At 38.3% G+C, this 72,089-nt stretch overlaps 1 protein-coding gene across 1 annotated transcript; it reads left to right on the top strand.

The window, feature by feature from the left end:
• The first annotated feature begins 12,371 nt into the window (after positions 1-12,371).
• On the top strand, positions 12,372-16,497 carry LOC127218267 (actin-binding protein WASF1). The gene is made up of 3 exons (XM_051179301.1): positions 12,372-12,406; positions 14,030-14,781; positions 15,007-16,497. Exons 2-3 carry the CDS (start codon positions 14,246-14,248, stop codon positions 16,469-16,471), a joined length of 2,001 nt encoding a protein of 666 aa, XP_051035258.1. The 5' UTR covers positions 12,372-12,406; positions 14,030-14,245; the 3' UTR covers positions 16,472-16,497.
• Positions 16,498-72,089: the final 55,592 nt, after the last annotated feature.

Consider the following 72,089-nt stretch of genomic DNA (forward strand, 5'->3'; position numbering starts at 1 on the left):
CATCTATTATCTTTCTTTCACTCATGTCCTTATTCGATTTAGTATCATAGTATTTTCATTATAGAATGTTATTTGAAGCATTCTTCAATTTATGTTCTGTGGGCTATATTGAGAAGCAATTCAGTTTATAACATGAGAATGCAACTGTTAGTATTTTTAAGTCTATACTTTTTTATTGAGACATATTGTGTAGCTAATTAACTTTCATTGATTGTTACTTAAATGATGTAAAATATTATATTTTTTTTGATACAGGGTCTCAGGGCATAGCTCTGGCACACCTAGAAGTCACTATTTAAACTAAGCTGGACTTGAACTCATATAGCTTTTCCTGTCTCTCCCTCTGCATCCCAAGTGATTAAAGACATGTACCACAATGGCCCACTGTAAAATTTTCAATTTTCATGACTTAATTTGAATTGCTTTCATTTTCTAGAAATCTTCCCCTTTCTTCATACTGTCATCATTCTGGGAGGTGGGCAAGAATCATAGTCTTGAATTTATTAGAATATAAGTTTTTAAAGTAGCTAATGCTTTGAAACCTATGCTCTCAATCATATTTAAACACACCTCAAGATTAAAATGTAAGAAATAAAAATACAACCCCTCAGAGATCAGAACATTATAGTAGATCTGTATTTTCAGTTTTTAACATTGAAACATATACTCTAGAAAGATGGACCTCTCATAAACCTTTACAAATAAAGTAAAATCCTTACTACATACAAAATATAACTATTGAAATTATAAGGAAACTTGTAGCTTTTATTATTTTTATTTTCTTATTCATGTAGCTTTTCATGAAGGCCTCAATGAATATCAGGGTATATTTGATAGACAGCGAGGTTTGGTAAGGATTTATGTATTGTTTTTTTCACTGTTGTGACAAATATTTGAAGGAAAAAGCTAAAGGGAGGGAGAGGGTTTCATTTTGGCTCAAGGTTACACAGGGTACAGTCTATCACAGTGAGGATGGTGTTGCAGAGTACTCATTACATTACATGTCTATAGGTGCATGTACAAGTTGCATGTTATATTATACTGTGCAGGAAGGAGATAGAGAACATGTAAAAATATTAGGCTATCATTCTCAAACCATGTCCATATAGTCACCCACTTCCTACACCTAGACTCCTCCCCCTGCAGGTTTCACAACCTCCCCAAACAGAGCCACCATATGGGGATAAAGAACTGTGTACATATAAACCTGTGGAAAAATTTTATAACCAAACCACAGCAATCCATTTAATCAAATTTATTAAAATTATATATTTGGATCATTTGCAATCATTATATTTGTTTCTATTCTCTATATTTTCTTTTAATTACTTTTTAAAAGTTTATTTTTATTTAGTGTACATGAGTGTTTTGCCTGCATGTGCTCTTTGTACATGCATGCCTAGTAATTGTAGAGGCTAGAGGAGGCTGTAGGATTGATCCAAATGAAACTGGAGTTATAGATGATTCTGAGCTGCCATATGAATACAGACAATCTAACCTGAGTCTCTGCAAAAGCAGCAAGAGCTCTTAACTACTGAGCTCCCTCTCCAGTTCATTTTATGTACTATTTTATCAAGTGTTATTCTCTACACAAACTTATGGACCTTAATAACTCATGTTTCTTTAAGTGAAGTATATATTCTATAGTTTAACAAGTTTGTGTGCTAGTTTAACCATATCTGAAATTAATATTATTTAAACAACCATGGTTGGTATCATCTCTTGCTTTACTCACTTATTTAAGTAGCCTTCCATAATCTGAATTTTGGGTTCATATATATCATATTTCAAATATGCATATAATGTGTTTTGATAAAATTCACTTTACTTCCTATAATTTCTTTCTAGGACTGTTATTAAATGTATTTCACAGCAAAATATTGATATAGACACATTGGCTGTGATTTGAACATTATATAAGTTTATGTGTATTCAAGCAGCATGTAACACTTGGTAACTATGTTTATGTTTTATATATTAAAACAAACTAGGAAAACTTTCATCTGTTCAGAGAGGTTTTTCTTGACAACTATTTATATTGACACCTGACTCAATTTTCTTTTTCTTTTTATTTATTTGCTTATTAGCCTCCATTCTACCTACATGGCACATGTATCCACTTTCATGTCTCCTCCTCTTTCCTCAACTGTATCCTTTGGAACCATAAGACAAAAAGAACCTCTTCCCTCCTTGAGTTGCTCTCTTTCCCCTTTTATGGTCTTGACCTAGTTTCATAGCCATACCCTTACTGACATTGTTATCATTTGAAATTGCATTAAGTATTTGTGTGCATGTTTTTTTCTCATCTAGTAAAGTGTAAGCCACATGAAAGATGATAATTCCTATGTTGTATTTTATCTTAGATGCCTCAAACAATGACAGTTTCTATTTTTTCATGTTTGTATATTTTCCTAGTTACATAATAAAGCAAATATATCACAATATATAATCTCTTCAATATTGATTCTGCAGCATTTTACTATATTTGTTTCACTGCACAACCCCATATTTATTAAATTTATTATCATATATAGGCATTTATTTCATTATTATTTTATACATGGATATATTTTGTTCATATTTGCCACCTCTCCATTACACTTTCTTGTCTCTGTCACTTGCTGATGCCCCTGGATCTTCTCAGCTAGTCTTCTACCTTCATGCTGGCTTTTGCTGTAGGTTTTGTTTGTTTGTTTGCATAATGAGTTCACCCAGAGCATTGGTGAGGGTTATTTACAAGAACATAACTTATCAATGGATAAACTGCTAAGGAAACTTACTCTCCCTCTCCCAACTGCCATTAACTGCCAGTAATTGCTCAACTGCTGGTGGGAACTTCATAAACCTCTCCTCCTCTATTATAGAATGTTGATGGGCCTGATATTATTCAGGTCTTATAGAGATAATCAAAGCTGCTGTGACTCTGAATGCAAGGGTCATACCATTCCTGGAAGACAGAATTCTACACTTTACCCTAGCTTGTATTTTTTTTTAACATCTCCCACAATGTTTGCTGCTCCTTAAAGGGGGTGATAATAGATTCTTGGCTAAGCATTTAGAAGTCATTTAACTTTCAGCCCTCTGGCAAGTTCTGAGTCTCTGGCATAATCACCTCACACTGGATAAAAATACTGGATAAAAGAAGTTTCTCTGACCAAAGCTGACTATGCTACACACAAATATTTACAAGATGGCTTGCTGTGCACAACATGTTCATGAGTTTATGTTGTGTACATCTATCCTAGGCCCTGCTCCAAATGATATGGCAGACTTTGAAGACTCCCCATGGAAGGCCTCTCCCTTCCTGGGGATCAGAAAGGGCATGGGATTGCGGTTATTGGGGGGGGGGGGGAGGAGGGGAGGATGGGAAGCTGCAGGAACTGGGATTGACATGTAAAACAAGCTTGTTTCAAATTTAAATTAAAAAAAAGAAAAATTAAACCAAAAACAAAAAATAAAATGTAGCCATGTCTTAGTTTGACCCTGTTCTTTTTAAATATTGTTTTTTAGTTTATGATATAAATATAACATTTCTCCCTTTTCTTTCATTCCTCCAAACCTTATCATATATGCTTTCTGCTCTTCTTCAATTCCAAGGTCTCCATTTATTCACTAATTGTTACTTTATACATATATATGTATAGTATATTCCTAAATAGAACCTTTTAAATCCACATTATGTTACTTGAATATACGTTTGCAGGCTTGATTATTTGACACTGGATAACCAATTGGTGTCTTTTCCAAGGGGAGGACCTCCTCTCCTCCCACCTCTACTCAGTTGCCTAGTTCTTTGTGTGGTATTGAGGCCTTGTGGGTTTTTCTCCATCTAGTTTCATTAGCGTCATCTTTGTTCAGCTTGTATTTAGGCAGCCATGTTGTTTTATATTAACAGTTATTTTGTAATTTTCCAGTATATTTTGAATCTTTTCTAATTTGAAGGCTATCACTGTTATTAACTTCATGTTTTTCCTCATTTTGTCACCCAGTACCATGCCTGTAATACCACCTACACACAAATAGTTGAGTAATTTTTATCACTAGCCCTAAACATTCTCCAGAACTTCTGAATTTTTAGTAGTTATATCATGTTTCTGTATATGCCATCTTACTGTTTCTCTTCAAAATGCATTGTTAATGAAATTGCTTCTTAATATCTTTACTACTACTACCATTCTGATACAGTCATTATCATTTCTTGTTAGGCTAGCCATCATCTTCTAACAAATTTCCATGGCTCCATCTTATTTTTAAAATAAAGCTTGTTTTATTGATATAAGCTTATACAAAATGAACATACACATGGCGTAATGGCATCAGTCTTCTGAGTCCTAGACAGAGTATCTTCTTCATACAACAAATAGCCACTTAGCTGTTCTACATACAAATTTTCATCAAAACAAGCCATTCTTCCCACAGTAGACCAGTGTTTGCTGAGACCAGCATAATCCCAGATAAGGGAAAGAACAAAGTGCACATAAATAAGAAACTTTCCCAGGGTCTAGTTTTCTTTGTGCCTTCTGCTATCTCAGCCTGGAGTTGTGTCTGCTACTTTAAACACTAGGTAGTGCTCTGAACTCAGGATTGCAGTAATTTTGTTATGGGCTTAGAATTTTGTAAAATAGAAGCTTGAAAGTATTACTAAAAACAGTAAAATTTAAAAAAAAAATTGAAGTAGAATTTAAAATGCTTGAAATGTGATGTTTGACAACTTTGATAAAATGTAGCTGTCTATAGTCCTTTTGTGGTCTGTAAATAACCCAAAATAAATGAATAAACTAACTAGATGTAGTCCTCAAGATGAATTTGTATGAGTTATTCTTTGGCATGTTGAGGCTATTCCAGTTTAAGGGCATATATTAATTTTTACATGTCCTAAAAACAGTCACACATCAAGCTAACCAAATCAGCTGGTGATGATTCTGGTACCATGGGGCTCACAAACCAAAGATAAGTCAGAGGTATGGCCTATGGAGGGAATCTCAAGTGGTTGTCCTCCATATGGTTTGGAGTAGGGCGCCACACAGATGAATGTGGTCATCCATGTGAACATGGAGATGCCTCAAAAAATGCTTAATGGGCAACAAAACATTCTGCAGTCCCTTAAAGCAGTCTCTATATGGTAGGACTGCGGGAAAGCTATGCCATATATTGAATGAAGCAAGACATGGAACAAAAACTGAGCCATGTTCCAGAGGGCTGTCTCTCACTTACAGAAGAAATTAGACTTAGAGATTTGTGAGTGGAATCTTCTATGCTAGCCTCTAAATTGGCAGGAAAATTATGAAAATGGCAGGACAAGATGGAGGTGCATACCTATGAGTTTATGTACCTAAGAAGTAGCAGAAAGTACAGTCAAATCCCATGTGGCACCTGGAGACTTGGGGTCCATGGGAAAAACAAAGATAGTGGGGAGAATGATGAAATGGAGATCACTGACAACACTCACAAGCATGATACCTAATGCAGAGAAAGAGGAAATCCCACAGTTCCTTGTAATGATGGTGGCAATACCAGGAAAGTTTGAGTTTTAGGGATATTTTGTGTCTGGAAGGGGTATATAGGAAGAGTTCTGTGTGAAATTCACTAAGAAGAGGATTGCAAAAAACAGCACCATTGGGCAGGACAAGTGCACAGTATTTGGCTGGTCGTCCTTGGACACAATGTTGAATTTCCTGTACAGCCTGCACCACTGAAGTCTCATTTTCTCCCATGGAAGAGCTTACAAGGACAAGTCGAAATCTGCTATCTAGTTTTGTAGAGGGGCACGTGCCTTTTTTATCCTAAACTGCAGTTCCAGGGTTAACATATAACAATTTTAAGCCCATTGTGTATTTTCACTCCCATTTATCTTGTTCGCTGTTCAAGGACATTTAGAAGTTTTGTTATCTTGGCCAGCTCTCTGTACCTTTTGGAGTCATGTGAAACCAAGGGGAAAACTATGTGACAGAACATCTTGAAATCCAAGAGGCAATAAAGTCTGCCTAAGATCTACAGCAGATAAAGATCTTGTACTTGAGCAATGTGTGGACAGTTGATCTTGGTTGATTTCATACTGTCACAAGTTAGTTTTATTCAATCATTTCTTCACAAGTTGATAAGATTATTATAATGCTCTGTGGCACAACTACATCAAAATACCTCTTTTATTAGGTTAAAACGAGAAGCAAATTTAAGAGTGTGTTACAGAAGGTGTATGTAAGGATTTGCACCATGCTAACACACTGTAAGATATATAGTCAATAAGTTCATGGCAGTCTCTGAGACTGGAACCACTGTTAAACAAGGCCAAGGAAGACACAACATCCAAGATATAATGCCTCTCACACTGTGGTAAGAGGGCCTCATGGGGGTGGGAGTCCTCCAAATTCTCTTTTGAAGTATGGCTTAGATTGCTTCTTAGTCAGGGCCATATAAGGCTATTAGTGACCTCACACAGAACTACCAATATATCTGTCCCCTACCAATGCAAAGACCACATGGTCCCTAGTAGGGACTAAGGCACAATGCATCCTAATTCATAAAAACTCCCCCAAACATAGTGGACAATGAAAAACTATAGATAGATGTTAGGATTGGTCAGTGCAAGTGAAAGAGCGGTCCGTCCTGTTGGTGGGTCATCCCACAGTCAGAGAACAATAAAGACAGTGTCAAATGGTTGGACAAAGTGGTAGCTAATGAAGTGCTTTGCTGAAAAAAGATAGTTAATACCAAACTGTATAGAGTGGTAGCCATGTGTAAAGATACCATGGTCACTATTAAGATACATTAAAAGGTGAATTACTTTGCGCAGACTGAAGTTTGCCAGTCTGATATAGCCAGTAAAGAAACAAAATAGTTCTTAGAAAATGACAGTAAATTGCATAGTGATAAATAGTGGAATTCGCCCTATCCATGCAGCTGAACCAGCATTGCTCTCCAGATTGATAAGACATGGGTTTTACACAGTTTTGGCTCTCCCTAATACTTTAATATTCTTTAGCAACTGAATTCCAGTGTCATTCACATTCACTGACATGGAGATTAATGGGCTTTGAGAGTATCTTACCAAAGATTATCTACACAGTCTTATCTCCACCCAACAGCAGAAACTCTAGACCTTGCTTTGTTACTCTAATGATGAAATGCTAACTACTGAGTATCAGAAGGATATACAAGTACACCTGAAGGAGTAGCAACAGGAGATCATTCTATGCATGCCTCCAAGGCCTGGCAAGGCCAAAAATACTTGCTTGAGCTAATCTTAAGACAGGCATTGAGAAATTTTACAGCAACCAATATTAATAAATGAAAAGCAATGGTGTGTACTCCTAGGTTTCCTGTTTTGTTTTTGAACTTTACTTTGCACAAGGTGCCAATCCCTTATATAAATTGAAGAAAGGAAGTAGGAAGAAGGCAGCATAGAACTGGAACAAAAGGGTTGAACATAGCCTAATCTATTCCTGACCACTTCCTCACCACCATCTGTTTTCTCAAAGTTAGTATTAGGTGGGGTAGTGAGAGAGGAAAATGATGAGTAGGTCAAGGGCATGATGAAGAATAAAGGGAGGAAGAGAGAAGAATGATGAGGTAGAAGGGTAAGAAGTGCAGAAGAGAGAGAATTATAAGAAGTGCTAGCATGGGGAGGAGGGCTGAGTCAAGGGAAGAGCAGAGGCAGAAGAACAAAGACCGAGAAAAGTGGTCAAAGGAAAGAGAGCTGAGGGAAGAGGACAGCAGGAGAAGGGGAGGGTGGAGGAGGGCAAAGAGTGGAAGGAAACACACAGAAAGAAGGAAGTGAAGAGGGCAGAGAGAAGGGAGAATACTAGGTAGAATTGCGGATAGCGGCAGTTTAAAGACAGATAAATAGGTTAGTAGAGGAAGAACAGAGGGAAGAAGGCAGAAGACCTTAGTTAAGAGAGGAGAGGAAGCTAGCAGGGGGAAAAAGAGAAGGTGGAAGAAGAAAAATATCAGAAGGAGAAGACAGGAGAGCAAAGGAGAGAGAAGAACAGGGATGATGTAAGAGAATAAAGAGAAAGGCAGAGGTGGTTTGATGGAATACAGAAGAGAGTAGGCCTAAGGAGATGAAAATAGAGGATGAAGAAGAAGGAGTTTAGAAGTACAAGAAAACAGAGGGAGGAGAAAACTGGAAGATACAAGGGTGGTAAAAGGACACAGGAGTGAGTAGATCAAGGAAGGACATGAAGGGAGGATAGGAGGTAAATGGTTGGAGGGAGAGGTAAGAAAATGGAGGGGTTGGAGGGTTGGAGTGGTAGGAAATTGTACGAAAAGCGGTATACATCATAGGGAGAAGACAGATTCCAGAGGGAGGACTCAAGGGAGGAGAGCATGGATGAGGTCAGAAGGAAGAGGTTAGAGGGAGGACAGCAGATCAGATGGGGGAAAAGAGGTAGGAGTGTAGAGAACAGAGTGTGATGTCATAATCAGAGTAGGCTGAGTCAGGGGGCAGGGTCAGCAGGAGAATGGGGAGGTCAGTCCAGAGTTGGAGACAGCAGAGGACAGAGGGAAGAGATCTAAGGGAGGAAAAGACCACAGGTAAGAGGGACAGGAGGGCAGTAGGAGAGAAAGAAGGTGAAGAAAGGAAGTCATCAGGATCAAAAAGAGGAAGCCAAAGACTATAGAGAAAAAAACAGGCCAGGGCAGAAGGAAGGGGTCAGAGGGATCATAATAAAGGAGGTCAAAGAGAACAGAGTGAAGAGTGAACAGGAGGGCTCAGGGCAAAACTTGGAAATTGGAGGAAAGAATAAAGGGAGAATGGAAGACAGAAAAGGTTGGAGGGGATGAAGGCAGAGGGAGGATAATAGAGGAGGTTGGAGGAAGGATGGAATTATATGAAGGGAGATGGAGATCAAAAGATGATGGAGATCAAAGGGCTTAGGAGAGGAAGAACAGGGGAGAGGGAGTAGGAGGGCAAAGGGAGAGGACAGAGGGCTTGTGAAGGAGAGGGGGTTGCGTTGCGGGACGGGGGAGAGGATGCTTGAGGAAGAAATCAGAGGAAAAGGAGGGAGCAATATGGAAGACAGGAAGTGCAGAGACAGGGTAGTGAGGAGCACAGAGTACAGTGTGATGTCATAATCAGAGTGGGCAGAGTCAGCAGGGAAAGGTCAGCAGGAGAACAGTGGGAGGTCAGTCCAGAGTTGGAGACAGCAGAGGTCAGAGGGAAGAGAAGTAAGGGAGGAAAAGACCACAGGTAAGAGGGAAGGGAGGGCAGTAGGTGAGAGAAAGGAAGTGAAGAATGGAAGCCATAGAGGATCAAGAAGAGAAGATCAAAGACTATAGAAGGAAAAAAAAGGTTTGAGGAAGTAACAGGAGGTTTCCAGGGGTGAGAGAGCATAAGGAATTGGGGAAAGGGATGGAAACATAGGAAAGACAGAAGGTTGTGGAGGACAAGAGAACAAAGAGTAGACAGGAGGGCTAGGGCAGAACTAGGACATCAGAGGGAATGATAAAGGGAGAAGGAAAGAAGGAAAAGGTTGGAGGGGAAGAAGGCAGAGGGAGGATAATAGAGGAAGTGGGAGGAAGGAGGGAATTATATGAAGGGAGATGGATATCAAATGATGGAGATCAAAGGGCTTAGAAGAGGAAAGACGGGGGAGAAGGAGTAGGAGGGCAAAGGAAGAGGACAGAGGGCTTGTGAAGGAGAGGGGGTTGTGTTGAGGGACAGGGGAGAGGATGCTTGAGGGAGGAAGAAATCAGAGGAAAAGGAGGGAGCAATATGGAAGACAGGAAGTGCAGAGACAGGGTAGTGAGGAGCACAGAGAGCAGAGTGATGTCATAATCAGAGTGGGCGGAGTCAGCAGGTAAAGGTCAGGAGAACAGTGGGAGGTCAGTCCAGAGTTGGAGACAGCAGAGGACAGAGGGAAGAGATCTAAGGGAGGAAAAGACCACAGGTAAGAGGGAAAGGAGGGCAGTAGGGTGTGGAAAGGATCATAGGGTAAAGAAGGCAGATGAAGGTAAAGGGCATAGAGAATAGAGCTGAGGGAAGAAGGGGCTATACAGGGAGGAGAGTAGGGAGTAGTGTGGTGCTCCAAGAACACAGATGGAGGGGTGGAGAGTGGGGATGCAGGAAGATGAAGAGGGAGGCAGACAGAGTACGGGTAGAAGGAAAATTGCTGGAGGGAAAGGTAAGAGGACAGGACAGGGTGAATTGAAGCAAATTGTGTGAAGGGAGGACAGCAAGGGAAAATGAAATGTGGGGAAAGAACAGAGTGGAGGGTAGAGGAAACTCCATGGAAAAGAGGATGAATGAGAGCAGAGGCAGGATGGCAGAATGTAGGTGAGGAATGCAGAGAGCAGAGTGTGATGTCATAATCAGAGTGGGCGGTGTCAGGGGCAGGGTCAGCAGGAGAACAGGGAGGTCTGTCCAGAGATGGAGACAGCAGAGGACAGAGGGAAGAGATCTAAGGGAGGAAAAGAACACAGGTAAGAGGGACAGGAGGGCAGTAGGTGAGCAAAGGTGAAGAATGGAAGCCATCAGGATCAAGAATAGGAGACCACCCACTATGGAGAAAAAAACAGGCCAGGGCAGAAGGAAGGGGGGCAGAGGGATCAAAATAAAGGAGGTCAAAGAGAACAGAGTGAAGAGTGAACAAGAGGGCTGAGGGCAAAACTTGGAAATTGGAGGAAAGAATAAAGGGAGAATGGAAGACAGAAAAGGTTGGAGGGGATGAAGGCAGAGGGAGGATAATATAGGAGGTTGGAGGAAGGATGGAATTATATGAAGGGAGATGGAGATCAAAAGACGATGGAGATCAAAGGGCTTAGAAGATGAAGAACAGGGGAGAGGGAGTAGGAGGGCAAAGGGAGAGGACAGAGGGCTTGTGAAGGAGAGAGGGTTGTGTTGAGGGACGGGGGAGAGGGTGCTTGAGGGAGGAAGAAATCAGAGGAAAAGGAGGGAGCAATATGCAAGACAGGAAGTGAGGAGCACGGAGAGCAGTGTGATGTCATAATGTGAATGGGTGGAGTCAGCAGGGAAAGTTCAGCAGGGGAACAGGGAGGGTTTCAGTCCAGGGTTGGAGACAGCAGAGGTCAGATGGAAGAGAACTAAGGGAGGAAAAGACCACAGGTAAGAGAAAGAGGAGAGTAAGGGGTGGAGAGTGGGGATGCAGGAAGATGAAGAGGGAGGCAGAGTACTGGTAAAAGGAAAATTGCTGGAGGGAAAGGTAAGAGGACAGGACAGGGTGAATTGAAGCAAATTGTGTGAAGAGAGGACAGCAAGGGAAAATGAAATGTGGGGAAAAACAGGGTGGAGGGTAGAGGAAACTCCTTGGAAAAGAGGATGAATGAGAGCAGAGGCAGGATGGCAGAATGTAGGTGAGGAATGCAGAGAGCAGAGTGTGATGTCATCATCAGAGTGAGAGAACTGGGAGGAAAGAGGGAGGAAAATACCACAGCTAAGAGGGACAGGATGGCAGTAGGAGAGAAAAAGAAGGTGAAGAATGGAAGCCATTAGGATCAAGAAGAGGAGGCCAAAGATTATAGAGGAAAAAAAATACAGGTCAGGGCAGAAGGGGGGCAGAGGGATCAAAATATAGGAGGTCAATGGGAACAGGGAAGAGTGGACAGTAGGGCTGAGGGCAAAACTTGAGGAGGGTGAGGAAGCCAGAGGGAGGATGATAGAGTAGGTTGGAGGAAGGAAGGAATTATATGAAGGGAGATGGAGATCAAAGGGCTTAGAAGAGGAAGAACAGAGGAGAGGGAGTAGGAGGGCAATGGAAGAGGACAGAGGGCTGTGTTGAGGGAGGAAGAAATCAGAGGAAAAGGGAGCAATATGGAAGACAGGAAGTGCAGAGACAGGGTAGTGAGGAGCATAGAGAGCAGAGTGATGTCATAATCTGAAAGGGCGGAATCAGCAGGGAACAGCAAGAGAACTGAGGGGGAGGGTTCAGTCCAGAGTTGGAGACAGCAGAGGACAGAGGGAAGAGATCTAAGGGAGGAAAAGACCACAGGTAAGAGGGAAAGTAGGGCAGCAGGGTGTGGAAAGGATCAAATTTGAGGGAGGAGGTGGTTATACAGGGAGGAGAGTAGGGAGAATTGTGATGCTCCAAGAACACAGATGGAGGGGTGGAGAGTGGTCCTGGTAGAAGGAAAATTGGTGGAGGGGAAGGTAGGAGGACAGGACAGGGGACCGGACAGGGTGAATTGAAGCAAATTGTGTGAAGGGACGACAGCAAGGGAAGATGAAATGTGTGGAAAGAACAGGATTGAGGGTAGAGGCCAGAGGGAGGACACTCGATGGAGGAGAGGATGGATGAGAGCAGAGGCAGGTGACAGAGGGTGGCTTGTGATATCATAATCATTGGGTGGAGTCAGGGGTCAGAGTCATCCCTGTTCTACTAGGGCAGGTCAGTCCAGGGTTGGAGACAGCAGAGGGTAGAGGGAAGAGATCTAAGGGAGGAAAAGACCACAGGTAAGAGGGAAAGGAGGAGAGTAGGGAGGAGTGTGGTGCTCCAAGAACACAAAAGGAGTGGAGAGTGGGGCTGGAGGAAGAAAAGAGGGAGGCAGTGTATGGGTAGAAGGGAAACTTCTGGCTGGGAGAGGTAGAAGCAGGACAGAAGAGGTTGAAGTGAAGCAAATTGTGTGAAGGGAGGAAAGCACAAGATTGAGGGCAGAGGCCAGAGGGAGGAGACTCCATGGAAGAGAGGATGGATGAGAGCAGAGGCAGGATGGCAGAGGGTGGCTTAGGAGTGTAGAATGTTGTGATGTCATAATTATTGGGTGGAGTCTGGGCAGATTCCGCCCTATTCTACTAGGGTAGGTCAGCTCTCTTCCATCTGCTGAGGATGAAAGAGAGCTAGAGGAGGAACAGTAGATGAAAGAGAACTAAAGGAGGAAAAGACCACAGGTGAAGAATGAAAGTGAGAGAGGGTGATAAGGATAAAATCAGAGGTTAGAGAGTTAAGATAATGTGTAAAGGCAGATGGACATCAAAGGGAAGAGAGTAGAAATTGTGGAGAACATAAGGAGTTGTTGAGTTTAGGAAGGAGAGGAGGGATGTGGGCAGATGGAGGAGGAGAGCAAGTTCATAGAGCAGAGAGCACTAAAACCATGGCTGAGGAGCTGGGAGTAAAGAAGACGTTGTCTGTCAGTGGAGCTTTGAGGTGGAAGAGGAGCCAAGGATTTAGACATAGTGTAGAAGAACTTGGGTAAGCGCCCAGGGCCAATGAGAGGGAGGAGTGTAGAGAGCAGAGCGTGATGTCATTCATAATCAGTGTGGGTGGAGTCAGGGGTCAGGGTCAGGAGGAGAACGGAGAGGTCAGTTCAGAAGTGGAGACAGCAGATGGCAGAGGGAAGAGAGCTAAGAAAGGGGGAAAATCCACAGGAGGGAAAGGAGGGCAGTGGGGAAGCGAAAGACTGTGGTAGAGTTCAGAGGGTGAAGAAAGAGCAAAGGGCATAAAGAAAAATGAGCAGGGCATATAAGAATAAGAGTTAGGAATGCAGTGGAGGTTTGAGGAGGTAGGTCAGAAGAGAGGTGCCAAGAGGTATGGCAATAATAGAGGGAGAGCAGGGTGGAATGTGGAGGTCTAAGAATAGTGTAAAGGGAGATGGAGATAAAAAAAGAGGAAGAATGGGGTTGAAGGAGTAGGAGGATGGCAGAGGATGTTTGAAGGGGAGAGAATTGTGTTGAGATAGGAGTCTTGAGGGTAGGAACAAGGACAGTTTTTTAAGATGGATAGAGGGCTGATTATAGAAAGGGGAGCTGTAGAGGGATGAAAGCAAGGAGTGTGGAGTCAAGAGAGAAGGTGATGTCATAATGCAGAGGAAGAGAATAGAGGGAGTTAGATGCAGAACTTGGGGGCACAGGACAGAAGAAACAAAAAAGGTTATAAGAGAGCAGAATGGTGAGGGAAGTAGTTAAAAGGAGACAGAAATTATGGAACACGTGAGGTAGGGGTTAGAAAGCAGCCAGACTGAAATGGGCAGATTGAAGATGAGACCAGAGGGAGGATAATAGGAGAGGATAGATGCCAGAGACATGGTGATTGGGGATTTCAATGATGTATTGATATATTTTCTCATCGCCTGTTCAAAGAAAGGAATCTGATGAAACAGTTTGCTTGTCCTGTAACTGCTGACAACTTGAAGGTGAGGAGTTGGTGCCTTCACTCCTCCAAAGGCTTTGTGATTATCAGATGTTGGAAAAGCGTAAAATTTCATTTAACAGCCTGGAATGGACTGATGAGAGTGGTGAATGCTTAATGCAGGGATATAGAAGTGCCTTTCAAGACTTTACTAATACAAATCTAACATGTCGTTTAATGAAGAAAAATTTGAACAATATCTAAATCAATCAGGGACAATTACTGAAATTAAAGATGAGTTCATCTATGTAATTCTGACATCATTAAACAAAATAGTGAGACGAGTAAATGACCTTGATAAATACACTGAAGACCTATTTGGAAAACTAGATAAAGAGATTCATAGCATCTCTTTTAAACTTAAGATTTTACAAGAAAATATAATCCAGTTAACTGATGCTATTACTCATAAAATTCCAAATGAAGTGTTATCCATGCAAGTGTGGAAATCAAGGAAGACTTTTCCAAGTTTAACTATTGAAACACAGCAAGTACAGCAAGTATACTCCTGCACATCATTACCTGTTAACATCTTTGAAAGAAATAATGCTAATAGAGCGATACCACTTCTTACAGTGCCTTCACACTACCAAAATGATACAGAAGATTCAAGTTCTTCTGACAGTTCATTCCACTCATGTTCACATTGTTCCAAACTTGTAAAAGAAAACATATCTGTGAATAAAGAACAAACAAGTGAGAAACACATACAGGACACAAATCTAGACCATGGTAGTGAACCAAGAAATATATTACAGTGTCAACTGGTGAAAAAACAAAACTCTGTGGATCATATTCCATCCTCTGGTAGTGCGAAAAACATACAGGATACAAATCTAGACCATGCTAGTGAATCAAGAAATTTACTACAGTGTCAACTGGTGAAAAAACATATCTCTGCGGATCATATTCCATCCTCTGGTAGTGCAAAACACATACAGGACACACATCTAGACCATGCTAGTGAACCAAGAAATTTACTACAGTGTCAACTGGTAAAAAAACCTATCTCTGAGGATCATATTCCATCCTCTGGTAGTGCAGTATCTCATTCATATTTAGATAAATCTGATGGTGGCTCTTTGTTATACATTTTTCCACTGAATAAAAGGAAGCTTCAACGAAAGACTGTAGAGAACATCTTACCTGGTGAGCAAGAACACTCACATTACAATATTGGGCATATGAGCAATTCACGTCCTCGTATCCTTTATGGAACTGGTAAGGGGGACGTGGTGCTCAGCCAGCCATCTATAATTCATTATAAATCAGAAGTATTTGTCAACCCTCTAGCACCAGAAGCACCACCATTACCATCTGACTGGGCGATCCAGCTTACCAGTTCTAAAAGTCCATCTGCTCATAGAGTTGTAAGATCAACAGGCTCACCATTAACATCTTCGGTACTTGTTTTGGAAAATACAACAACAACAACAACAACAACAACAACAACAACAACAACATCTTCTTGCTTAAAGACTACATCTAACATAGATCTAAATATGCCACCTGAATTCACTTCAACACCAGATTCTCTTGAATGTTTTAAAGAATCTTTTAAGCTGCAACCGGATGATCTAAGTCCACAAAGCCAAGATCAAATGATCCCTCCACTTTTATATCCTTCAGTAATTTCACTAAATAATAAGTCATGGAACTCAGTTGTGGATCTTATTGACTCTGCTTTAGCTGTGCTACCACAACATTCCACTTGTCAACCCATAAAGTCTTTTGCACAATCAGCTAAATCTACAAATTCATTGCCAGTATCTCCATCCAAATCAAGATCTACACATGAACCACTATCAGAAAACCAAGTCCCAAATACATCAGAGTCTTTGAGTGCCCAATTACCAAGTTCATCCAGGGTACCACAATATTCTGTTCCAGTATCTGTATCATCAAGCCCCCAAACAAATCTGCCACCTTCACCAAAACGTTCTGTGAGCCACTTAACAAAACTTATCGAAGCACAGTCAAGATTACCCATGACAAATCCAAAAGGACATTTGCATTCTTCACAGTCAAAACTATCATGTTTCACCTCAACAAAAGTTACTACTCTACAATCATCATTGTCTTCTGTGAAACCAACATCCATTTCAAACCATAGAGCTGTAGCAATAAGTCAGTGTGCAATAGTGCCAATGCATCCTGGTGTGAAGCAAAGTCCTTCATCTTCATCATTCCTCCCAATAATGAGCAAAGCAAGGAAAGCATTGATGGAAGCAATAAGAAAAGGTGTTCGACTACGCAAAACTCGAGACATCATATCAAAAGATGTAACTAAGATTTCTGAAAATGAAGCAGATATGATTCGGGTCCGTCGTAAAGCAATGGGGTATAATTCAGGAAAATCAGATAGTGAGACGGAATGGGTTGAAGAAACATAAATAAACCCATCAAAAGTAAAAAATAATATTTGTTGTCTTGTTCTGTTACATCTATTTCTAATGTTCTAATTTTTCCCATGTTCTAATTTTTCCCATAGAATTTATAATTACCCACACACACATAGCATACAAAGTTTTGTTAATATAATGTAATGCAAAGCTTATCAACACATTAGTAACATGTGATAAAGAAAATGTGTGTGAGGGCTGGGTGGTGGTGGTGCATGCCTTTAATCCCAGCACTCCAGAGGCAGAGGCAGAGACAGAGGAAATTTTTTATCTAGATAGACTTCTGTGGGCAACCATAGCTGCTGTGTGTTCATGATTGCAACAGTATCTTAGTGAAGAGACACCATGACTAAGGCAATTTCTAGAAGCAGTAGTTAGTTGCATGGTCATGGTAAGGAACATGTCAGCAAACAGGTAGGCATTGTATTGGAGCAGTACCTCAGATCCCACCCCTTCTGACATCCCTCCTTCTACAAGGCCACACCACCTAATCCTTAACAGTCCATCAGCTGGAAACCAAACGTTCTCATATATGAACCTATGGGAAACCTATGGGGGCCAACTTCTGGCTGTATCATGTCCACATGGCAATGTTTCACAACAATCCTCCCCTTTCTCCAGTTTTTAGATGGAACCTGGATACATTCAACTATAGTTGTATTCAATTCTATGGGATGATACTGGGGAAATATTCTCCTAGGTAGTGGCTTTCTAGAACCAGCACCTCCCTTTAAGAAGCTACACATTTTTATACCTTTTTACCCAACTAAGTACATTTTATTTTTTTCTGCAGAACTGAATAAGGTAAGTCAATAACTATACTACAGTATGAATACTTCTCTTGAAGTTTCCACTAACCAAGTTTATTAACTTTAAATCCAGACTTATCAAGACATGAAGATAATGCATCCCAATTTGTCAGAATATATCCTTAATAGCTCCTTGCACAATTTCTGACAGTCCCTGTTCCCTTCTGAAACCTCACAAACTAAGCACCTGTCTTTCAATGTTCTTCTCTTTTCAAGATCTCACTAAATGTTCCATATAGTATACAAGGGCTGTTGTAGTTCAAAGTAACAAACTTCCCTCACCTGTCCTCCATTCCCCCAACCCTCATGCACTCCTCATGGAGGGTGAAGCCTTCCATAGGGGATCATCAAATTCTGTCACATGTGTATCCAGGCCGAGAGAGTATCCCTCCATAAGGAAAGGGCTCCCAAAGCCTATTCATGCACTAGTGATACTGGTTCCATTGCCAACAGCCCCATAGACTGTCCAAAGCCCCCAACTGACACCCATGTTCAGGGGCCTAGCTGGGTCGTATGCTGGTTCCCCAGATGTTGGACTAGGGTCTGTGAGCTTGCACTTGCTCAGGTCAGCCGTTTCTGTGTTTTGATGTCTTTGCTCATCACTCCTCCCTCTCTACAACTGGAATCCAAGAATTTGGTTCAGTGCTTAGCTGTGAATCTCTGCTTCTGATTCCATCAGCTACTGGTTGTAAATTTTTAATATTCCACATACCAATTTCAAGGGTCTAATAACCACAAGACCACTTCTCAGTGCCAATTTTCTGTATTAGTTATTTCTGATGCTGAAACTTAAGGAACCTAGGCTAATTTTGGCTCACAGTTTGATGTGTTTCCAATGGTTTAACTTCCTCTAGTTTCCACTATCTCTCAGTGGCTCCAACATGACATCCAAATCTTTGACAAATGGCATTCTATCCTTGGCCTCCAAAGGTTCATATCCAACTCACAAAGCAAACATGCACTTAATTCATTTCTAAGAGCTCCTAACATCAAATCTCTTTTAGCATTCTCAAAATTACAAGTTCAAAAACTCAGGTGAGAGTAAAGACATACTCAGATATCAAAATTTGGTGCCAAAAATGTTTCAAGATACAATGGCACAGGTTAGCATTACCATTGTAATCTGGACTAACAGAAATAGAAAGCAAATAAGACAAACACTAAAGTTCCATATCTGGGATCTGGGACATGGTATGTTGGGATTTAAGCCTCAAAGGTTTGTCATTACCAATGTGACTTTACTGGATATAGACTGTCCATGTCCACTCCCTAGGACTGTATATGAAGTCTGTCTTATCAGCTGCATGACTGTCAGTGAACATTCGACCTCTCACAGACTGTCTACCTCTTTGTCTTGTTTAGTAGACCCATAACAAGATGTGATCCTAATGAAAGCACAATATATTTGAATACTGTTACATAAGTTGCTGTGAGAGAAAAACCAATGCTAGATCTCAGTTCTAAATTCTGCAGGTTAAAATACCAATGTACGAATCTCTTAGAAACCTCCTTGTATCCTAGTTTGTCTGGTGGTGTGAATTATAGGCTGGTGATCCTTTGAGCTTTGTCTAAAATCCATACATGAGTGAGCACATACCATGTTCCTCTTTTTGTGACTAGGTTACCTCATTCAGGATGGTTTCAAGTTCCCATCCATTTGCCTGCAAATTTCAAGATTCCATTGTTTTTTTGTTTTGCCCCCCCCCTTACTGAGTAGTATGTGGCACATCTTTATCCATTCTTCAGTTGAGGGGCATCTAGGTTGCTTCTATGTTTGTGCTATTACAAATAATGCTGATATGAACATAGTTGAACACGGATGTGGATCATTTGGGTATATGCCTAAGAGTGAAACGGCTCGTCCTGTGGTAGACTGACTCCCATTTTTCTGAGGAACCACCATACTGATCTCCAAAATGGCTGTACGAGTTTGCACTCCCACCAGCAGTGGAGTGTTCCCCTTTCTCACATCCTCGCCAGCATAAGTCATCATTGGTGTTTCTAATTTTAGCCATTCTGATAGGAGTAAGATGGTATCTCAGAGTTGTTTTGATTTGCATTTTCTTAAGTGTCTTTTAGTTTTCCTCTATTGAGAATTATCTCTTTAGTTCTGTACCCCATTTTTTAGAAGGGTTATTTGGTGTTTTGGTGAATAGTTTCTTGAATTCTTTGTATATTTTGTAGATTATCCCTCTGTCAGATGTAGGGTTGGTGAAGATCTTTTCCCCATCTGTAGGCAGCCATTTGGTCTTGTCAACTGTGTCCTTTGCCTTACAGAATCATCACCCTACATGTGGAGTGGGGGGGAGCAGAATGGGATGGCAGAGTGGTTGGGGGACATGGCAGGGTGGGTTAGAGAGATGGAGGGAGGGAAAAGGTAGGGAGAGGGAACTGGGATGGATATGTAAAAAAAAAAGAATAATTAAATATTTTACTTTAAAAAATGAAGAAAACCATAAATTTCTTTCAGAAGAAAAAAAAAAAACCAATCTAACAGGTAAGATATGCTCACTGACCTAATAGTACCATGATTGTTTAGGCTATAACGAATTGCTTCCCAATTGGATTAAAGTCTGCTAAATGAAAGAGTATGCATGCCTGGTATTATAAACCCAGTCAGAAATATATTGCTGGGGATATCACAGACTCTAGAGCAGAATGTGCTACTGATATTTTCCTAAATGGACATATTGTAAATATGCTTACTAAAATTTTAGACTATTGCTCTTCTAAGTCTGAGTCAAGGAAAGCACTTTTGCAGATGGCTACAGGTAGTGCAGACTTATAATTAGTAAAAATCCTAAGGATAAGTAACTGCTCATATCATACCCATTTCAAAGCCAAAGAAATATCTCAGAAGTGAAGGCAGAAAGAGTGTAAAAGTCAAAAGTAAGGGAGTACTGGAACAAAAGGGTGTTTTTTGGACATGGTGGTACATTTGTATTTGTGAATTCACAGCAGCTGTAGTTGCCTGTACCAGACCTGCACAAGATCAGGTCAGTAAGTAGCTTGGCGTAGATGGCAGAAGGGCACACAAGGAGGAGCTATGACATTGATAGCTGTTAGCAGAGGAATAGTTAAGTTTGTTGCAGGGATATGACCCCTGATAGATTTGTTATGCAGTAGATAGTCCCTCACACCTGCATATATGCATAGTATCAATTGAATTAGGTATATGTGCTAGTTTTGACTGTCAATATGACACATTATGGATGGAGGAGGTCATTTACTACCACATGGACAATTTACCAGTATCTGGTTATATCACTGAAGGAAAATGACACCCCCACACCCAGCATCCATTATATGTCAGTAACTGCTCTGCTTGGGGAGGTTTTCCCCAACCTATGATCGAATGTTGATGGACTCAGTCTTATACAGGCCTTATTCATATACTCACATCTGCTGTGAATTTATATAACAGTCATGCCATGTTTAGAAACGGTAGCAGTTCATTTCACAGGACCCCTCCCCATCTTCTGGCTCTTCAATTCTTTTCACCAAATCCTCCATGATATTCTTGAGCCTTAGAAGGAATGATACTGATGTCCTGTTTAGAGCTACAATAATTCATTCTGGACAAATTGACAATTTATGGATCTCTGCATTAACATCTACCCACTGAAAAAAGATGTATGTCTGACCAAGACTGAGCATGCTTTTTTTTTTGTTTGTTTGTTTTTATTAAACTGGTCTGGTGTAGTGAACCTGACACTAGCTATGAGACTGGTATCTGAGAAGAGGGTACCATTTTTAGAACTAGTATCTCTTTAAAAAATGGGCACTCAATACCTAGGCTAGCTTTGGCTTGGTACTAAACCCATGTATAACATTTGTACCTGTCACCATGGTCTGTTTGGTCTTGAGCTCACTGAGAAATAATAGTAATGTCTGAAAAAAGACCATGACTATTGTCTGCAAAATTATTAATGTTATCCTTCATAATTAAAGTATTCTCAGCTAAGTTCCCAAATATCGTTTATAAATGTTTGTTTTCATTTAAATGGACTTGGTTATAAATGGTTAATGATCACAGCCAATTCTTTTTAAAGTTAAAATGGGGATTATGGTATAGGTATGAATACTTTGTTTTGGAATGGATTTTCATTTATTGATACAATTTAATGTCAATTTTGTGAGATGTGTATTTCTCCTCTTGTTTAGGTATTGTGTTTATATAGAAATATAATGTAGTACAGATTATAGATAATTACCTATGATAGTCAAAGCTTAGAGTTAAGTTAGTTAGGTTTTTCAAGATACACAGAGATGTATTTGAGATAGATAGGAATTCTTCAAACCTTTCAAAGACCTACAGAATATGGCATTTAAAGTGGTTTAGGGTTTTTGTGACAGTGAGACATAATTGCTCTTAGCAATACCACCTGCACCAGAAAGGAAGATGGACATCGAAGAAATGCATTATGAAGTTTGCTTTCAATATGGCAAGACTAGCCATGTGGACAAGATACTGCTCTTGTCTGGACTGTTTGACTTTGTGATGTATAAACTGGACATACAGGATCCACAGAAAAGTGACTGCTGATTCAAGATAGACATTGCTACAGAGTTCCTGCTTCATGGAAGAGTCTGCCAGACAGTCTGCAGGATACAGAGAAAAGTGACTGACAAACTGCCAATACAAAAAGACAGTTTAAAGTTTCCTGCTTTGCTGAAGAGTCTGCCAGACACACTATGGCCTATGGGCTGAAGATGGAAGATTACAGAAGAACTTCGGGTGACTGAAAAGACAAGATGTCTCTGTCATTTCTAGAGCTTATATATTATCCTTCTGTGGTCTTTGAAGGAGTTGAAGACAGATAGTTATAGTTTTCCTTAGTATTAAAGATAAGTTACTTTAGACACACAAAGATAGGATAGATGATGGAATATTTTCTTCAAATCTTGCTAAATGTTAATAGACTAAATAGTGTTAACTGTGATTATTTGATAACTGTTATGTAATATATTTTGCGATGTTAAGGTTAAAACCCTTCTTTTTATTTAAACAGAAAAGAGGAGATGATGGGAGATGTCATTCTGTATATGTTTCTCATACTGGTTAATAATAAAGCACTGTTGGCCAATAGGAAAGGAAGATAGGAGGGACTAGGAGACAAGGAGGAAATAGGAAGTAGTAAGGAGGAGTCAAGATGGAGAGTCTGAAGAAAGCAGTATGCCGCCGGCTCCCCGGTAAGAGAAAAACATAGATCAGCAGAAATGGGTTAATACTTAAGACAAAGCTAGCCAATAAAAAAGTAGTAACTGGCCAACAGTATAATATCTAATACAGAGTCTCTGTGCATTATTTAGGCCTGGTGGCGTGGCGGCGGGACCAGACCAGCGGCGGCGGGTAGAAAAACAGTACACGTTACAACAATCCATTGTGGTTTGGTTAGGTTTCACAAGATACAATGACTTGTATTTTTCCTTAGAACATTTTAACATGCTTCATGCTACTGGACTCGAGAAATTTTACTGAGGTAGAGCCCCATGGCTTAACAAGCATTACAGTTTTCTTTCTACTCCGACACTTGTTTTGTCAGTAACTATAACATAGTTTCTACTTCTACTCTAGAGGAGTTTCTGCTTCCCTTCAGGATGTTTCTGCTTCCCTTCAGGAGTTTCTGACTATTGGAACCAATATAATGAACAGTGTGATTATTTTGTTTCAGAAAGTTAATCAAGTTCTTTGGAGATTAAACATTTTGTCATCATATGATGTCCCTAAATCCATAGTCTATTTGACATTTTTCACAAAGAAACGTATTAAGCTATATAGCAAATGCTATTGTTTGGGAGTGTTTGTATGATATGTATTCCAGGCTTCTAATTTTACCTGTATCATTAGGCTTCAAAATATTTAAAAGTGAGGATCTTAACTTTTGTTAGCACAAAGAAACATTAATAATCTTTGTTTGCTTATACTGATAAGCTATATAAAATGTATCATTTCTCTTAATCTATTTGTTTTGCTCACTGAAGAGGTGAATAAAGCTTTCTGGAAAAATCACCACACACCTTCCATTGACTGTTTAGAACTTCTGTGACTGTAGTAGTTGGAATGTTGCAGGTCTAGAGCCTAACTATAATTTATCTATGTATTCCTTTGTGCACCTCTGTGTCCGACCTAATGTCCCCATGACTAATTGATAAAAACCCTTTGGAAATTATTAACTTAACAAAACCCTAGTTTACACCAGCGAAAAGGCTGAGAACATAAATAGACAGTGTCTGAGGCCTGCCTAGATCTGAAATCTCTTCACTTTGCTGTAACCTGCAGACCTGATAGCTCTAGCAGTGTCTTAAAAGTGCTTTGTGTTGCTGGTATACTGAAACTTCACCAAACTGCTAACCACATAGTTATGTGGACTTGGGGATAACCAGAATCTGTATTCCCAGGCCATCTGACTCAGATTTAGCTTCTGAATAAATTATATCTTATCTCTTTGAAGTGAGTGAGAGCTGTGTTTTTATACTGACTTGGAATGTTTAAGTATTACTTAAAGAGCAGTATTTTAGTAATTATAGGGCAAAAAGCAAAATAAAATCAAATAATCAAATGGTTTCCATGAGTTATTTGCACCCTAATCTCTAACAGTGAGAGTGTAGCTGGAAGCACAGTCTGTCCCCACAACCTCTCCCTGAGGCTGTAGTAGACTAACATGCCTTGTACAAAGTCACTGACCTATAGCCAGGTACTACAGACTTTTCAGCAGTCATATCAAATAAAAGTCCCAGATTCCTATGCTAGCCTTGTGCCCGCAAACTTCACCCAACAAACTTCTGACCCCACAGTATTCAATGTTATGAGCATGGATGGATCTGAGTGTGGAGATAACGTGCCAGTATCCCAGGGTCACCTGTTAAAAGAACAAGGTTCATGTGGCCCAGGGCAAAAATTGTACCAGAACAAGGCTTAGAAACAGGAATAGGAAACATTTTATTATGGAAGGAAAGCACTGCCTAGGATGGGGTAATGTACTGAGAGAAAAGCATAAACTCTAAAGCAGTGGGCCACAAACTGCATGACCATTTACAGGACACTTACAGTTTGCCCATGGGCTTTTTCTCTGTTATTTGTATACTGCCCAGGAGAGGAAGGGCTTCCAGTCTTTCTCTGCCAACTGGGTTCTTCATGTGTTAATCTTGATCTTTGGGTATCAGGTGGACTCTAGTCCTTGCCATTCTGACCTACCAAGACCACCATAGCACCTGGGAAGCACTGAGACTTCTCCTTAATGTTGTGAGCTGTCTAGTGGCTATTGAAGTTACTGTCCAAGACTGCTTCAACTAACTACAGATGACAGACATTAGCTGGAAAAGAAACATAGTACACTGGGGTTTAGTGTCTTCCCCTGATATGACCTGTTCCAGTTTCTGTCCACAGGAAGACCTGTGGGTGATGGTGATTAAGATATGCTCAGTGTTGTGTTTCATTAGCCCATCATGATGACCATGTCTTAAGCTTCGTGTCTTATGGTTCCAATATTTAGTCCATTTATATTTGGCAGAATTTAAAGAAAAAAATTCTATCATCTATCTCTGTGAGTCAAAAGCTTTACATGTAACTTACCTTTTATCATAATTAAAGTAAACCATAACCATAACTATCTGTCTTCAACCCCATCAAAAACCTCAGAAGTGTGATATATAAACTCTAGAATTGACAAAGACATCTCTCTGCCTCCACAGTCACCCAATGTTCATCTGTAATGTTGAGGCATGCCTCTTTATACTGTAGGACCAGAATGAAGCAAGAACCTTGAAAGGCCATCCTGTCCCTTGGCAAGTTCAGCGGTCACTTTTCTTTATAACCTGCTTGTCTAGTTTGGACAGCATTCTGTCAAACAGTCCAGGCAAGAGCAATTTCTTGTCCAAATAGTTATCCCTGCCATATTGAAGGCAAACTCCATAATGAGTTTTTTTTTTCTTTTTTGATGCCAATCTTCCTCTCTGACATAACTGGCGTGGACAGGAGCAACTCTGTCTCATTTATTAGGGAAAACCCTAATAAAACGTTTTAAATGACATATTCTGTAGGTCTCTCAAAGGTTTTAAAGAATACCTATCCAGTTGAAATATATCTCTGTAAATCTAGAAAACCTAAGTTTTGACTATTATAGGTGACTTTCTATAATCTGCATTTAAATATACATTGAATTTTTAAATGAACTGTATAAACACAATACCTAAACAAGAGTAGAAATATGCACACAACAAAATTGACCTTAAATTTGTATCAATAAAACAAAGTCTATAGCAATGTATTCATTTCTATATCATATTTGTTTTTTTTAGAAAAATATTGACTGTCATCATTAACCATTTATACCAACCCCATTGAAATTAAAAAATATATTTATTAACAATATTTGGCAATTTGGACAGAGTTCTCTCCAAACTGCTTCATGCTGTTTGGGGATACTGTCAATCCCATAGAGATCATGAGAAAACCAATGGCCAAATCCTGGCTGTCATAGTCTGTGAGACTACATCATACCAGCTGTTTTGGGTGTTGGATCACCTAGGCTACTGCTTCAGGGGGTTTTGCTTGATCAAACCATAGTAGTGTGGAACAAATTCACAGCTTTTCTTCTTCTGTGGAAACAAAAGCAGAACCTTTTTTCCAAGGTATTTTTGGAGTCAAAGTATTTTCAAAATTTATAGCATTTATGATCAAATGTCTTTTAGCAGCTGTTGCTCCTTCCTCAACAATCAAACAATTCAAAGACAACACAATAACATACAGTATCCATACTCTCTGTGTGTTTTCCATCTTTATGTGTCTCTTTTTTTGTTACTATTTTTTTTTCTTTTTTTTTCTTTTTCTTTTTTTTTTTTTTTTGTCTTTTGGTTTTTTGAAACAGGGCTCTTCTGTGTACTTTTCGCTGTCCTGAAACTCACCCGGTAGATCATGCTGGCCTTGAAATCACAGAGATCCACCTGCCTCTGCCCCTCACCTTACTCTGCTTCCTAAATGGTAGAATTAAAAGCATGTATCATCATGCCCAGCTACTCTGTTTCTTTTATAAGGACTTTCTCTGTCCTTTTTCTTTTTTTCTCTCCCAAGTCTACATATATTTTAAACACACTGTAAACCTTTTAGATTATTTTTCAATATGTCTTTACTCTATCTTTATCTGACCACATGAGATTTTATTATGCTAAACTGCATGACTAGGATTAAAGTGGTGGTTTTGGCTGTTGGCTTCACCTAGTTAGGCTTTCCAATATTTTAGGGGTATGTTTACCCCCAGGTCGACTCTGATCTATTCCAACATCAATCAGCTTGTAGCATACTGTGTGTTCAGAACCCTTTAAAGCTTTTGTAAGGCTTTAAATGGAAATTCTTGCCAAATATTTAGGAAGCAGCCACATGGGAAGTTTCTGTCCCACCAGGTCCTGTAGTTCTTTAGTCTCAAATAAATATTAATTATGAACTGGTTGGCCAATGGCTTGGACTTCTTATTGGCTAGTTCTCTCTTAAATATTAATCTGTTTCAATTAGTCTGAGTATCTCCACATGGTTTTAGCTTACTGGGATATCCAGGCCTCTGCTTCCTCAGACTTGACTCCACCTACTCCCCTTCTCTATCCCAGTTTGGATTTCTTCTCTGGCTAAATCCTGCATGTGCATTGGCTAAACAGCTTTACTCATCAACCAATAAGAGAAACATATTCACAGCACACAGAAGGACTTCCCCTGTTACTACCCTGGTTTCTGACACTATAGTATGGTCCAAGTCACTATGGGTGTCTGGTGGGAAAGTAAGCTTAAGACGTTGTAAATACACTCCATAGGTGTCTGGATTCCAAGCTTGTAGAAAGGACAGGAATCTACAGACCCCGGCAATAACAGGCCTAGGATTATCACCCAGTTCTTAATTGTAGTACATCATAACTAAACAGTACTCTTCTTCCACAACTTCCCCACATTCTCTGACCCACACAGTACCTTGATTGCTTCTTCATTGTCTTATAGTGAAAGATTTCCCCCTTTCCCACAAAAGACTTAAAATAGAGGTTTGGGTTTTTTGTTTTTGTTTTGCTTTTCTAGGTGATCCAAATGTTTTTCTGGAGTTTAATAAAAGTTGTCATTTCAAGCAATAATATGCTTCAGGGTCCTGATACTAAAGGTAATATCAGTCTCAGAGCTTCCCTTGTCTGCATAACCTCAAGGGTGTTCTACATTTCCTTTGCAATAGGGTAGTTGGAAGCACTAGTCTCTCCCACTGTGATACAGGTCTACCTGCCTGCCGAATGAGCTAATTCAGTGTGGGGCTGGCTGGGGATAATGTTGCCTGAAGTTGTAGGGCAGAAACAGTCTTTTGGCTACCAAGGCATCTTGAAATTTGAATAAGAGTTTTGTTATAAAATGGAGGTTTAGCCTGTCCCTAATAAGAATAAATTAGTAAGAATAAATTAGTTACTACATGTAAAATATTGAAAGGTTTTCTAGAACACAAGAAATTCTCAATATTTTTTTAGCACAAAAGTATTTTGTGACCATAAATTTTCATCTTATGAAAATGAAACACTAATATAACTTGTGCCTCCTAGAATTATTGATGTATTAAATGATAATTCTTACAAAGCACTCATTACGTTGAAACAATATTATGTGTTATAGATAGGGATGGCAGCCACTGTAACTTCATCTGTGGGTGCCACAAAATTTTTGTAATTGCTACAAATTATTTGCAACATGCCTAAACTTATCAGATGGATCTAACTCTCCAACAAGTACTTGTTTACAATTTACGTATTGTTAAATACTTTTAAGAATATTAATTTTAATTGTGAACACTTTTTGACTTTTCTTTCTTACTGTATTTTTTCCTTAGAAAGAGCAAAATTATCGAGAGAAGTCATTTGGCTCTTGAATGACAAATGACATGCCTTATGCCTTGAGCAAAGAGCTGTAAAGCCATCAGTTCCTGTGTTGGTGACTGGCAAGACTGTCATCATGACATCTTGGTTGCTGGGAACACTTTGCAGATGCATTGAGGAAACTGCACTCCAACTGTAATTAACATTGCTAAAGGCATGACTCCCACTTCATGAGGCCTTACACAGGCTCTGAAAGAATCCACTCATGATAAGATAAGTGTCCTTGAACTTAAGATGACCCTGTTCACCCTGCAGTTATTATTACTCAGGAACAGAAAGCAACCACTTTCTGAATATTGCAGAGATCATCAAACATAGAAAGTCATTCAATAATCCCTCACCCATCACCAATTTTGTTCTCTAGGACATCCCTAGTACTTAAAAACTTTCTGTGCAGATTAACTAGTACAAAATATATAATCATTTCCATGCTAATTCTCATTCTCTTATCCTGTATCTTCAGTTCTCCAGAGTTTTCCATAAATTGATTATTTTATTAGTGACCATGATTTTTGATGTGAACTTGCCACTAATTAGAATTACCTTAGTTGATACAGGAAGATCCACCCAGGTTTAGGAATACTTTCTTGTGGCAACCCAGATAAATATAGTGAACAACCGAAGATCCGCTGCCTATTGCTTGCTCAACCTTGCTTCACTCTTGTGGCTGAGTCAATTTACTCTGTTGCTGCTGCTGCATCCTCTGGTCATAGAAGTATGAGCATTTGCAGGCGTCTACCATTGATAGGACGAGATGCTCTCTAATATAACCCCCCAAGGGTACGGCATAGAATTGGATTGGAACTATTGAGGCACCTTGTGTTGTAGACTGAGCTACTACTGGGTTCTCGGCATTTTAGGCCTGAATACCTGTTATTTGCATTTGAATGTAAGCCAACTTAATAAATTCTACACACACACACAAACACACACACACACACACACCTTGTTTGTTTATCCTACTAGTCTATTTCCTCTAGACAACCCTTCCTAATACAATAAATACCTTATTTCTGTTTTTCTTACTGATTTATTTTTTACATTTTAATCTCAGGTCGCCCTCCCTCCTCTCCTCCTTCTTCCCCAACCCACCTCCCATCTGCTCCTTAGAGAGGGTATGGCCTCCCCTAGGAAGTCTACTAAATCTGTCCCATAATCTCATTGAGGAAGGACCAAGACCCCTTTCCACCACCCAACACCCATATAGAATAGGCTCCATTAAGTCAGCTTGTGCATTAGTGTTAGATCTTGGACCCACTGCCAGTGGCCTCATATATTGTCCCAGCCACATCATTGTCGTCTATATTAAGGGAGTCTAGTTTGTTTTTATGTAGGTTCCCCATTTGTCAGACCTGAGTCAGTGATCTCTCACTAGCTGGGGTCAGCTGTTCCTGTAGGTTTCCCCATCATTTTCTTGACTCCTTTGCTCATATTATCACTCCTCCCTCAGTTTGACTATACTCCAGGTGCTTGGCCCATTGGTTAGTTCTGGATTTCTGCATCTGCTTCCATATGTTTCTGGAAGAATGTTCTAGCTTCTCTGGGGTTGTGGATTGTAGGCTGGGTATCTTTTGCTTTATGTCTGGTATCTACTAATGAGAGAGTACATACTATATTTGTCTTTTCTGGGTATGAGTTACCTTGCAAAGGATGGGCTTTTCTAGTTCTGTTCATCTGCCTGCAAATTTTAGGGCCATTGTTTCTTATCACTGAGTAGTACTCCATTGTGTAAATATACCACATTTTCTTTATCTATTCTTCAGTTGATGGACACCACCTTATTTTATGAGGACAGAAAAAAAATTTTTGGAGGATGGCTGAATGAGACATATCTTAGGTAAGAGGAATGAAGCTTGGAAAAGTAAAACAATACAAAAATGTCCTGGTTCCAATCACTCCTGTATAATATAATGATAAAATGAACTATGTAGAATTTTATGAAAGATAATTGAGATTAAACAATGTAGTCTTCTCACTATAAATTTCCATGCATTGAGATGGCATAATATATGGTCATCTATTATAGTATAAAATTAGACAATATAGCTTTTTGAAGTTGTAAATTATAGGAAAGAAAGAATTTTGGGACATTAAAAGTAAATTCTGTTTCAGGCAGATCTAAATTCCTATGCTAGTGTTCACTAACTACATTAACATAGAAGAGGTACTTAATCTCCTTGTACTTATGACATTATTTGAAAGCAGGGGTAATGAGACCTCTCTAGATGGTTTTGAGAATTACATATCATAATATATGAAGAATGTCTAGTAGTGTAACTTGATTATAATTACCATTAAAGGTAGCCACCATAATTGTGGATCTACTGAGAGTATTTGAATCCTCTATAGCCAACATGCTGTAACTTCTCAGTTCCTATTTTTAGATATCATTTTAATTTTGTTCACAGTAAGATACTTTCTTTAATGCATGTGTTCATTTGTTTTGGCCTCCAACTGGAGAGCCTTTCCATGAATGCTAGTATTAAAGCCATGTGCCACTACAACTTAACTTCTGTGTGCTTCTTTAAATAATTATAAAATAAAAATGAGACGTTAAATGATCACTTTGCCATTAGTTGAACTGTAGCATTATGCCCAACATAGCAAGTTATTCAGTAAATCCTTCTCTTACAATGTTAATTTTATTTGGAGTAATGTGTCCTCCAGGCATCCCTGAAACATTCAATGTTGCCACAATGTCATGAATATTCTAGGGCTAATTTATTTAGTGATTATTGTATTTTACGTAAGCCATACCAACTTCTCTTTTTCTTTTTGGAGTTGGATTTTGAGAAGCAATTGCAGGACCTTATAATCTTTTGAATAAAGTTAACACATTTTCAATCTATTAAGGTTTTTAGATATGTCACTGAAAAAGTCATTCTCCTCTCTTTTGTAAAATCTAATAAGCACTCTTTAAAGAGCTCCAACATTGTCATTATAAAACATGAAGTAGATCAGATGAGGGTCAGACATAGAAATGTCAATAGTATAGTAGATTCTTATTCTTGGTAGCATCTATTAGAAATCTCTTAGGATTCTTTTCTGGCATGCATCAAGCTATGTTTTGGTGGATTTTAATTCATATCTTCTGTTTTATCTCACTAATGAATAAGCTTAAATATAATGAACCATATAGTACTCCCTCTTATTTGTGGAAGATACATTCTCAAATCACAGATAATACTGAATCCTATAGATGCTAGATTTTTTTCTTATGCATATACTCCTATAATAATTAATTCATAAAGTAACCACAGTAGTAGATAGTACTTATATACAGCAATTATGACAATATTAAACATACTTAAAACTTCTGAGATTTTTTTTATTTTTTTTATTTAATTTTATATAACAAAGTCCAATTAAATGAAAACAAACATTTATACACAATATTTGGGAATTTGGGCGTCGTTCTTTCCAAACTACTTCCTGCTGGTAAGGGGCACTGTCTTGGGGGATTCGAAGAAGATTCAGATATCCTAGCTGTAGTCTGTAGGGCTGTTTTGTCCAGCTGTTTGAAATGTAGGATCAGCTTGTACTCTGTTTCAGGCGGTCTGGTGTGATCAAACCACATTAGTCTGGAAGGAATCCACATCTTTTCATTTTCTGTGGAAACAAAAATAGAAATACTTTTCCCCAGTAACTTGTTCTTCAACTTAAATTTTGGAGTCAAAGTGTTTTTTTTTTTTTTAATTTATTATTTTACATGTCGATCCCAGTTCCCTCTCCCTCCCTCCCTCCCTGCCTCTCCCCCAGCCCTCCCTCCCTCCTTCCCTCCCTTTTGCCCTCTCTGCCCTCTCCCATGCACTCTAAACACCCTCCCCTCCCAACCCCCCACCACAATGCCATATGTAGGGGAATGGATCCAGTTGGGGTCATGTAGATCTGACAGGTCCTGTGAAGTAGGGACTAGGGCTTCTCTCCTATCTCTAGAATAAGGCAGTTATCCCTCCATGGGGGATATGTTTGCAAAGTCCTTTTGTGCACCAGGGATACATCCTGGCTCCACTGTCTGAGGTCTCTTAGACTGCTCAGACCTTCTGGCTGAGACCCATATTCAGGGGGGTCCGAGTCAGTCCCCTGTTGGCTTCCCAGCTATCAGTCTAGTGGCCCTTAGCTCCTCCTTGTTCAGGTAAGCTGTCTCTATGTACTTCTACCGCATGGTCTTGTCCTCTCCATCTGCTTCTGGGTTCTAGTTCTACTCAGTGTTTATGTATGGGTGTTTGCTCCTGTTTTCAACAGGAATTAGTTGAGGACTCCATGGAGAAGTTAGTTGTTGATCTCACTCTCCGGGAAGGGCATTTATGATAGCCTTTCCACGGAATCTGAGATTGTTAGTTGGAAGCAGTCTTGTAGTTCCCTCGACCTTTCTTTGTGTTCAACTTTATCTTCAGACCAATATTGGCTCCCTATTTTATGTTCTCTCTCTCTGTCTCTGTCTCTCTCTCTCTCTCTTTCCTATTTTCCATTCCTAACCAGGCTCAATCCTCCTGGTCGCACATGCCTTCCTCTCCTCCCTCTCATTTTCTCCTACTTCTCTCTCCATTAGCTGTCCTCCCCCACTTTACCTGAGGTCTGGGGGACTTGTCCCTTCCCAGTTCTGTGAGGGACTTTATATGAATCTCTTAGAATACAACTTGTATCGTAGTTCCTCTGGTGATATGAATTATAGGCTGGTGATCATTTGATCTAGTTCTAAAATCCATATATGAGTGAGTACATACTGTGTTTCTCTTTTTGTGACTGGGTTACCTCATTCAGGATGGTTTCTTCAAGTGCCATCCACTTGCCTGCGAATTTCAAGATACCATTATTTTTTTCTGCAGAGTAGTATTCCATTGTGTAGATGTGCCACATCTTCATTAACCATTCTTCAATTGAGGGGCATCTAGGTTGCTTCCAGGTTCTTGCTATTACAAATAGTGCTGCTATGAACATAGTTGAACAGATGTCTTTGTTGCATTGATGTGAATCCTTTGGGTATATGCCTAAGGGGGATTGCCGGGTCCTGTGGTATACTAATTCCCATTTTCCTGAGGAACCGCCATACTGATCTCCAAAATGGCTGTATGAGTTTGCACTCCCACCAGCAGTGGAGGAGTGTTCCTCTTTCTCCACATCCTCTCCAACATAAGTCATCACTGGTGTTTCTAATTTTAGCCATTCTGGCAGGGGTAAGATGGTATCTCAAAGTTGTTTTGATTTGCATTTCCCTGATAGCTAAGGATGTGGAACATTTTCTTAAGTGTCTTTCAGCCTTTTTGATTTCCTCCATTGAGAATTCTTTCTTCAGTTCTGTACCCCATTTTTAATAGGGTTATTTGGTGTTTTGTTGACTAGTTTCTTGAGTTCTTTGTATATTTTGGAGATCAGCCCTTTGTCGGATATAGGATTAGTGAAAATCTTTTCCCAGTCAGTGGGCTGCCGTTTGGTCTTCTTCACTGTATCTTTTGCCTTACAGAAGCTTCTAAGTTTGAAGAGGTCCCATTTATTAATTGTTTCTTTCAGTGTCTGTGCCCCTGGAGTTATGTTGAAGAAGCGGTCTTCTATACCAATTTGTTCAAGGGTACCTCCTACTTTCTCTTCTAAGAGGTTCAATGTGGCTGGATTGATGTTGAGGTCTTTGATCCATTTGGACTTGAGTTTTGTGCATGGCGACAGACATGGGTCTATCTGCAGTCTTCTACACACCCTCATCCAATTGTGCCAGCACCATTTGTTGAAGATGCTGTCTTTGCCCCATTGTATAATTTTAGCTGTTTTGTCGAAAATCAGGTGTTCATAGGTGCGTGGATTAATATCAGGATTTTCATTTCGATTCCATTGGTCTACCTGTCTATTTTTATGCCAATACCAGGCTGTTTTCAGAACTATAGCTCTGTAGTAGAGCTTAAAGTCAGGAATGGTGATGCCTCCTGAAGTTCTTTTATTGTGTAGGGTTGTTATGGCTATCCTGGGTCTTTTGTTTTTCCATATAAAGTTGATTATTATCCTTTCAAGGTCGGTGAAGAATTGTGGTGGGATTTTAATGGGGATTGCATTGAATCTGTAGATTGCTTTTGGTAAGATTGCCATTTTTACTATGTTTATCCTACCTAACCAAGAGCATGGGAGGTCTTTCCATTTTCTGGTATCTTCTTTAATTTCTTTCTTTAGAGTCACAAAGTTCTTATTATATAGATCTTTTACTTGTTTGGTAAGCGTTACACCAAGATACTTTATGTTGCTTGTGGCTATTGTAAAGGGTGATGTTTCTCTGATTTCTTTCTCTGCCTCTTTGTCGTCTGAAAAAAATAGGGCTACTGATTTTTTTGAGTTTATCTTGTATCCTGCTAGTTTGCTGAAGGTGTTTATCAGCTGTAGGAGTTCCCTGGTAGAGTTTATTGGGTCGCTTATGTAAACTATCATATCATCTGCAAATAGAGACAGTTTGACTTCTTCCTTTCCAATTTGGATGCCCTTGATCTCCTTTTGTTGTCTTATAGCATTAGCTAGAACTTCTAGTATGATATTGAAGAGATATGGAGAGAGAGGACAGCCTTGTCTTGTTCCTGATTTTAGAGGAATTGGCTTAAGTTTCTCTCCATTCAGTTTGATGTTGGCAGTTGGTTTGCTGTATATTGCTCTTATTATGTTTAGGTAAGTTCCTGTTATCCCTGACCTCTCTAATACCTTTATCATGAAAGGGTGTTGAATTTCATCGAAGGCTTTTTCCACATCTAGGTAGATAATCATATGGTTTTACTTTTTCAGTTTGTTTATATGGTGGATCACGTTGATAGATTTTCGTATGTTAAACCATCTCTGTAATCCAGGTATGAAGCCTACTTGATCATGGTGGATGATTTCTCTGATGTATTTTTGAATTTGGTTTGAGATATTTATGCCAGTAATTTTTATTTAATATTTTGGGTTGCAGTTGACTTTAGCTAAATGAAAGTATGAAAAGCAAAATTGCATATGAAGTATGACTGAAACAAAGTATATACACTTTGATTTATTATATAGAAACATGGAAAATAATTTCATTTTACAATTTAAATGATGATTTTAACCTTTATGAAGATCTTTTTCTGTTCATAGATGTTTTCTACTTTTTCCTGTTTTTTTTTTAAATAAATTTATCTTATATTCCAGCTGCAGTTTCCCCTCTCTCAGTAACTTCTATTCCTTCACACCTCCCTTTCTCTGTTCCCATACCCAATCTATTCCTTGTCTTTTCAGTAAGACTAAGCACCTCCCCATCTATTAAGGATGGGCATGGTAACCCAGTATGGGCAGTAGGATCTCAAAAGCCAGAAATAGACTTGTAAACAGCCTCTGTTCCCACTGTTAGGATTTCCATAAGAGAATCAATACACAAAAGTGTAGCATATGTGGAAAGGTCTAGGTCAGACCCATGCAGGCTCCCTGGTTATCAATTCAGTCTCTTTGAGCTTCTATGAGCCCAGGATGGTTGAGTCTATGAGCTTTCTTATGATGTCCTTGATCCCTATGACTCCTACAATACCATTCTCTTGAATATAACTTTTTCATGTCACAGGTGATTTCATTTATTATATATGAAATGAAATTACAGCATCCACAAAGTGTCTCTGTACCCATGTCTCAAAGCATGAACTGCTTCATAATAGTTGTACCACATTTTTAAAATTCAAGGTTAGAAAAAAAAACCATTAACTGATGACACAAAACAAACTAACAAATGAAATTAACAGGCATAATATCTTGAGAACTATGAAAAAGAAGAGTCTTGAAATGGAAGCTTACTGACTATAGGCTAAAACTATCTTTGCCAATATGACATGTCTACTTCTGTCTTTACTAGGAATATTTAATGTTTTATCACATTTTTATATATTTCCTTCTTATTTTACATATTGATACCAGTTGCCTCTCCCTCCCTCCTAGTTCTCCCAACCCCCTCCTGCCCCATCCCCTCCCCCACTCCACAAGGAGGGTGATGCCCTCCAGGAGGGGTCATCTAATTATGTCAAGTCATTTAGAGCAGGGTCTAGGTCATCCTTCCTGCCTCTAGGCCAAGGGAGTATCCCTCCATAGGGAATATGCTCCCAGAGTCCTTTCATACACAAAGGATACATCCTGGTTCCATCAGGGGTCTCTTAGACTACCCAGGCCTTCTAACTAAGACCCATGTTCAGGGGGTCTGAGTCGGTGTAATGCTGGTTTCCCAGCTATCAGTCTGGGGGCCCATGAGCTACCCCTTGTTCAGGTCAGCTGTCTCTGTAGCTGTAGGTTTCTGTAGCATGATCTTGACCCCTTTTCTTATCACTCCTCCCTCCCTGCAACTGGATTTTAGGAGTTCGGCTCAGAGTTCTGCTGTGGGTGTCTGCTCCTGTCTCCATCAGCTACTAGATGAGGGCTCTATGATGGCATTTAAGGTAGCCTTTCCACTGTTGCTGAGACTGTTAGTTGTGGTCATCCTTGTAGGTCTCTGGATATTTCTCTAGAGTCAGTTTTCTCTTCAAACCTACAATGGCACCTTCTATTATGGTACCTCTCTCTCTCTTTTTTGCTCTCATCTATTCATCCTGTACTCAATCTTACTGGTCCCACATGTTCTTCTCTCCTTCCCTTCTCTTTATCATAACTCCCTCTCCACTCACTGCCCCCCAGCTCCTAATATTCTCAAGAGATCTTGTTCCTTTCCCCTTCTGTGAGGGACCTTGTATGAAACTTTTAGGTTCCTCCTTGTATCCCAGTTTCTCTGGAAGTGTGAATTATAGGCTGGTGATCCTTTGATCTATTTCTAAAATCCATATATGAGTGAGTAATACCACTCTTATTCCTCTTATTGTGAATGGGTTACCTCACTCAGGATGGTTTCTTCACGTTCCATCCATTTGCCTGAGAATTTCAACATTCCATTGCCTTTTTTCCACTAAATAGTATTCCATTGTCTAAATGTACCACATTTTCATCCATTCTTCAGTTGAGGGGCATCTAGGTTGCTTCCAGGTTCTTGCTACTACAAATAATGCTGCTATGAAAATAGTTGTTGCATGGATGTGGATCATTTGGTGTATGTCTAAGAATGAAAATGCTGGGTCCTGTGGTAGACTGATTCCCATTTTCCTGAGGAACTGCCATACTGATCTCCAAAATGGCTGTACGAGTTTGCACTCCCACCAGCAGTGGAGGAGTGTTCCCCTTTCTCCACATCCTCTCCAGCATAAGCCGACATTGGTGTTTCTAATTTTAGCCATTCTGAGAGGAGTAAGATGGTATCTCAGAGTTGTTTTGATTTTCATTTCCCTGATGGCTAAGGATGTTGAGCACTTAAGTTTCTTTCAGCCTTTTTGATTTCCTCTATTGAGAATTCTCTCTTCAGGTCTGTATCCCATTTTTTTAATAGGGTTATTTGGTGTTTTAGTGACTAGTTTCTTGAGTTCTTTGTATGTTTTGGAGATCAGCCCTCTGTCAGATCTGGAGTTGGTGAAAATCTTTTCCCAGTCTGTGGGCTGCCGTTTGGTCTTCTTCACTGTATCTTTTGCCTTACAGAAGCTTCTCAGTTTGAGGAGGTCCTATTTATTAATTGTTGATCTCAGTGTCTATGCTACTACTGTTATGTTCAGGAAGCAGTTTCGTGTACCAATGTATTCAAGGGCACCTCTCACTTTCTAATCTAAGTGGTTCAGTGTGGCTGGATGTATATCAAGATCTTCGATCCATTTGGACTGATTGTATTTGAGGTCTGTTCCACATGTTGGGGTTTCATGCCTGGTAATGTATGTAATTTGGTTTCAAAGCACAGATTTGAAGGTTAGAGGCTCTAGAGTAGAATTTGTTTTATTAAATGGTCATGTTGCCTTCTAAATATTTACGTTTATAACCATAGACCTGAGATGCTCTCACCCTTGGTTGAGGAAACATTTTTTTTTTCTTTTTGGCAGTGGACAGTGTCAATGGAGAAATGTATAACTGGTTAAAATGCTAAGAAAAGAGACTGGATGATCAACCATAAACACGATATATATATATATATATATATATATATATATATATATATATATATATATATATCATCCTCCCCCACTAAGGCTCATGGCCTGTCTTAGAAGAGGAAGTGGAAAGAGTATAAATGTTGTGGAATGAGGAGTGCTACGAAATGCTTTCTTTTGGATATGAAATGGCTTTTGCTGTCATGATCTCACAACAGCTTTGGTTACCTGCATAAGAGTTACAGAAGATCAAGCCTATGAAAATAATGGCATACATCTTGTGTATTATCTCCAGGCCTTACCCTTTGCCGAAGAGCTATTGACAGTGGATAGCCACTAGGGGAAAATTATTCTGTGTTGAGGATATAGCCACTGGTAGGACTTCCTGTGAATGGTACTTATAAGTAACTATAACTTGATTTAGTGGGTTAAAAAAAAGACTTATAGTTGAGGAGACAAGTTGGGGGGACATTGTAGAGTTGGACAGAAGAGATAGAGGTAAGGAGTTAATTCACATATTGTTGCCACATTACAGATACTAATTTGGTACTAATAAGGAGCTAATTCACATATAGTGGATTTATTGTTGTATTCTCATATGGCACTTGGGCAAGAAAGCTCTTTGAGGTCCTTTTGTAAAGATACTAATCCCAATCATGAGCTTTTCAAAGACTTCTAATACTTTATATTGATTAATGAATGTCAATGTGCACATTTTAGAAAAGCACAATGATTTGGTTTATGGAAATAAGATTTGTTTTGTGTTTTGTTAGCAAAAACAGAAAATAATTATTTTATTTATTAGTTTGCTTTAAAATAACTAAACTGATTGAAATACAGAAAGTTTCAAAATTTTCTTTTAATTTAAAAAATTTTGTATAGTTTTGATAATTTTATACAAGGATACAATAAAGTGTGAATTTATCTACCTCTATCTCTTTATTCTGGACCTGTGACTCATTGGTGCTGTTAAATAAATTGTGGTGCCTCTGAACCATTCATTTAGTATTGTATAATATTATGTTATTGTAGCACAAATAGAATAAGATACTTATTTACTATAAATTTATGTAACATTTCATTTAATGTCTAGGCTGTCACTAGTTATAACAACATTTTTTCATTGTTTGCTATATTATCTTCCTTTAAAGCAATTTCTACTTCTTTCTTCACTACCCTTTTTGGTCTTCTTCACAGCTATATACATTTTTTTTTGTCAAAACCAGCTATTTATAAGTACTGGTATGTTAATGCTTGTCAAACAGCTCTCAGAGGAACTAATAGATTTCCTTCTCCACCCCTAAAGATATAAAAAAAAGTAAAAATGTAGGGAAGGAAGGAAATCTAAAGAAAAACTAAGTATGTTTAATTAATTCACAAGGGCAAACTGTAGGGCTATCAAAGGACCATTTATTCAATCTCTTCTATTTCAATCTTATTCTTCTTCATACATGGTCTGTGTGTATGCATTTCTGAAAAGAAGTTATGTCTCACATTGCAAACAACTTGAACAATTGGGCTGAGAGATTTATATAATTTTCTCTTTTAATCCTTGCCACAACTTTATGAAAGGTATAATAGTGGTAGTAACCAATAGTTTGGAATATATCGAGATTTTCTAAAGTCTTTCTTACTACTTTCAAAATCTTTTCACTTCTTTTCTTCCCTACCTATTGGTTACCCTAACCTTGGTGACAACAAACAACTCTCTAATTGACCTTAAGATCCACTCAAGAAGAAGGAAACCATGGTTTGTACTTGAAAAGAGTCAACCAGCTAGGGCAGGTTATTGTTATGTTTCATAGTTTATTGACGTGAAGAGACATCATGACCACAGCATCTCTTATAAAGAAAAACATTTAATTGAGTAGATTACAATTCAGAGGTTCAGTCCATTATCAATCATCATAGTGAGACTTGGCAGCACGCAGGTAGACATGATGCTGGGGAAGGAGATAAGTTGTATGGCTTTACCACATTCTGTTTATACTATAAATATTCTGGATATTTCTACTACTTTGCTGTTATGAACAATATTGCTATAAATACCTATACGTAAGTATATGCTTTTAGTTTTTACAGGTACATAAATGTGAACAGCATTGCTATGCCTCATAAGAACTCTATGATATCCATAGCAGTATTTTCATATCCTGAATAGCAGTATATGAGGCAGATAAGTGAGTAAAAAGGGATACATCAGTTTGCCTTTGATCCATACTTCTCTGACGGTTGTTGCTAATAAGCATCTTGTAATAGGTTAATTGAATATGTTTTTATTTAGAGAAATATTTACTCTAATATTATCAGTTGTGTTGACTTTTTATTGATTTATAATATTCTTCTATATATTTTAGATTCTAGATCTGCACTAATCTTTGTGATTATTTTTCATTTTCTTTGTGGTATCTACTGATTCAAAATTTTGAAGTTTTAATAAAGGCAATTATTTTCTTGTTTATGAAAAAAAAGTACTACATCTTGTGTAAATAACAGTTTGTCTCACTGGATATGGCTTGAGTATATATGACACCTCAAAGCCTGCCTCCACAGTGACACACTTCCTTCAACAAGATCACACCTACTCTAACAAGGTCACACCTACTTCAACAAGGCCAAGCCTCCTAATAATGCCTTTTGGGGGTGGCATTTTCTTCTAAACCACCACAATAGGCATCACAGTTGGGTAGGATTACTGGCTATTTTCCTCCTTTGGAAGTTGGAAGCTTGCATAACCCCTTCTGGTACCATGAAAGCTAGTCTTCAGGATGGGGGCATTGAAATCAAGTCCAGCTCAGGTCCTGTGTGTCCTGTGTCTGAAGTGCATAGTTTCTTTACCAATAGGGACTTAACTTCCTCCTCTGCTGGTATAACCAAGGGCAACAGCAGTAGTCTATCTATATGTGTTTTGGTGGTCTCTTGGAAAACTCTGACCAACACCTCAAAAGAGACTATCTCATGCCTGATGTTGGGTTTTTGTTAAGTAGTCTATGGATCTTGTGGGTAACCTTGTCAGCCCCGATGGGAATATTTCATTTAAATTGTATGTATGTTTATATACTGACTTAAATGTATTATATGTATTTAAGCCAATAATTAATAGTATGATTCCTTATGACATTTTCAGAAACATTTACTTTTACTTTCCTCTCTCTTCTCCCTAATGTTTCCCAAACACTCTAGAGCAGTGGTTCTCAACCTTCCTAATGCTGCAACCTTTCATACTATAAGGAGTAAGGTTTTTCTACCCGCCGCTGGTCTTGTCCCGACACTGCGCCAGCCCCAATTAACATACTGAGACTCTGTATTTGATATAATGCTATTGGCCAGTTCTTATCAGCTAACTCTATCTTAATTATTAACCCATTTCTGTTAATCTAATATTTCCACATGGTCTCATTTTACCACCAGAGAGCCTGCTGGCGTCCTATTCTCTCCAGACTCTCCATTTTGACTCCCCGTTACTACTTCCTCTTCCCTCCTTGTATCCTAATCCCTCCTATCTCCTTTCCTATTGGCCAACAGTGCTTTATTCATTAACCTGTATGAGAAACATATATACATAATGGCATCTCCCATCATCATACAGTTCCTCATCTTGTGGTGCCCCCCTCAAAAACCATAAAATTATTTTCTCTGCTACTTTATAACTGTAATTTTGCTAATGTTATTAACTGTAAGGTAAATACATGATAGGCAGGATATCTGGTATTCAACCCATGTGCAAGGTTGTTCAACCCCTATGAAAATGTCATTTGACTCCGAAGGGGTTGCAACACACAGGTTGATAACTGCTGCTTTAGATAATAATAAATGAGAAGCAGAGAGTCAGTTATTATATCACACCCTTGTAGTGAGATAGTTCTGTGGCACTGACCATGCCCATTGGGGGTGGAGCCATGGGTGGAGTGACCTGGAGAAGGAGGTCGGAGGGAGAGCCAGGAAAGGCTCTCTTGCTGGCGTGACTCGGACAGGAGAGGATCGGGTTGAATTTCCTGGTGTTCATCTGTCTAGGTTGTAAGTTATTTCTCCCTGAATAAACATCTATTCGGCCTATTTGTTTATCTTGATCCTTATTTAATCGCGATACACCCTGATATTTTCCATTGTATATTAAGTGATTAACACTAAAGTAAAATACAGGATCTTAGTATTAAATAACTTACATAAAATCAAGTAGTTATAGCAATACTAGATTAAAATAAAATCCCTGTGTCTCCCTGAATGAGCTTGGTAGAATTTGATAGAGGGGCTTACATATAAGTAAGCATATGAAGAATAAGATGACATTTCTAGGGGAAAAAAAGAACACTGGGAATAAGGTTTATGCAAACAATAGACTCAAAGACATGACACCATGTTTTAACTATTATTTTGAAATTAGAGTTAATTTTGGTAGAGTGTAAAAACATTCAGTAAAATGACTAGATTTAAGTTTATATTTAGTGTGTGTGTGTGTGTGTGTGTGTTGTGTAGAATGTCAAATTATGGGAGGAGAGGTGTTATGAGTAGGTTTCCAGACAACCTGGTCCCAGTGCCGCGCTGGCACCAAATAACACACAGAGACGCTGTATTAGATATAATTCACTTGGCCGGTTACTAGTTTCTTATTGGCTAGTTCTGTCTTAAAAATTAACCCATTTCTATTAATCTGAGTATTTCCACGTGGTCTTATCTTACCAGAGACAGGGTCTGGCATTCTATTCTCTCCATCCTTCATGTTGAATCTCCTCCCTACTACTCCCGCATCCTCCTTGTCTCCTAGTCTCACCTATCTTGCTTTCCTATTGTCCAACAGTGCTTTATTCATTAACCAATAAGAGAAACATAATTTACAGAATGACATCTCCCATCAGAGAGGTTTAGAGGGAGGGGGAGGCTGAACAGGAAAGAGTGATAGAATATATATGACATGAAATCAGAATCTGTTAACTATTTGAGAGAATCAGCAAGAAAAGTCAGGAGAACAGGAGAGGGGGATGGGGAGAGTAAGAACAATCTCTAATGATATGTTATGAATATGACAATGACAAATGAAACCCATTACTTTGTATCCAAATTAAAACAATAATTTTTAATCCAAGAAAAGGGGATTGAAAAATCTGAAGAATAAAGTGTCTGATATATCCAGTGTGCTGGCTATATTTGTGTCAATGTGACACAAGCTACAGTCATCTGAAAGGAGGGAACATCATTTGAGAAAAATGACTCCATAAGATCTGAATGTAAGTCATCTGTGTGTGCACGCACACGTGTGCGTGTGTGTCTGTGTGTGTGTGTGTGTGTGTGTGTGTGTGTGTGTTTTGAGACAAAGGTTGTCTATGTAACAACCCTGGCTATCCTGGAACTCACAGAGTTCCACGGTTTCCTTAATTGGTGATTGAAACTGGGAGAGCTCAGCACATTGTGATGGACCAGTGAGCATAAATTCCATAAGAAAGTATGCTGAGCAAGCCAGTAAGCAGCACCCCTTCATGGCCTCTATAGCAGCTCGAGCATAAATTCCATAAGAAAGTATGCTGAGCAAGCCAGTAAGCAGCACCCCTTCATGGCCTCTATAGCAGCTCCTGCCTCCAGGATCCTGGCCTATTTGAGTTCCTGTGCTGACTTCCTTTAGTGATGAACATCAATATGTAAGTGTAAGTCAAACAAACCCATTCCTCCCCAACTAGCTTTTTGGTCATTGAAAAGTTTCTGCACTCCAATAAGCCTCTCTGTCAATGCAGAAATCCAAATTGGACCAAATCAAACTGAATTAGAAAAAATTCCATGTTTAATGGACACAATGCTCCCTGATGGCCTTACAGACCCCAGAGAGGAGATGGGAAAGAGAAACTAGAAATCCACAAGTCTGTTTTCTGGGGGACAGTTTAAATACCCTGTGGGAGTGGTCTTGAGCATCTCTGGGGAAGGGTCATCATATCATAGGCTTTCTGAGATGCAGCATGGTTTGAAGAGTGATGGGAGAGGGGTCTGGTGTGGAGTTTCCACCATAACAGTCATCAGGTTTTGTCACAGCAATAGAAACTCTAAGACACCAGGGAAGCAATTTTAGGTCATGCTAAAATGTTAGCTGTTTAGGGGAGAGATGTATTCCTTCTTGTATATAATAACAATCAATTCCTCTGTTGTAGGCCTGGCACAAGAGGGGAAGAATGGAAGGATTCTAAAGTAGTTTATCTTTCTAATACTTAAATATGAAAAGAATTGTTTTCCTTTTGACTATAGTTAACAGAAGTGTTGCTGGTAAGATTCCTATTAGTGTTTGAGTGCTATCAATAGAATGCAAGGATCATCGTGACCTTCTGAAGATTAAAAATGTCATTTCAAAAGACTAAGAAATTTCTTTATATTTTTTTAAGTATTTAAGTCAAATCATACAAACCTAAGGCAGATTTAAATCAGACTTACATAATAATAAATTTTAAATCCATCTTATATTCATAATCCAGTGATTTCTAGCTATTTAAAGGCAAGCACTATGTCTGGCAGGGACATATTTATTTTGAATTGAATTTGATACAAGGGTATAATATTTATTTTGAATTGAATTTGATACAAGGGTATAATATTTACTTTTCACTCAAATGCATTATAAAATTTATTAAATACCAAGAGGGTATATAAGAGATGATAATTAGTGATTTATGCTTATTGAATGAACTAGAAAGGTTGAGTGATACTAAAAGATATGGAATGGTATTAAGAAAAAATTAAATGTATGTGACATTGTAAACTATGCTTCATAGGCTAGATGAGAGTTTCTCAGGAAGACAAGTGTAAAGGAGGACAGTCCACATAAAGTGGATATCATGAACAAGGTGTGAGATAACATGAGCATTCAAGGAATGTGATACAATAAACAAGGTGTGAAATAAATTGAACACTGGAAGGAGTGATCCATGGAACATTCATGGAATTCAGATATATCTAGAAAATAAGATATGTGGAAAGAATGATAAGTTCATGAGAAGGGAATCTGGGAAGTTAGGAATTATTCTGACTTTAAAAACTCACAACACTGTATAAGACATTTTAGCTTGAATAGACAATCGACAAAGTATAGTTGAAGACAGAGTATTAGAACTATTTGAAGTGGAGTTAACAGGTCACTAGATACAGAGTTATCTCATAAAGACAGTGTATATACCATTTTGTTTAGCTAAGTAGTTTTTAAGGCCTATGTTTAGTTTCTTTAACAGAATTGATTATAATTTCCTGTGTCATAATTTTTTAAACAAGATGCCAATCTGCCATTCTTTCTTTCCCTGTATATGTTGATTCTACATATAGATAAATAATGGCAGAAAAATTCAAAGGCTCAAGGCCAGCCTGTTCTACAGAGCTAGTTCAAGGACAGGCTCCAAAGCAATACAGAGAAATCCTATCTTGAAAAACCAAATTAGAAACAAAGAAAGAAAGAGGAAAAAAAATTCAAAGGCAACAATATTTTTTGATGGTTGGAAATAACAATTAATTGTTACTTCTGTAGTCAGAATAAAAATATTAAGAGAAAAAAGACATCTAAATTATGTTTACCTTCAATGTTTTCAACCCTAGAATGAGTAAAGGAAATAAGGCTATAGAAAACTCAGGAAATGTCCATTTTTCTGTTAACAATTGATTCCCTAATATTATCCCTGGGTAAAGCACATCTATCATTTTTATCAAATGATGCAAAGCTGAGGAAAAGAAAATGGCTATCAGAAGATGGATGAAGCTTATAGACTCGGTGATGTTTGACTCCAACATTTATTAGAAATATCAACAAAGAAAATACTGGATATCTTCTTAAAGTCAGCAGATACTAAGGGCCAATCCTGTAAATATATCTCAATCACTGAATTGAGGTTTTAAATTTACTTTTAATAATTCCATACTTGTATACATATATTATACACTGTGATTATAGTCACTCCTAAGTACCTTTTATCACCCCTTCCTACTTGTCAACACCCCCTCACTTGTCCTAACTAGTTACCACTCCATACTCAAAACTTTATTTTCCCTCCTTCTCCTTGTGTGCGTATAGGTGGTCTCAGTTGCTTAGTGCTGTCTAGAAGACAGCATTTCACTCCTCTCTAGTTTCTCATACCCATAGTCCTTTTATTTTCTTTATGCAATGTTCCTTGAAATTTTGGAGTGACAAAGAAGTCCAGTTTAAGGCCAACAACTAGACTGTCATTGAGCCTCAAAACTGAGACAATTTGACCATTTGCTGACATATATGGCTTCTGTGACTAGGTACACTTAACTAAGCATATAAAATATCTATGAATATATAATAAATATTTAAGGACTATTGAGATGGCTCATCATGTACAGATACTTGATGTTAAGTTAGATTGATGTAAGTTAAATACAAAAACCCACATGGTAGGGAACCATCTCCTGCAAGTTGCCCTCTGACCACCACAGAGGTGCTGAGGCATGTGTATGCACACGAATATGTACACACACATGCACAAAAACATACACACACACAGAGAGAATATAAATAAGTAGATAAACAAGGAAATATAATACAAAACAAAACAAATATTTTAAAGGTTGTTTAATCAGAAAGATAATTTAACAAAGCAATGGTAGAAGATTTTGACATAGGATATGCAATGAAACATGACTGAAAAAATATGGAATATGTTCAGGGAAATATCATCTTCATGGGACAAAAGAGCAAGTACAAAATGCCCTACTTGAGACAAGGCATAATAATGCATCCAATCCATCCAGCGAGTTAAATAGACACCTTCTAGCTGAAGTATTTAAAAAAAAGCTACATGGAAACAAATATATATACATATATATGTATATATATATATATATGCTTAGGATTTTCTGAGGGTTTAGACTGAAGCATAGCAACAATGAGAAATCACTAAAATGGTTTAAATCAGCAACATAACTGAACATCTTTGCTTTTCTAAAATACTACCCTGTGTTAATTAATATATGGATACTCTGAGACAGATTTGGAAAGATCACCTTGAACTATCTCCATTTTAGTTCCTCTGAAAGTGTGAATTATAGGCTGGTGATCCTTTGGTCTAGGTTTAAAATCCATATATGAGCGAGTACATATCATGTTCCTCTTTTTGTGACTGGGTTACCTCATTCAGGATGGTTTCTTCTAGTTCCATCCACTTGCTTGCGAATTTCAAGATTCCATTAATTATTTCTGCAGACTAGTATTCCATTGTGTAGATGTGCCACATCTTCTTTATCCATTCTTCAGTTGAGGGACATCTAGGTTGTTTCCAGGTTCTTGCTATTAAAAATAATTCTGCTGTGAACAAATGTCTTTGTTGCATGGATGTAGATCATTTGGGTATATGCCTAAGAGGGGGATTGCCAGGTTCTGTGGTAGATTCCCATTTTCCTGAAGAACCGCCATACTGATTTCCAAAATGGCTGTAAAAGTTTGCACTCCCATCAACAGTGGAGGAGTGTTCCCCTTTATCCACATCCTCCCCAGCATAAGTTGTCATTGGTGTTTAGAATTTCAGCCATTCTGGCAGGAATAAGATGGTATCTCAAAGTTGTTTTCATTTGCATTTCCCTGATGGCTAAAGATGTTAAGTGTCTTTCAGACTTTTTTATTTCCTCTATTGAGAATTCTCTCTTTAGTTCTGTACCCATTTTTTTAATAGGGTTATTTGGTGTTTTAGTGACTAGTTTCTTGAGTTCTTTGTATATTTTGGAGATCATCCCTCTGTCAGATGTAGGATTGGTGAAAATCTTTTCCTAGTCTGTGGGCTGCCATTTCGTCTTGTCAACTGTGTCCTTTACATATGAGAAAAACAGAGTTTATATTTGCTGAAAGAGCAAAAAGAATTTTTTGTGGATTTATTTAATATAATTCTCTGCTCATTTATTCATTCAATATGATCAAACTCCCAAGGTTACATTCTTTGTGAAACTAACGTTCTAATAAAAGATGATGACATTAAACTAAAGCTTTTAATTATTTCCTCACAAATGATGCTACTGTGAACCACAAGAACAGACTTCTGTGAGACTTTGTATCTGAGGAAGCAAGGAACATGTACTTCTTTGAGGAGGTGACATTGAAGCTGAACCATTAAAGATAAAATGTAATAAATTTCAGAAGATATTTCTAAACAAAAGGAACACCGTGTGCAAAGTCCTTGAAAAGGGAAAGGAACTGGCATGAAACTGTAGTTGAAGCAAGTTTAGTGTGGCGAGATATAGCTCAGCACTTGCCACACTGTGGGTGTCTAAAATACATTTATCCAATGTACAACTAAGAAAGCCATAGTGAAGTAAAGAGGCATGCTGGAGAAAAATGAAATCTCAAAACACAGGAGTGGCACAGATGTATTTGTAGTCAAAGATAAAAGAACCACCAGAAAGGAAAAAGCTAATGGCATAAGAGGGAATACTTAGAAGCAATGCAGTTTGAAAGAAGCAGGGGGATACTACTAGATAGAGAGCCACTTCCTTCATTGAAATTACTCCTTTGAACAGAGATTCACTGAACACAGATATATGCTAGAGTGAATGCTCCAGTTTGAGTGCACACTGTTTTTATCATACCTCAAATTCAGTATCAAGTTTTTTTTCTATTTGAAATTTATAATGGTGAAAGTATTCACATGACAGATGACCACACATACTATATAAACTAGGCCTTTATATACTATTAATTGTTGAATGCTTATTATTCACACTTCATCAAAGTTACTTTCTTCAATAATATCATTTATACATGGTTTTACAGGTGAAGGTGAGCAAAGTGAGCTAATATGCTTTTAAGGCACAAAATGTGGAGTGAACACTAGTTGGAGTCAAAGCCAATCCTTTTTAGTCCCATCAGTGTATATAGTAGCATCACAGCTGATAACTTGTAAATAGTAAAGGAGAACAGTTTGAAGAATGCAATTAGTGCACCAAAGGGGATTTGTTACAGAAATGGTTTGGAAAGAAAAGGGAAGTATCTGTCATGTGTCAGGAGTTTCAATATCACAGTGAATTACTAGAGAAAGTCTTCTGGAATGGGTGATAAATAGACTGTATCAGTATGCAAGAACTCTTTAAAGAAAACATAAAAGAGTGTGAGGCAAAGAATGTGAGATGGGGCAGGAGCCCACAAAGAGCTGAGGATCATTGGAGTATAAGCCTGAGGGGGGAGGCAGGGATTTGTGTATAAAATGCTGGTGGGAGTGCAAACTTTTACAGCCATTTTGGAGATGAATATGGTGGTTCCTCAGGAAAATGAGAATCAGTCTACCACAGGACCTGGCAATCCCCCTCTTAGACATATACCCAAATGATCCACATCCATGCAACAAAGACATGTGTTCAACTATGTCCAACATGTTCAACATTATTTGTTATAGCAAGGAACTTGAAGCAACCTAGATGCCCCTCAACTGAAGAATGGATAAAGAAGTTGTGGTACATTTACACAATGGAATACTGCCCTGTGAGAAAAATAATGGTATCTTGAAATGCTCAGGCAAACGGATGGAACTTGAAGAAACCATCCTGAGTGAGTTAACCCAGTCACAAAAAGAGGAACATGGTATGTACTCACTCATATATGGATTTTAGACATAGAGCAAATGATCACCAGCCTATAATTCACACTGCCAGAGAAACTAGGATACAAGAAGGAATCTAAGAGATTCATACAAGGTCCCTCACAGAAGGGGAAAGGAACAAGATCTCCTAAGCATATTGGGAGTGGGAGGGGGCAGTGAGTGGAGAGGGAGCTAGAAGAAAGAGAAGCAGAGGAGAGGAAAGCATGTGGAACTAAGAATACCGAGTCAGGGGAGGAATAGATGAGAGAAAGAAACAGAGAGAGAGAGAGAGAGAGAGAGAGAGAGAGTTACCATAAGAGAGGGAGCCATTATACATTTGAAGAGAAAAATGACTCTAGAGAAATGTCCAGAGACCTACAAGACTGACACAAGCTAACATTTTGAGCAACAGTGGAAAGGCCGCCATAAATGCCCTTCCCTGATAATGAGATTGATGACTAACTTATCCACCATCATAGAGCCCTCATCTAGTAGGTGATGGAAACAGAAGCATACACCCACAGGTAAATACAGAGCCAAACTGGAAGACAAGACCAGGGTATAGAAACCCACAGAGACAGCTGAACTCAACAAGGAGGAACTAATGGGCCCCCAGACTGATAGCTGGGAAACCAGCATTGAACCAACTCACACCCCTTAACATGGGTCTCAGTTAGAAGGCCTGGGCAGTCTAAGGGACCTCTGACAGTGGAACCAGGATGTACTCCTGGTGCACAAAAGGACTTTGGGAGCACATTCCCCAATGGAGGGATACTGTGTTATGAGTAGGTTTTTTCCTGCTGTCCCTCTGCCATGCCAGCCCCAAATAACACACAGAGATGCTATACTAATATATAATTCTTTTTGGCCAGTTACTAGTTTCTTATCAGCTAGCTCTGTCTTAAATATTAACCCATTTCTATTAATCGAAGTACTTCCACGTGGTCTTATCTTACCGGAGAGAGGGGCTGGCATTCTTCTTTCTCCGTTCTCCATCTTGGATCTCTTCCCTACTGCTTCCTCTCTCCTCCTAGTCTCCTAGTCCTGCCTATCTTGCTTTCCTATTGGCCAACAGTGCTTTATTCATTAATCAATGATTGAAACATATTTACAGAATGACATCTCCCATCAATACTCCCTTAACCTAGAGGCAGGTGGGAGGGCCTAGTCTCAATTCCCAATGACTTGACAGATTTTGTTGACCCCCCTCCTAGAAGGCATCACCCTCCCTGTGGAGGGGGGTCATGGGAGGGAGGGAGAAGTAGAGGGAGGGAGAAAAAGGGAACTAGGATTGATATGTAAAATAATAAAAATAAATAAATAATAATATACATAATAAAAAGCCTGTAAGCAATATGAAACAGTTGCTATTTTATCACAGTCATTAGAAAATTCCTGAGCAATTTTGCCCAATGACTAAAATTTGACTTTACATAAAAATTGTATGACACTGATTGCTAGGTTAAGTCAAATGGAGCCTAATCCATTTGTATTTATAACAAAGTTTTATATTAATTTAACAAGTACTAAGTGTACAATGCATATACTGGACAGTTTCTTGGGACACATGGTGAGTGAAACTGCTGTGGTGTCTATCTTCATGGAACTGATGTAAGATAAGGGGAAGCTTAGAAGGGTCAAATAAATAGGTTTACAGTTTTTAAGTGTTAGCAATAGCCATCCAAATAGCACCAAAGAAGATTCAACAAAGTGTGTTTTCTGAATTCCTTTTATCATTGCTATGACAGAAAAGCTGTTAAGAAGCAATTTAAATGGGGAAAGCTTTTATTTTGGCTTACAGTTCTAAATAATATTCCACCATGGTGGGAAAGGAAGTGCAACAGGAGTATAAAGCTGATGCTCAGCTCACTTTCTCCTTTTTTGAACTACATAGTGGGACTTAGACTATTCCTCATTTTACTTTCTAAACATAAATCAAATTACTTTCTCTGCTTTAGCAGACGCAACAACTAACCATAGACTGAAACCTTGAATGTCATGACCCAGATAAACCTTCATCTGTAAGGTAAAGGTGATTAGGTAGTTATCACAGGTATTTGTTAAATTTACGAACATAACATAACTTGATGATAAGACCATATTCCTGAAGATTCAACTTACTTGGGTCATAGGACATGAAGAAATCAACCTGGTAGCCATCCAGAAGTTTCTTCCAAATTGATTAGATTTTGTAATGCCGAAAAGTGTTATATTGGCAGCTGGTAGACAAAAATTCATCAGTAGTCTTACACAGCTATGAACCTAATGAGTTACAAGAAGGACTGGCCTGGAAAGATGTGTCCATTGCTGCAACAATGACTTGAATGTTATGGGGGCAACCAGTTGCCTTCTGGTCGGATATAAGTCTCACTCCATAAGGAAGAACTCTTGGCTTTATTATAAAACCTCTTTGAATACCTGTGACTAGGGAGCTTATGGGCCCCAGGTAGAACCTACTACTTTGACTTTGGTAAATGGACACAAAATTCAACTTATTTTTTTAATAGTTACCTTTATATTAACTTATTAGTGAAGCTCCCAGCCCTTATCAAGGATGCTCACTTTTCAGGGGACGATAGTACAGTGATTCATAACTGACCAAAGTGCAAAACAATAAGTCATAGTAAAGTTTTCAGCCCTGAACAGGACATATATATCATGTCCCCTCCTTACAAGGTTCAAAAATTTTTAGGGAAAGAGCTAGAAGTTGGGAAGAACTGGTGCAAAACTATCTTTTGTATATGACAAGGTCATTGCATTCATGAGTTAATAAGATGTGTGATTATCTGCACAAGACTAGCACAAAATCAGCATTTCAGTATGGATAGGAGAGGAGCATGTGAAGCTCTACCACTAGGGAAAAAGGAGTTGGGAATTGATGGCAGTTTGTAGAGAGTCAGTTTGTTGTAGGGGTGTGGCCCATAGTAAGTTTACCATGCATGCTCCAGTAAATAGTTCTGTACTCATAGGTATATGGTCAACAATAATGGACACAGTGAATTTAAAAATGAATAAAAACAGCATGACACTGGCACAAAAGATCAATATGGAGACCAGTGTAATAAAATAAAGTATCCAAACATGATTACACATAACTATGTAGATGTAGCTACATAAAGGTGCCAGAAACATACATTGGAAAAACACAGACAGCATCTTCAACAAATGGCGCTACAAAAACTGTATGTCACATATAAAAAAATGAAATTAGAACCATATATTTCACCTTGAATAAAAATGAACTCAAAATGTATCAAAGTCTTCAATATAAAACCTGAAAGACGTAAATTGCCAGAAGAGGAAGTACCTTACAGAATATATATTAGGCAAACACATTCTAAATAATAGAATTCCATTTGCTCAATAATTAGGCAAACAACTAAAAAGTAGGGCCCCGAAAAACTAAAAAGCTTCTGAACAGCTAAGGAAATAAATGGGAGATATGTATCTGACAGAAGATGCAGATTATATAAAGAAATCTAAAAGAGTCAAAACCCACAAGTGACTCATGCAAAAAAAATGAGTTATGGATCTGAACAAAGTGTTTTCAAAAGAAAAAAAGTAGCTTAGAAATGTCTAAAAATTTTATCATCTTTGGCAATTAGAGAAATGCAAATCAAAACATTTTAAGATTTTGTTTACTTCAAACAAAATGCCTAAAATTAACTAAACCATGACAAGAAAAGTTTTGAAGGTGTAGGGTAAGTGAAAGAAAGGTTGGGGATGTTATTTACTGTTGGTGGGATTGCAAACTGGTCAAGCCACTCTGCAAGTAAGCGTGGAGGACTCTCAAACAGACAAAAATAAATCTACCATATGAACCAGCTATACAACTCCTTGGCATATGCCCAAAGTACTTGACCTCTTTTTCCACAGTCACTTACTTAGCTATGTTCATTTCTGTTTTTTTTTTTTTTTTATGTAATAGCTAGGAAACCGAAACAATGTAAATGCTTTTCAACTGAAAAAATGAAGGAGATGTGATACATATGAATTATAGACTCCTATTCATTTGTAAATAAAAATGTGTTTTGTAATTAAATGAAAGAAACTAGAGACTATTATATTGTGAGGTAACCCAGACTCATACAGACAAATAGTGCATGTTTTCTCTTACCTGGAACAATTGCAGAAACCAAGAATGTGAAAAGGTGCCATGGATGGGATGCTAGAAAGAGAATTTAGCAGGATACATAGTATATGAAGGAGGAATAGGAAAAAGTGGGGATTTTAACTGGGGAGGAAGAGAGATGTCAGTACAAAAGAAAAGGGAAGGAGAAGGGAAAATAACACTAAGGATTTTTTAAAGCCACAAGGAATGCAGTAACAATGAAAAAAGAGGCCTGAAATTGAAAAAGAGCAAAGAGAAGTATATGAGAAGGTTTGAAGAGAAGGAAAGGAATAGAGATATAATTATGATCCCAAAAATAAAAAAGTAATAAAAAGTCATAATCATATTATTTTTATTTACCAAAATGATCTATACTACATACAAGTGTATGTTTATAGCTTTAAATATATTGTTGAAATTAATTATGTCACCTGATCTCACAATTCTTCCCCCAAGAACTATAAATTACCTAATGAAATGACAATGTTAGGCATGAAAAATCCCCATTTGGATTGTTGATCATGGCAGTCTTAAGAGATCAAAGTCAATATAGGCTAATGCTAGTGCCCTTGATTGCCTCCCAGAGATTGAAGGGGAGTTAACCCCTACTGCTGAAGACAGCATCCTCTTTAGACACAAACCTGGAGGACCTGAGCTGGATCTGACCAGAAAATCTTCTTCCTGAGAGCTAGCTTTCATAGTATCAGAAGGCACCATGCAAGCTTCCAAAAAGGGGAAGCAACCAAGTCTTACCCAGTAATGATACCAGGATGTCAAAATAACTATGGGTATAATGCTGATGCTTATGTCTTGTTGGTAACTGACAGCTGTCTAATTGGACCTAAGGCCCACTCAGCAGGAGGGATATAATGTCTTGTACTGGAAACCTAGACAACTTCACAGGGCTACTGTGAAGAGAGGAGACTGTTACTTAGCATAACTCCTAATTGCATAGTAAAGTGTTATCCTTATAGCCACAGATGCAGGTAGTTCCTTGCAACAGACAGATATCATTACATAAACGTGTCACAGTTGCTAAAAATAGAGAGAATATCTCATTGTGGACTTTCCAGTCCCAGTGAATGCATCTCTAACACCTAAGACCCAGGAAGCATCTCAGAAAGGGGACTGAAAGATCATAAAAGTCAGAGGCCCAGGGAATCAGCTGTGAAATTGTGTTGTCTAGAAATGACAGGAAAGCTTCATACATGTTACCCAAACAAAATGGCTGCCTAAAAAAGACTCTAACAAGTAAAACATACATAGGCAATCTAAAATGGATGGATGAATCTCGTGGGGCCCTGCCTTAAGCAAAGAATTACAGGCAACTAAAGAATGCTTACAGCAAAGGAAGTAATCTTTGCCAAGGATGAGCTCCCTAATTGGTTGTCCAATACTAAATTGTCTGACCTGAAATCATATACATACAAGTAACACTAAATGGACTCAGCAGGTTGCACTTACATATTTATACATACATACATGTATAACAAACATAATACATATACATGTGTATCTAACAATAACAAATACCATTAATTTGGGCTAGAAGAAGGGTGCATATGTACATGGGGGGTTGGAGGGAGGGAAGAGAAGGGGGTAATGATGTAATTATGTTTTAATTAAAAATAAAAAATAAAAAGATTACAGAAAGTTGAGACAGGGACAAGGGAGGGATCTGACAGGAATGGTAGGAGGAAACATGGCTGCTATGATCAAAATACACTGCATGCATATTATCAAATTCTCAATAATAAATGAATTAAAACTTATGTGAGAGAAATTCAAACAAAATTGACAAATTAAGAAGAGGGCCTAGATAACAGGAATACTGAGTTACAGATCAAGATAAAAAGCAAGATAAGTCAGACTAGGAGAGTCAAACTAGAAGGTCATCATATGGGGGATTAAGGGTTACACTAAAGATAACAAGAAGCCTTTGAGTTATGGTTTATTCCAAAAGGAAGTGAGAACCACTCTTTGGTGGAGTGGCATGAGATAAGCATTTATTTTTTGAGATTTACAAAGAGCAGACAAAATACTTTAACCCTGGTCCCATCCCTGCTCTTGTAATCTAGTCTGTAGTGTGGATGCTCACATAGAGTTGTGATACAGAAGGTATTTCCCTATAGTGTGGAATTTCTAGCTGTCTCAAACTCGATGAAATTTTACAGCTAGAGGCACTTCTGTATGTTCTGATCTGGCAACTGTGAAAGAACAAATTCCTTCCTAGAAGTAAGATAAGACAGTTTTGGGGGGAGAGAAAAAGCAAGCACCTGGTGGTTGATTTGTTGGCGTTAGAATGAGGAGTGAGGAGATGTGAACACGAACTTAATCCATTTTACCATCCTATCAAACATCAACTTTTAGGTTAAATGCCTACACATATACCTCTAAATCTTACTTGGTTGAAATTCACCATGTCAGAAATCTAAAGTGCACTGAAAATGCTTTATTCTACTCATTTACCTTGAAATGCCTGTATGTATTGATTCTGCTAAGAGTTTAAAAGTAGGGAACATAAGACAGAGCTGGCTGAAGTTTTCAGGATATAAATGGCATACACTGCTTCCTGCCATTGAGAGAAATGCCATTGCTCAGACACTGGGGATACTAATTGAGGAGTGTTCCAGATTTAGCAGAGAACACAGGGCTTTATATTCAATCAGTACTTTCAGGAAACTGTGACAATGGGTCAAAAGGAATTTGAAGCACCAATTGGGAACCTGCTCTATTCAGAGTTTTTAATTACTTGAATGTTTAAATAGCTGAAGTTTCCTTCCCCCCCCAGCCCCACATTCCTAGAAAGGCTTACTTCTTTACATCGTGCTATGGAGGATTTCTGATAAAAGAAAAAGAGGCAACTTCTCTTTTCAGAAGTTCTGTTGCCATCTATATATTCAACCAAGGGATTCTCTTGCTGAAATGAACCCTCTAAGTTTTTAGAAAGACCAGTAGAAAGGAGAAGCCTAAAGAACCATCAACAATCATAATACAAGCCCACTCATATGTTATTAAGAATTCATTATTGAACCGGTCCATTGCATGTTTTCATATATTAGGATTCGGGTATTAGTGTCACTTTTAGAACTCAGAAGCACAGAAATCCTGTTGTGGAACTCACAACTCACTGGATCTGTACTTTAGAGTGCTTTCCTTGAAATTATTAAAATGCTTTCTTGATTCTAGAGGCTGTAACAGATAACCAAAAAGAGAATAGCTTAAACAACACATACTAATTTCTCATTATTATGGATGCCAGTAAGTCCAAATTCAAGGTGTTGAAAGATGTCATGTCAGATGAGGGTCTGCCTTCTTGTTTTCAAATGGTGTCTTGTTCACCACAATGAAGAGAGCAGCATGAGGTAGTTGCATCCTCTTTTGAAAGTACAATTTCTTTAAGAGAACACTGCTCTCATGAATCAATTACTTATGAACTGATCTCTAAATACCATCACATTGGGCGTTGCATTTTTTCCCATTTTCCTATGAAGATAATTTGCATAAGCAATTTTCAACTATAAATTATTTTATATCATAAGCACTATTCTGTATCAACTTGAGATGGCAACAACAGTCCAATGGAAATTACCTAGGGATTTAGGAAGGACTGATGTCATTAAAAAGGGTGTCCAAAAGTCAGGCTGATCTCATTTATATATGTATGCCTAGGACCTTAGAGGACAGTCTTGAAATTTCCTTAGTCAATTTCTAATGGCTGAGTGAAAGCAGATAGGTTTCTGTTGTCATTCAGGCAGTCATCCTAGCTAGATCAGGACTTTTGCAGATCCTGGTCTTCCTTTCAAAAACTGTGGCACTGTGACACTCCACACATGGAGTTGTACAGGTACCTAAAATTTTCTGGATTTCTGGCCATGAGCAGTATGAGATATGTACTTATGGTATCCCTTGATGCCAGGATTATCACAAAGTTTGTAGTAAATGTCTGGTGAGTTCACATGCTAGCAATTGCACTATTTCTTTTGTGGGATCCAGTGACACAGGGCAAATAAAGACAATAATGCTGATTCTGAGACACTGTTACTCATACCAGATGTAAGACAAGCTTCAAACACATGTGAAAATACTGGGGAGACAATAGGCAGTCTGAGTAGTTACTTCAGCCCCTCCCTTTGCTGCGCATCATATTGTATGGGATGTTCCAAGACTATTTCCTCTTATATAGGAAAAAGTATTGCCTGCAGCTATCCCACCATTAAGTGAAGGGTAGACATTCCCTGTACAAATAGCACTGCTTTCCTTGCTTTGCTTATGCGACCCTTGATGACTCTTTCTACAAGTGGCCATTTGTGGCAGGTAGAATTGTGGGTCAACACAAGAACTCACATTCTAGAAATATAATGATTGATATGTAAAGCATTCAAGGAATTACATAGTAAATGTGATATTCTACATGTGTACCATATACTTTAAAATTTTAGTAACAAATGAGCAGTATATGAAAATAATATTAGTTATTTAGAAGTGATTAAATACAAAAAGGTGAATAAGCTAACAAAAGATTAATAATATTTATATGCTGAAATATTATGCAGCTATGAAAATAGCTTGGAATGATTTTTTAAATACTTAAATGTAATTTTACTAAAATGATGGGAATCAAAGAAATATGTACTCGGTATAAATAAGATATACTGAGAAAAAGGACTAAAAATAGGTGAATAAAATTTATATTCTTTTAAATTCTGTATTTTTATGTTTTAGTAGTACAAACTGTATTCTCTTAGAAAATAAAAACTTTAAGACTAACCATGTGCCTTATAAAACTATGAAATTTTATCAAATCCTTACAAATAAAATTTGAGAAGAGACCTTGGTTTGTTCTATATTCTAAAACTTGTTAGCTGTTTAGCCTTGAACAAACTACATACTTAGTTTATTTATTTTTTACTGAGTACTGAAGTGTTACCAGTTGGCATATTAACCTGCAATATGAAAGGGAAATCATTTGGAGTGAGAACATAATTAAATGAAATCTAAAAGAGGTCATAAAGTTTGATCCTTGACATAATTTGTACAGAGAGAGAAGAGCTTGTTTTCTATTTCCCCCTTCATCATATAAGAGTGGAAGTGGAAGGCAGCAATTTAAGGGCCATAAAAAGGCCATCAGTAGAATCCAGGGGTTGGCAGAATGATCACAGACTTTCAGCTTTCAGATGTGGTGATATATTGTTTATGATATAATAAAGCCACTGGAGATCAAAATGCAAAGCTAGCCACAGACATATTGCCAGGAAATGATGATATATACCTTTAATCCCAGCAGCCGTACTTGCTAGCTATAGAGGCCAGGTAGTCCCAGGACTCAGGATACAGAAGTAGATGGATCTCTGTAAATCCAAGACCACCCTGAGCTATAGTAGAGTGAATCAGCTAAAAATAATAATAGCTCATGCCTTTAATCCCAGCACTGAGGAGGTATAAAAGGAAGAAGCAAAGGGTTTCATGTGAGATTTAGTTTCCAGACAGCGAAAGCCTCTGAGGATTCCTGGAGACAGGCTCACCGATTTCAGTCTGCGGTATAGGTGAGAGCTAGTGGTTGGCTGTTTTGCTTCAGCTTGAACCCCAGTATCTGTCTCTGTGTTTTTATTAGTCCTGTTACCTTCAGAACCATGAGTAATACATTTCTGTTGTTTAAGTTGAGTCTGTGATATTTTGCTATGGCAACTTGAATAGACTCATATATTTGTAAAAGTATAAATATTAGCATTATAAGATTGTTATATGATTAAATGAAATGATATTTATAAACTGCCTATAATAAATTTTGGCATATATATATATAGGTAAAGTGTGTGTTATGGAAAGATATCCAAAAATATGAAAAATAAATTAAATATGATAATGTGTCTACCATATGGCTAATAAATATTACAGAAAGTGAAATTGACAGGCAATATACAGCTAGTTAGTTGTCATAAATGTACATTGCTAAAGGCAGCTGAAAAGTTCTAATAGTGATAGTTGATATAAAGTACAATCCTGGACTTATAATAATGAAGTTATAGATTTATAATGGCAAAGGCAAACATAAGCAAGCAAAGAAAATGATATAATAATTGTAAAGATGCAAAAAGTATAGGACAAATAATTCATTTAAAATGGAACTTTTATATTCAACTCTCCATCTTCCAGAAAATTGAACTAAAATTCCTGCACAATATGCATAAAGCACTACTTGAGCCATTAGTAGGTGGGTACAACATATTAGGAGGAAACTGGAAAGTTAAAGGAAGATAAATTTAGTCCTGACTTTCATGTTTTGGTTTGTTTTTTCTCTACCATTTTCCAGTTTATAGTAAAAGTAGCTTAAATCTAGAAAATGTTGTCATCTGTCTACAAACTAGTTGGTCATAGTCATAGGACACCTGATATAGCTTTAATGATTTACAGTCATTGAATTGAACCCTAAAGGACTATTCTTATTTTATTCTGGAGTGCTGGAGACTGAAGCCATGGTTTTGGGTAAGCTTGACAATCCTCTCTCAGAACTACAGTTAAAGGTAGTTAAATAGCTCTGAGCTTTTTCCCTGGAATTTGTATTTACTTAATTTTATAAACTAAATCTGTTTATTTTCAGATGGATTTCAGTGTTTAAGTTTAAATATAGCCTTGCTTTCTTTTTGATTTCCTATTTTTATGGTTTATTCCTCTATGACTAAGAATCAGCTTTTAAGTTTGCGATAGTAATAATTGCATTTTCTAAATATACATATAAAACATTAAAGAAATCTTTGTTCAATTTTGTTGAAGCCTCAGTGACTGAGGACTAATCAATAAAGTATCAAAATATCTTTTATGAATTTTAAATTTAAAAAAATCTGAGTATTACATGAAGAGGCAGCTGGAAACTGGCCTTCCACCTTTTATCTCTATATCCCACCTCTATTGTATACAATAGCTGAAAGAGAAGATAGCTAGATGAATTTTTTTTAACAAAGTTGTTGGGGTTCTATGGGATTTTTTGATCATTGTGTCATTTTTCAAAATAGGCCTCATAGGCAGGAGGAAAGGCCTAGTCCCGACTCCAAATGACTTGACAGATTTTGTTGACCCATTCTGGAAGGCATCACCCTCCCTTTGGAATAGGGGGAGATGGGATGGGAGGATGGTTGGGGGGCATGGAAGGGAGGGAGAGAGGTGAGGTGGGAGGGGGAAGGGGGAACTGGGATCAAAATGTAAAATAAGAAAAAAATAAAAATAACAGATAATAGCAACATTCTTAGCAATGATGGGACCAGAGAGGAAATAAGAGTAATAAAAAATACAACAAAAAATAAGCCTCACAATAGTATAATAAGAAAAATATTCTAATAGTTTGATATCTTTTCCCTTGAACATGGAAGAAACAGAAACTAGTGCTGATTAACTCCTAAAAATTCAGTAGAGTGAAAAGTATATCAAGAAACCAGTGCCATTGATGTAAGGGTCTATAAAGAGAGTCAAATATTTTGTTTCATATAATAGGAAAAATAGGCGTTTTAATTATATTTTACCATATATGAACCCTAAAGATGAGGATTGATCTGAGTAATTTTGAAAAGCAATCCATGGAGCATCACTAAGGTACCAGTGAAAGCACTTGACCTCTGATATCCATACATGCATACACACATGAACATGTATACAAAACATAAACAACTAAAAATTAAAGCATTTTACCAGAGACAGGGGTAGATGCCATAGTTTCTTTTCCTGCTGCTAAGTTAAGATACCTTGACAAAAGTAACTTAAGGGGCAAAGGGTTTATTACAGCTCACAGCTCCATAGAGAAATCAAGGCACCAGGTAGCTGCTCATAAAATATTCACAAGCAGGAAGCTGAAAGGGATGATTAATTGTTCTTAGTTCACCTTTCTCCCTTTTCTTTAGTCCAGGGCCCAACCCAAGAAAGGTACTATTCACATAAGAGATCTTTACAAGTCAGTTAACCAAGGGAATCCTCCATATACCTCCTAGAGGTTATTCTTTATCTAGAGACTGTCACAGGGATGCCCAGATGGAGCCCTGCCTCTTTTGTGATTTAAAATCCTGTCAAGGACTAACACCAAGAATCACAACAGATTTAAATTCCTCACAATCCCAGGAAAAGTTACCAAAACACCACAATTCAATATTCTAGTAGTCAAAAAGACTAAAATGACTAAGATTACAAGTATGATTTTCAGTTAGACACATGTATTTTGAGTTATTTACAAATAAAAAGTTTTAGTTAAAGATTTTATCCAGATGCCATTTTTTTTTATAGCTGAGTAGCTCTCCATTGTGTGACTGCACCACATTTTCTCCATTCATACTTCAACTGAGGGGTATTTAGGTTGCTTCCAGGTTATGACTATTACAAATAATGCTGCTATGAACATAGTTGGACAGATACCCTTGTGGTATGAGTGTGCATCCTTTGGGTATATGCCTAAGAGTGGAATTACTGATTTCCAGGCTGTACAAGTTCGCAGGCAAATGGATGGAACTAGAAGAATCCATCCTGAGTGAGGTAACCCAGACACAGAAAAAAAAAAAAAAGTACGTGGATATTAGACATAGAGCAAAGGATAACCAGCCTACAATACACAACCCCAGAGAAGCTAGATAACAAACAGTACCCTGAGATCAATTTCCCCTAGAAGGGGAAAGTGACAAGAGCTTAGAAAATTGGGAGCATAGGGGGAGGAGAGATGGAGGTAGGAGGGAAGGGGGAAGGAGAACCCAAGGGATTGGGAAGGTCAAATTGGGGAAAGAACAGAAGAGGAGAGCAAAGATAGAGGGAGCCATTATAGGATTAAGGAGAAATATGGCACTAGGGAAATTCCCAGGAATCCACAAGGATGACCCCTACTAAGAATCTAAGCAATAGTGGAGAGGCTACCTTAAGTGTCCTTCCCTGATAATGAGATTGATAACTAACTTACATGCCATCCTAGAACCTTCATCTAGTAGCTGTTAGAAACAGAAGCAGACACCCACAGCTAAACACTGAGCCAAAATCCTGGAATCCAGTTGCAGAGAGGGAGGAGTGATAAGAAAAGTTGGTCAAGACATGAACAAGGTGGAGCTCATGGACTCCCGGAATGATAGCTGGGAAACCAGTATTGAACCAACCCAGACCCACACCCAGAACATGGGTCTCAATTAAAAGACTTAGTCTATGCGAACTCTGACAGTGGAACCAGGATGATGTATTCTTGGTGCACGAAAGCCTTTGGGAATACATTCTTCATGAAGGGATACTCCCTTAACATTGAGGCAGGAGGGAGAGCCTAGCCCCTATTCCAAATGACTTGACATATTTTGTTCAACTCTCCTGGAAGGCATCACCCTTCCTGTGGAGTGGATGGGGGATGTGATGGTGTAGGGGGAGGGACCCATGGGAGGATGGGAGGGAAAGGAAAATGGGATCAATATGTAAACTACTACTACTACTATAATAATAACAATAATAATAATAACAATAATAATAATAACAATAATAATAATCACCACTGCCTGAGAGAATACAGTGGGGGCATTGACCCTGCTTCACTAATGCAACATTCTAGCCACTGTCACAATCAGTTTGAAGGTACTTAAAAAAAAAAGCAAAGAAAAGAAGGAAGGAAGGGAATGAAGGAAGGAAAGAAAGAAAAGTAAAGAAAGAAAGAAAGAAAGAAAGAAAGGAAAAATTCATACTACTTTGGGGTACATACCCAAAAAATCAAACTCAACATATTATAGAGATTTCTGCACATCTATATTATGGCATTGTTCACAATAGCTCAATTATGGAATCTGTCTTGGTGTCCATCAGTGTATGAACTAATAAGAAAAATGTAGTATATATAGACAAAGGTGTTTCACTCAGGCACTAAGAAAAATGAACTTGCCAGTAGCAATAAAATGGATGAAATACTTAGACACTCATACATACAAGTCATGTATAATTATGGTGGGAATTTTACTAGGCAAAAATTCTCAAACTGCCTTCTAAATATTAATGTTTATTCCCATAGACAATTGTTACTTTCAGCTTTAATGAAAGAAGCCTCTCTGTGTAGTAAGAAAGCAGTGAGTGCAGAAAACCTGGCTGTTCAAGGTGCTGAGAACAAGTGATGGTTGAGAGTTGAGTCCTAAAAAAAGACACTTATACAATTCCTTCTGAAGCTTAGGGAGAATCATGGAAAAGTGTGTAGAAAGAATTAAGAGCTCAACAGGCAGTGGTTGCAAACACCTTTAATTCCAGCACTTGTGAGGCAGAAGCAGGTGGATCTCTGTGAGTCCAAGGTCAGCATGGTCTACAGAGTGAGTTCCAGGACAGGCTGAGAAGATACAATGAAAAACCCTGGTTCCACCCCACCCCCTAAAAAGAGTGTAAGAACAAGAAGAAAGAAGGACTAGAAACTGCCACCCTCTGGGTATGACACAACCATTGCAATCTTGAACTCACAGTAGTTGCACTAGACTCAAAAGAGTGAGTGACCTATGTCATTCTAAAGAATTACTGGCAACTAAAAATATTCTGGAGGGAGACATAAGCAGTTTTTTTTTCTTCAGTTGTGTAACTACTGATGCACTTCAACAGATAGTTCTAAACTTGTGATCTAACAGATTACTTTGGTTATACTTAGTGGGTCAGAAAACAAAGACACAAATGTGGGAAAGGGATTTATAGAAAGAAGTGGGGTTGACACAGGTGACAAATAACAATTACAATAAAGTTCACACATACACAAAAAAAATGTAAAAGAAATAGACTTAAAATATATATGAGGAAAGCTATAAAATCCATCAACAACTATATATGTGCTCATTGTTCACTAACAGGAATGTCCAATGTGTTGAAGTGTAGGCTATTTCTATACAGACCCATGTATTCAGTGCATCATTAATCAAAATCATAGCAAGTTATTTTGTGAATAGCTATAGACTGAGTGGAAAGTTTATACAGAGATGGAAAGACCTTTCTGTCAAATAACCTACCAAGGGAGAATAACAAAGTAAGAGGATACACACTACTTATTTTCTAGATATACTGTAGTGTACATTAATGAATGAAGTCTGGAACTTGTGGAAGAATAGACAAACAGTTTTATGAAACAAAATAGAGAGTGGAAAATAGAGCTACATAAGTGCAGTGAACTGATCTTTAGCAATAACAATAGTGTAACTCAAGAAAAGAATATTTTTACAGAGACAGCTGACCTGAACAAGGGGGAGATCATGGACCCCCAAACTGATAGCTGGGAAACCAGTATTGAACCAACTCAGACCCCCTGAACATGGGTCTCAGTTAAAAGGCCTGGACAATCTAAGAGACTTCTGACAGTAGAACCAGGATGTATCCCTGGTGCACAAAAGGACTTTGGGAGCACATTCTTCATGGAGGGATTCTCCCTTAACCTAGAGACAGGAGGGAGGGATTAGTCCCTACTACAAATGACTTGACAGATTTTGTTGAACTCTCCTGGAAGGGAACACCCTTCCTGTTGAGTGGGGGGGTGTGATGGGGGGAAGTTGGGGCATGGGAACATTGGCAGGAGAGGTAACTGGGATTGATATATAAAATAAGAAATATTATATATACATATATGTATATGTATGTAAATACACACACACGCACACACACACACACACACACACATACACACAAACACAATTTTAAAAGTTCAAGACCTGAAAACTGAAATGGAGACAATAAAGATAACACAAACTAAGGGAATCCTGGAAATAGAAAAGCAGGGTAAATGAGCAGGAACTATAGATGCAAGCATAACCAACAGAATACAAGAGATATAAAAGAGAATCTCCGGTGCTGAAGATAAATGAGAGGAAATAGATTCATTGACCAAAGAAAATCTTAAATCCAACAAATCCTTAAACCAAAATATCTAGGAAATATGGGACACTGTGAAAAGACCAAAGCTAAGCATTATAGGCATAGAAGAAGGCGAAGAAGCTCAGTTCAAAGGTACAAAAAACATATTCAACAAAATCTTAGAAGAAAAATTTCCCAACCTGAAAAGGGACATGCCTATGAAAGTACAAGAAGCATACCGAACACCAAACAAATAGGACCAAAAAAGTGCCCTTGCCACATAATAAAACACCAAAAATACAGAATAAAGAAAGAAAATTAAGAGTAGCAAAGGAAAAAAAGGCAAAGTAACATATAAAGGCAGACCTATCAAAATTACACCTGACTTCTCCATGGAAACCCTGAAAGCCAAAAGGTCCTGGATAGATATTCTACAAACACAAAGAGAACACAAATGCCGGGCCAGACTACTATACCCAGCAAAGTTAACAATCACTATAGATGGAGAAACCAAGACATTCCATGATTAAAGTAGATTAAAGCAATAAATATCCACAAATCCAGCTCTACAGAAAGTTCTGAAAGGAAAATTTCAACCCAAGGAAGTTAACTGCACTCACAAAAGCATAGGCAAAATATAATCCCACTTTACCAGATTCCAAAAGAAAAAGTGGGGTAAATCTACACTGAATAATACCACTACCAACAAATCCAAAAACAAACAAGAATTAATAATCAGTGGTCCTTAATTTCTCTCAATATTAATGGTCTTGACACCTCACATATAAAAAGACCTAGGCTAACAAAATGGGTACAAAGACAGAATCCTTCCTTCTGCTGCATACAAGAAATACACCTCAACTTCAAAGACAGACATTACCTCAGAGTAAAGAGCTGGGAAAAGATTTTCCAATCAAATGGATCCAAGAAACAAGCTCGTATAGCTATCCTAATATCTAACAAATTAGACTTCAAACTAAAATCAATCAAGAGAGATGAAGACGGTCATTACATATTCATCACAGGAGAAACACACCAAGATGAAGTCTCAATTCTAAACATCTATGCCCTAACTACAAAGGCTCCCACGCTCATAAAAAAAAATTACTAAAACTCCAATCTCACATAAAATCTCACACACTTATAGTGGGGGATTTCAACACCCCACTCTCACCACTAAACAAGACCACCAGATAGAAAGTTAACAAAGAAACAAAAGAACCAACAGAAGTTGTGACCCAATTGGGTTTAACAGACATCTATAGAACATTCCATCTAAACACAAAAGAATGTATATTCTTCTCAGCTCTACATGGAATCTTCTCTAAAAGTGACCAAGTACTCAACAGATAAAAAAAAAAATTTGGAATAACTCTATTTATCTTATCAGACCATCATGCTTTAAAGTTAGAATTCAACACCAACACAAATTGCAAGAACCATACAAACTCTTGGAATCTGAATGATGTGCAATTGCACCATCCTTGGGTCAAGGAACACTTAAAGAAATTAATGACTTCCTAGAATTCAATGAAAATGAAGACACAGCACACCCAAACTTATGGGACACTCTGAAAGTAGTCATAAGAGGAAAGTTCATAGTACTAAGTGCCAATATGAAGAAACTGAAGAATAGTTACTTTAGAAGACTAACAGCACAACCAAAAGCTCTAGAATAAATAGAAGCAAAAGCACCCCCGAGGAGTAGACACCAGGAAATAATCAAATTGAGGGCTGAAATCAATAAAGTAGAAAAAAGAAACCACTACAAAGAATCAATGTAGCAAAAAATTTGTTCTTCAAGACAGTCAAAAAGATAAGCAAACCTTTATCCAAACTAACCAAAAGACTGAGGGAACATGCAAATTTGCAAAATGAGTAATGAAAAGGGGGACATAACAACAGACACAGAGGAAATCCAGAGAATCTTTAGATCATACTTTGAAAACCTATACTCCACAAAATTGGAAAATTTAAAGGAAATGGACAATTTTCTGGATAGGTATCACTTACCAAAATTAAGTCAAGAACAGCTAAGCAATTTATGACCACTAATGAAATAGAAGCAGCCAGCAAAAGTCTCCCAGCCAAAATTAGCCCAGGGCTAGATGGCTTCAGTGCAGAACTCTACCAGAAATTCAAAGAAGAGCAAATACCAATCCTTCTCAAATTGTTCCACAAAATAGAAGCAGAAGGTTCATTGCCAAAATCTTTTAATGAGACTACAAGTATCTTGGTATCCAAGCCACACAAAGACACAAATAAGAAAGAACTACAGACCAATATCCCTCATGAACATGGATGCAAAAATACTCAGTAAAATACTGGCAAATCAAATCCAAGAAGACATCAGAGAAATCATCCACCATGACCAAGTAGGATTTATCCCAGGAATGCAACTGTGGTTCAACATACAAACATCTATCAATGGCATCTACCATATGAACAAACTGAAAAAGACAAACCATATGATCATTTCACTAGATGCTGAAACATAATTTGACAATCCAACATCCCTTCCTGGTAAAAGTCTTGGAGTGATCATGGATAACAGGAATGTACCTAAACATAATGAAAGCAATATACAGCAAACCAACAGCTAACATCAAACTAAATGGAGAGAAAATCAATGTGATTCCTCTAAAGTCAGTAACAAGACAAAGCTGTCCACTCTCTCCATACCTTTTCAATATTGTAATAGAATTTCTAGATAGAGCAATAAGACAACAAAAGTTGATCAAGGGGATACAAATTGGAAAGTTAGAAGTCAAACTCTCACTATTTGCAGATGATATGATACTTTACATAAGTGACCTGAAAAACTCTACCAGGGAACTCCTACAGCTGATAAACACCTTCAGCACAGTGGCAGGATACAAGATTAACTAAAACAATCAGTAGCCCTACTATATACAGATGATAAAGGGGCTGAGGAAGAAATCAGAGAAACATCACCCTTTACTATAGCCACAAACAACATAAAGTATCTTGGGGCAATGCTAACAAAACAAGTGAAAGACCTGCATAGCAAGAACTTTGAGTCTGTCAAGAAAAAATGTAAGAAGATATGAGAAAATGCAAAGTTCTGCCATGCTCTTGGATCGGTAGGATAAACATAGTAAAAATGGCATTCTTCCCAAAAGCAATCTACAGATTCAATGCAATCCCCATCAAAAGCCCAGCACGATTGTGAATAGTCTTTGAAAGGACAATACTCAACTTTATATGGGAAAACAAAAGATCCAGGATAGCCAAAACAACTCTGTACAATAAAGGAACTTCTGGGGCATCACCATCGCTGACTTCAAGCTTGGTATTGGCACAAAAACAAACAGGATGATCAATGGAATCCAAATGAAAACTTTGATAATAATCCGCACACCTACAAATACCTGATTTTCAACAAAGATGCTAAAATTATACAATGGAAAAAAGAAAACATCTTCAACAAATGGTGCTGCCATTATTGGATGGTGGTGTGCGGAAGACGAGATAGATCCATATCTATTGCCATGCACAAAACTTGAGTCCAAATGGATCAAAGACTTCAACATATATCCAGCTACACAAACCTCTTAGAAGAATAAGTGGGAGGTACCCTTGAACACACTGGTACAGGAGATCGCTTCCTGAACATAACACCAGTAGCACACACACTGAGATCAACAATTAGTAAATGGGACCTCCTGAAACTGAGAAGCTTCTATAAGGCAAAGGACACAGTTAACAAGACAAAGGAGTCAGCACACAGACTGGGAAAAGATCTTCACCAACTCCACATCTGACAGAGGGCTGATCTCCAAAATATACAAAGGACATAAGAAGCTAGTCACAAAAACACCAAATAACTATTAAAAAATGGGGTATAGATCTAAATAGAGAATTCTCAATAGAGGAATAGAACACTTAAGAAAATGTTCAACATCCTTAGCCATCAGGGAAATGCAAATCAAAACAACTCTGAGATACCATCTTACTCTTGTCAGAATGGCTAAAATTGAAAACCCCATGACAGCTTATGCTGGAGAGTATGTGGAGGAAGGGGAACACTCCTCCACTGCTGGTGGAAGTGCAAACTTGTACTGTTACTTTGACAGTTCCTAAGGAAAATGGCAATTAGTCTAACACAAGATCCAGCAATTCCACTTAGGCATATACCCAAAAGATGCACATTCATGCATCAAGTACATCTGTTCCATTATGTTCATAGCAGCATTATTTGAAATAGCCAGAACCTGGAAGCAGCCTAGATGCCACTCAGGTGAAAAATGCATGGAGAAAATGTGGTACATTTATACAATGGAGTACTACTCAGAGTAAAAAATAAATGGAACCTTGAAATTCACAGGCAAATGGATGGAACTTGAAGAAACCATCCTGAGTGAGGCAACCCAGTCAAAAAGGACAAACAACTTATTCATACATGGATTTTAGAAGAAAGCAAAAAATCAGGAGCCTAAAATCCATACTTTACTTTCAGAGAAGCTAGGAAACATGGAGTACCCTAAAAGGGACATATATGGTACCCCACAGAAGGGGAATGGGACAAGATCTCCTGAGCAAATTGAAAACAGGGAGAGGAAAGAGGGGGTTAAGAGAAAGAGAAGTGGAAAAGAGGAGGGGAGAGGAGGACATGACAGAGCAGGAAGAGTGAGTTGGGGAGAGAATACAGGAGAGCAAGAAAAGAGATACCATAATAGAGGGAGCCATTATAGGTTTAAAGAGAAATATGGCACTATGGAAATGTTCAGGGACCTACAAAGATGGCTCCAACTAACAACCTAAGCAATAGTGGAGAGGATACCTTAAATGTCCTTCCCCTGTACTGAAATTGATGACTACCTTACATGCCATCCTAGGGCATTCATCCAGTAGCTGATGGAAGCAGAAATAGACACCCACAGTTGAACACTAATACAAACTTCTGAAATGCAGATATAGAGAAGGAGGAGTAATGAGAAATGGAGTCAAGACCAGGCAGGTGAAACCCACAGAAACAACTGACTTAAACAAAGGAGAGTTCATATACCCCAGACTGATAGCTGGGAAACCAGCATAGGACTGACCCAGACCCCCTGAACATGGGTCTCAGTTAGGAGTCCTGGGCAGACTATGGAACCTGTCACAGTGGAAGCAGATGTATACCTAGTACTGGAATAGACTTGGAAGCCCATTCCCCATGGAGGGATTGTCCCTTAGCCTAGAGAGACAAGGCTAGTGTCTACCCCAAATGACTTGACAGTTTTGATGATCCCTCATGGATGTTCTCACCCTCCCTGGGAAGTGGATGGGGGATGGGATAGAAGGTGGGTGGGAGCCATGGGAGTGTGGGAAGCAGAGGGAACTGGAGTTGATATGTAAAATAAGAAAAAATAAATAAAAAAAATATCTAAAACAATGAAATAACTATATACAAACAAGGCTAGCCACTGACATTATAGTCATCACAAAAGTCAACTCAGGTTGCATCAGAGACCAAATGTAAAGTGCAAAACTTTAAGAATATAATAAATAGAATGCAATAGACTGGTGATCCCATATTAAAACCATCAATATCTTGAGGGATGTATTTTGCATGCTATATTTCATTAAATTAAAAAAAACTGGGGAGCAAACAACATTGTCAAGAGAATGAGAGAGCACAGCATCAACTGGCTGTAAATATAGCTTTCCTTTAATATGTATGAGTTCTGTATCCATAGACTAAACCAATTTTGATTTTTGATTAAACACTTTAGAAATTATGTCTATACTTAAACTAGAGAGATCTTTGCTTTTTCTCTCTACACAATACATAATAAAATATTTATATAGCATTGGACATTCTAAGTAATCCAGAAATAATCTATATGTATATGTGAAGATGTATATAGACTATAAGTACTATACCATTTTATACAAGAAGCTAGAGTATCTCTACATTTTGGCATTTGTGGTAGATACTAGAATCAATTGGTATCCAGCAACAATTCTATTTGCAAAAATACATTTGACAAAGTATTTTTTCAAATACTTCTTCTTACATTCCAACTGGATCTTTCCCTCCCCCATCTCATTCCCTTTCCCTAAGTTCCCTCTGCACCTCCCATCCATCCCTCCTCCACCTCTGCTCAGAAAGGAGCAGGCGTCTCATGTGTGCCAGCAAAGAATGGCATATCAAGTTAAGGTAGGACTAAGCTCTTCTCGTTTTATTAAGGCTGGGCAAGACAACCCAACATTAGCAACAGGTTCCAAAAAGCCATGAGAAGCATAAGGGATAGGGTCTGCTCTTTCTACCAGGATTGCCAAAGCCACACATATGCAAAGGGCCTAGGCCTGACCCATGCAGGCTCCATAGCCCTCAGGCCATAGTGTGAGCTCCAATGAGAAAGCCACTTGCTTCTGGAGGTTCCCTTGTGATGACCCTAATCCCCCTGGCTCATACAATCCTTCCTCCCCCACTTTAGCAGAATTCCCAAAGCTTGGCCTAATGTTTGGCTG

This window comes from Phodopus roborovskii, unplaced genomic scaffold, assembly GCF_943737965.1.
Source record: "Phodopus roborovskii unplaced genomic scaffold, PHOROB, whole genome shotgun sequence".
NCBI lineage: Eukaryota > Metazoa > Chordata > Mammalia > Rodentia > Cricetidae > Phodopus > Phodopus roborovskii.

What these genes read in the sequence shown, in the direction of transcription:
- LOC127218267 (XM_051179301.1), top strand. Translation starts at nt 14,246, where the DNA reads ATGTCGTTTAATGAAGAAAAATTTGAACAATATCTAAATCAATCAGGG. An exon ending in AAAGAACAAACAAGTGAGAA is followed by an intron (nt 14,782 to 15,006) that starts ACACATACAGGA and finishes CTCTGGTAGTGC; the next exon opens with AAAACACATACAGGACACAC.